This window comes from Schistocerca gregaria, chromosome 3 (assembly GCF_023897955.1).
Source record: "Schistocerca gregaria isolate iqSchGreg1 chromosome 3, iqSchGreg1.2, whole genome shotgun sequence".
In the NCBI taxonomy this organism is placed as follows: domain Eukaryota; kingdom Metazoa; phylum Arthropoda; class Insecta; order Orthoptera; family Acrididae; genus Schistocerca; species Schistocerca gregaria.
In genome coordinates, this window is record NC_064922.1 from 634,960,229 (window position 1) to 635,032,317 (window position 72,089).

Genomic DNA, 72,089 nt, shown 5'->3' on the forward strand with positions numbered 1-72,089 from the left:
ATCACGAGGTAGAGAAAATCCCTGACCCCGCCGGGAATCGAACCCGGGAACCCGGACGTGAGAAGCGAGAACGCTACCGCACGACCAAGAGATGCGGGCGAGTTCATGATAACTTATTATATTTGTTGAAAGATCACCACAATTATCTTAATTGATAAACATATACTAGAGCAGTTATATTCACACGTCGATCCACCTACATGCTATCCAGCAATCTGCAGACAGTCACGCCAGAGGTAGGTCCAGAAATGTATGTTTCACGTGTGGTTGTAACGTCCTTATTGTGCGCGGAGGTGATTTCGCTGTGATTTAGTTCTGTCTTATAACTTGAAATTAAAGGGTGAAGAATTTGAGCACCGGTTGTGAAGTCACTGTTGGTTTTTCCATCCTTCTTTAAAAACTGCACTTCTAAAGGAAGTACTGTTCCTTGTAACAGTCAACGCAACCTGGTGTTGAATCAGAAGCTCTATATAGTAATTGTTTTAAACGTCACGAAAGCAAAAGGTTTATGGGAAATATATACTTGACAGGTGATTCATTTATTATGTTGAAAAGGATCTATTACACTGAGCGATATCATTGCATAGATTGAAGCACATCGATGTAAGAAATTGTATTTCTTTTGAAGTTATCGCACAGCGCTATTGTTGTGAAGCGTTGTACTCACGTCTGAGTGTGTCAGCTTCATGCATTACGCCTATATTATTTCCAGGTCGAGATGTTTAACAACCTCCTCGCCACGAAATGAACTAAATTGCTGCAGTGCTGTAAAATATTAATTCTGAGATAGGCTAACGTCTGGATAGTCACTGGTAGACATATGGCGTTGTGTGGAAGCTGATATGATATCATGGAGCTACTGTAGGGTAGACTACATAGGTTGTGTGAATTAGACTGAGAATGAGATACGCATTTTTAGCAGTACTACACACGACATGGATCGTTCTTACCAGCAATATATGTAAAGATTCACATGACTTGAGAAATTTATTGGACTTCTCCCGCTGGCCATTGTAGCCGAACGGTTCTAGGACCTTCAGTCTGGAGCCGCGCGACCGCCACGGTCGCAGGTTCGAACCTTACCTCTGGAATGCATGTGTGTGATGTCCTTAGGTTAGTTAGGTCTAAGTAGTTCTAAGTTCTAAGGGTCTGATGCCCTGAGATGTTAAGTCCCATAGTGCTCAGAGCCATTTGTACCATTTATGGACTTCTTCCGTAAACCTGACTCCTTGAGAAATCAGTAGTGGTCCTGTTGAACCTATCTGAGTAAAGTCTATTTCGTGCTCTGTCATTTTCGAGGCGGTAATGTTTGTCAATAACCAAAGCCCTTTTACAAATCGCTTATATACGCATTTAGATCGCCAGTATCATATGAGCCAGGTCGAGTTCCCAAAATTTTACTATTTCCTAGATGTAGTTTATTGTTCGCTATAGTAATATTTGGATTGCTGTTGCATGTTTCGAATCAATGCAACATTTCATTTCACCTTGCTTATATTAGATGGTGGGAAATTATTTACGTCTAATTATGAGTGCTATTCATCCAAAGCTAAGGTGTACATACCATCTGTACTTCAGCTGATGCACTGATGTACAAACGGTTTGTTTTCAATTGGTTACTAAGAGAAATATTTGACAAAAATTCTGACAGTGATATGGACTGAAGCAGTGTTGAAAATAGTTGGCTTCCACCATTACTCACTGAAAAGTTCGCCGAAGTTGTTTTTGAATGCACAATATAATTTTCTTAGACTAATGTTGGGGGCAATAAAGCTAAAGTTGCTGATCGATGGATTTTTAAATCTAAATTGCGTAACATGACCTGGTAAATGCTCTATGCCGTATAATTAGTTAAAACTTTCAGGCTTCTTTTCCAAACGACTACCTGTTCACGTCGTACAATAAGCGAAAAGTGGAGATTTGTAGCTTATCAACAGTATTCGGTCAAAAAGTGTGCCGGAGTGGAAGCGAGTTGCAGCAGAGCAAGCCGCTAGCAGGCAAGAGTATTATGCAAAATGAAGCAAAACGCGACAGACAGGAATTTGAAGCAGAGCCAGTTGGGTGAGGTAAAGCAACAACTGAAGCTTCAGTAAGCTATAAGAAGGATGGAAGATTTTCCTCACTTACCACCACAGAAGTTTTATGAGTACATGATTTATGCATTAAACGACCACAGTCTGGAGTGTATAAGTACTCAGCCATTCGTGAAATAAATTATTGTTGTCTCAACATCACAGTCTGCACCACGAGTCTGTGCCACATGGTGTGACATCTTGGAATGCAGCTTGGAGTCCGACTGCATGACACGGTAGCCTGCCGTGAGTCAACAGAGAGCCTTCTGAATGCTGGAGGGAGATTACAGCTGCCTCCCTGGTATTGTGAGCTGCTCTGACATGCTGTCAACACGGTGGCAGCTGGAGACTTAGCTGACAGTGACACTCCAGTGATTCCATGCTGAGCCCTGCTCTTAGCACTGTCAACAATGCCAGACGTCTATCGTTTAACATGAGGGGCAACTGAACGCGTTCACCAAGCTGACCCTGGTGTACAATGGTCGAGGGACATAACAAATAATTTAATTAAAGAAAGCTAATATCATCCTGAAATCTCATTTCACACCACAGGTGAAAATCCATAGGTCATGTAACACTGGTTTGAGACTTACGCAGATTCTAACGAGCATCTTATTACGAGTCGAGAAACAGTGGATTTGTCTGGTTTTAGAGTTAATGGATGTTACAGTTTGTTCGTGCCTGTTAGATGAGCAGAGTGTAATCTTGAGGGCCACTCAATGCCAGGTACGAAATCAGTTCCAGTAGAACGCTGTATTTTTAATAGTGGACTGTATATGGCTTAGCAATGTAGCGAGTCGAGATGGCTAATGATTAGACGCAAGAATTAAGATAACGTGTTTTGTTTCATTGTGAGTGTTAGTTCCCGAAACGTGTGTTGTCAAAGACAAAGCGTTGACAGAACCACAGACGCAATTTGTATCAGAGCCAGAACCAGTACGAACAACATTAGAAAAGGTAGTACAATTAACAACAGATAAAGGACTGCGCAGATTCGTAGAATTGCAACCATCACAGTTAAGTGTAGATAAGTCCGCGCGTTTAAGTGCTCCTTTGTATGGTAAGGCAATAGAGGATCTGCAGGCCTTTGTGGGAGACCTTGGAGATCTGACTGAGAGGGATGGTTGGTCTGATTAGAAATCATTGAATGTTGCAAAACCGAGACTAACAGGGGAAGCTAAAATGTATGTACGGTATACAGAAGCTCTTAAGGGAACCACAACATTCGAAGACTTTAAAGAAGAGTTATGTCAGAGACGCACAAAACGAACTGGTGCCAGACACTACGGGGAAAAATTATGTGTAATAACTAAGAGAAATGCGGAAACTGTGGAAAAATTGGTGTAGGGGATGAGTAAAATTAATGAATATAGCTACGAAATAGGACAGGATGCTGTAGTCAGTGAAATTATTTTGCTAGAGACTGAGCAGAGAACGCTAAATGTCAATCGGATTTCATGCGAAATTGTCAGGACATACCCGTAGTCTAGGGGTAGCGTCTTTGATTCATAAACAAACCGTATCGGTCCCGGGTTCAATATCCGCCACTGCCTAAATTTTGATACATAGTCAGCATTGGCGGCCGAAGACTTCCGGCGTAAGAGGTAAGCCTCATTCTGCCAACGGGCTTGTCAAAGAGGGGGGAGGAGCGGATAGAGATACAGGGCACTCTCTTGTCCTGGGGGTGGGAAATTGCCCCTAAAGGCGGAAGAATCAGCAATGATCAACGACATGAGGATGCTGAAGGCAATGGAAACCACTGCATTAAAGACACGTAACGTGTATCCACGGGACATGTGGCCTGTAGTTGAAGAAGTGTCATGACGATCTCTCCATTGGCAAAAGATTACGGAATAGTCCCCCATTCGGATCTCCGGGAGGGGACTGCAAAGGGGGAGGTTACCATGAGAAAAAGATTGAATAATCATCGAAAAGGTAATGTTCTACGAGTCGGGGCGTGGAATGTCAGAAGCTTGAACGTGGTAGGGAAACTAGAAAATCTTAAAATGGAAATACAAAGGCTCAATCTAGATATAGTAGGGGTCAGTGAAGTGAAGTGGAAGGAAGACAAGGAGTTCTGGTCAGATGAGTGTCGGGTAATATCAACAGCAGCAGAAAATGGTATAACAGGTGTAGGATTCGTTATGAATAGGAAGGTAGGGCAGAGGGTGTGTTACTGTGAACAGTTCAGTGACCGGGTTGTTCTAATCAGAATTCACAGCAGACCAACACCGACAACAATAGTTCAGTTATACATGCCGATGTCGCAAGGTGAAGATGAACAGATAGAGAGCGTGTATGAGGATAATGAAAGGGTAATGCAGTATGTAAAGGGGGACGAAAATCTAATAGTCATGGGCGACTGAAATGCAGTTGTAGGGGAAGGAGTAGAAGAAAAGGTTACTGGAGAGTATGGGCTTGGGACAAGGAATGAAAGAGGAGAAAGGGTAATTGAGTTCTGTAACAAGTTTCAGCTAGTAATAGCGAATATCCTGTTCAAGAATCACAAGAGGAGGAGGTATACTTGGAAAAGGCCGGGAGATACGGGAAGATTTCAATTATATTACATCATGGTCAGATATAGATTCCGAAATCAGATACTGCATTGTAAAGCGTACCCAGGAGCAGATATAGACTCAGATCACAATATAGTAGTGATGAAGAGTAGGCTGAAGTTCAAGACATTAGTCAGGAATAATCTATACGCTAAGAAGTGGGATACGGAAGTTCTAAGGAATGACGAGATACGTTTGAAGTTCTCTAACGCTATAGATAGAGCAATAAGGAATAGCACAGTAGGCAATACAGTTGAAGAGGAATGGACGACTCTAAAAAGGGCCATCACAGAAGTTGGGAAGGAAACCATAGGTACAAAGAAGGCAGCTGCGAAGAAACCATGGGTATCAGTAGAAATACTTCAGTTAATTGATGAAAGGAAAAAGTACAAACATGTTCCGGGAAAATCAGGATTACAGAAATACAAGTCGCTGAGGAATGAAATAAATAGGAAGTGCAGGGAAGCTAAGACGAAATGGCTGCAGGAAAAATGTGAAGACATCGAAAAAGATATGATTGTCGGAAGGACAGACTCAGCATACAGGAAAGTGAAAACAACCTTCGGTGACATTAAAAGCAACAGTGGTAACATTAAGAGTGCAACGGGAATTCCTCTGTTACTGCTGTCACTGAAATGCTGCTTTGCCTGACCGTGAACGGCGCTAGCAGCCAGTATCGACATGTTCCCTCTCGTAATCTGTTTGCTCGACTGCTATTACTTCCCGGTCGTTGTCTGTCGTAAGTTCAGTCAGGATCGCGAACTCTGGTCGCCAGTCAGTTGGAACGCTTCTGGAGCGTGGTCCGGACCTGCCGGTCGGGGATTTGCAATGCGGCACTAGTTCAGTCAGGTTGTAGCTGTGAGGTCTGCATCGACATGGCTCGCCCGACCATTGCCGCCATGCATCACTTGAGCCAGGCCACGGTCTTCGTGGATCGTCTGTCGGTCGTCCTAACAGACGACGCGTTTTGTCTCTCCGATCGTTCTTGAGTCAGCTGTGTGTGTGTGTGTGTGTGTGTGTGTGTGTGTGTGTGTGCGCGCATCTACTCCCGATTTGTCTTCGTGTGTGTTTAGTTACTGTGGGGTATCGTTCAGGAGTTCGTGCTACTACTATCACTGAGTTGCTGCTTTGCCTGACTGTGACCGGCACTAGCAGCGACTATCGCTGTATCCCCTCTCGCAGTATCTTGTCTGGTTCTGTGCGTTGTTAGCGTTATTTCCACTGACGACTATTTTAGTTGTTTTCGGCATTCTGAGAGAGGCTGTCAGTTGCTGTGGACCAGGGAAGTTACCTCCGCGCGGTGTAGTCGGCTGGGTCAGCTGGCGGTCCGTGCGCATTGTCAGAGCGTGTTTTGAAATGTCTGATCACTACGAGCTTCTTGGTTTACCGACGCACGACATCAAAGTTTAGTAGTTGTTTCAAGTACCCATAATACAAGTGCAGCATTGGAATTTTCTACCTTGTATTCCGGCGGCCTGTTGGCCACTAACATAATTTCAGGCAGAGTCCTTTCCTCACCTTTTGTCGCTGTCCAACACGGTGTGTAGTTTTGCCAGCTTAGTACATATACATATTTGATTGTGGATGATCACGCCCATAACATTTTGTGTTTGAATTCTCATGTACCGATTGGTGGCAAGCAAGTTGTTTATCGGTCGGTCCTTGGCTGCCCTTTGGGTGCGTTCTGATGGACCAAGTGTAGTCGTGCTCACCACTTGTCTCACCTAAGTGAAGGAGGGCAGACCGACCCCCTGGGTGCTTCTGAGTGCCTTTCTCACAGGTGCTCAATTGTTCATTTATAATCTATCATAGCCAATGTTAAAAAATAATTCTTGGTTTTACTGTGTTTTATGCAAGTAAGTTTGAATTCCGGCAAATGAATATTTGCCTAAAGGTTATTGCCGTTTTGTTTTCTTTTATTTTAGTGCATTTCAGCCACCTAAAACTTAATACTTATTGTTACAGTCTTTTAAAATTTTGAAAAATTAATTAAGGGCCTTCAGCAGCTTGGGACCTTATTCTTAAAATTCCATTTGAAGCTTAAATATTGCGGCCTTCTGCCCTTGAAGGTTTACGGTATTTTTGAATTTTGCGGGCCTTCAGCCACTTGAAATCTTATTCTTAAAGTTACCCTTCCAGCAAAAACATTGCGACCTTCTGCCTTGGAAAGGTTGTGGTAATTTATTTTAAATTCTAGAAAATTATATTGTGGGCGTTCAGCCGTTTCTATTGCATCTTATATATATAAGCCGGGAACAAATTACAATAAATCACAGTTCTATGGTGAAACTGACCCCAACCTTATTTGGCCCTTTCAACAACCCTAATTACCGGTTCTGCCCAGCGGGTTTACCGGGCGTCTCAGTCTCACTATTAGAATCGGTTCAACGCGTACAGATTGTTCCACATGTCAGTTTCACTACGACATGATTCTAGGATTAGATTTCTTATATGAGCACTAAGCTATAATCGATATTTGCCAACGTATGGTCGAACTTCAAGGCAAAATGTTTCAGTCACATGAAGCCATTTATAGTGTAGCGAAGTCACGAGGGAAATCTGTCGTGAAAGACAAACTGACTAAACCGCTACAGACCATCCTAAGGGTAATAGTTTACCTAAGGGTAATGGGAAATCACTTTGGGTAGGTATGGAGTCTAGCTTGCCGGCAGAAATATTTGGGGGAGGGAGGGGGAGGGTGCGTTAGAATAGAGTGCTGAGTTGAAAGGCGTATTGTGTGCAGGAAAGAAATAAAAAGTGAAAAGGAGGTAACTGTTTCTATAGATAATTTTAGTATAGACGACATAGGATTCGAAAAGGGGATTGTTACTCGATAATATGCATCTCCTGGAGGAAGAACAGCGTATTTCAAATGTTATTTGAATAGTATAAATTTTAGAATAATAACATATTGTGAGGTATTAAAATAGTTGTCGTGGTTAAAGGATTCTTCTAATAGGCTGACGGGACGGGCAGTAAGACTATGTGCAATTGATTATGAGGTCACGCATAAACCAGTAATGGAGTGCGGAAATGCGGATGGCTTAAGCAGGAATAGATCAGTATTAAATATTGGTGATAATAAAGATAAGGACTGGCAAACTGCACAGAGAGAGGATGATGAATGTAAGCGGTATTTGAAGCAGTCACAGTTCTGTATACAGTATGAGTTGCTATCCAGAGAAACCAAATTGAAAACGTGAGTAGTGGCACTAGCGAAACTAAGCAACAGAGTGCTGCAAGAATCTCATGATCACGGAGGTCATGGACGTTTCAGATGTACCCTACAGAAGAGTAGCAGAAACGTATTGCTTCCAGAATAGGCAGACGAATGTAAACCAGTGTGTGCGGAGTTGCTTACAGTGTGCACAGAGACCGTATTTGTGTCGAACAAGAGTAACGTTGAGGAGCGTATGAAGGATTACCACCATCCAAATATCTGTTGCCCATTCAGTAAAACACCACCTGCAACTCTAAGTTGCATACGAATCCTTTATATTTTTTGTTATCAGTCTTGTGACTGGTTTGATGCGGCCCGCCACGAATTCCTCTCCTGTGCCATACTCTTCATCTAACAGTACAATCTGCAACGTACGTTCTCAATTCCTCGCTGGATGTATTCCAATCTCTATCTTCCCCTACAGTTTTTGCCCTTTACAGCTCGCTCTAATGTCACAGAAGTCACACCCTGACATCTTAACAGATGTCATATCATCCTAACTTACCTCCTTATCTGTGTTTTACAAATATTCCTTTCCATTGCTGTTCAGCGCACAACCTCCATAGTTCTTACCTTACCAGCCCACCTAATTTTCAACATTCCTCTGTTGCACCACATTTCAAGTACTTCGGCTTTTTTCTGTTCCGGTTTTCCCACAGTCCATGTTTTTACCACCATACAATGCTGTGCTCCGAAAGTAAATTCTCAGAAATTTCTTCCTCAAATTAAGGCCTATGTTTGACACTAGTAGATTTCTCTTGGCGAGGAACGCTCTTTTTGCCAGTGCTAGTCTGCTTTTGATGTCCTCCTAGTTCCGTCCGTTATTGGTTATTTTGCTGCTTATATGGTAGAATTCCTTAATTTCATCGTCACCATCAAAGTTTCTCGTTCTTCCCATCTCTCCTACTTCTCACTACTTTCATCTTTCTTCGGTTTACTTTCAATCCGCATTCAGTACTCATTCCACTGTTAACTCCATACATCACATCATGTCACTCTTCTCCATTTTCACTCAGGATATCAATATCAGCGAATATCGTTGAAATCCTTTCACCTTGACTTTTAATTCCACTATTGAATCTTTCTTTTATTCCCATCATTGCTACTTCGATGTACATATTGAACAGTGGGGACGAAAGACCACATTCCTGTCTTATACTATTTTAAATCTGAACACTTCTTTCTTGGTCGCCCGCCCTTATTATTCCCTCTTGGCTCTTATATTACCCATCTCTACCTATAGCTTAACCCTATTTTTCTCAGAATTTCGAACATCTTGCACCATTTTACATTGCCGAACGCTTTTACCAAACGGCAAATTCTATGAATGTGTCTTCCTTTTTCTTTAGTCTTGCTTCCATTATCAGCCGAAACGTCAGAATTGCCTCTCTGGCCTCTTTACCCTCCCTAAAGCCAAAGTGATCGTCATCCAACACGTCCTTAGTTTGCTTTCCCAGTCTTCTTGTCAGGAACTTGGATGCGTCAGCTATTAAGCTGATAATGGAATAATTATCACACTTGTCAGCTCTTGCCGTCTTCGGAATTCTGTGCTTGGTGCAACTTCCTAGCAGATTAAAACTGTTTGCTGGACCGAGACTCGAAGTCGGGACCTTTGCCTTTCGCAGGAAAAGTGCTCTACGAACTGAGCTACCAAAGCACGACTCACAGCTTTACTTCTGCCAGTACTTCGTCTCCTACTTTCCAAACTTTACAAAAGCTCTCCTGCGAACCTTAGAGAACTAGCACTCCTGAAAGAAAGCAGTTCTTCAAGGTTCGCAGGAGAACTTCTGTAAAGTTTGGAAAGTAGAGGACGACGTACTGGCAGAAGTAAAGCTGTGAGGACGGGACTTGAGTCGTGCTTGGGTACCTCAGTTGGTACAGCACTTGCCCGCGAGAGGCAGAGGTCCCGAGTTCGAGTCTCGGTCCTGCACATAGTTTTAATCTGCCAGGAGGTTTCATATCAGCGCACACTCCGCTGTAGAGTGAAAATCTCATTCTGTGGATGGTATTTTTCCGAAAGTCAGATTGTGTGTGTCCAGATTCAAACATTCTTCACACCAATGTTAAAAGTCGTTGTGGTGCAACGCTCCCCAATGACTTTAGAGATTCTGATGGTACATTATTTATCCATTCTGCTTGTTTGGTCTGAAGTCCTTCAAAGTTCTCTTAAATTCTAATACTCTGTCCCCCGTCTCCTTTAAATTGGCTCCCTTTTTCTTCTATCCCATCAGACAAATGTTCCATATCATGAGGCGTTCAACCTACGTATACTCTCTCTCCTCTCCATTTAACAGTAGAACTCCATTTGCACTCTTAATGCTACCACTCTTGCTTTTCATATAACCGAAGGTTGTTTTCACTTTCCCATATGCTGTGACCGTCCTTCCGACAGTCATTTCTTTTTCGATTTCTCACATTTTTCATATAGCGTCCCTGCTCTTTTTATTTATTTAATTCCTCAAGTCATTGAGTAATGAAATAAGTAGCAAGAAATACAGAAATACAGGTCGCTGAGGAACCATTTGACATTTTGAATACAAAGAAAGGGAAGATTGAAGAGTGTGTTACGGAATCTGACAGAGCGATTAAGTGTATCAGGACTAGACTATAGAGAGCAAATACACGAGCACTGGAGAAACCGGAAGAAGCAGTGGGCCATATGGCAAAAATGCCACAGTATATATTGGTCAATAAGTGATATTGTCAATCTCCTATGCGCCGAAGGAAGAAAAAGAGAAGTTTTTTTTCAAAGTATCAGAGGCCAGACCAAGTTGTAGTGTCTACGTTGCCAGTAAATGTCAAGATTCAATAGCCGACGAGAACGACAACGTTTGTTGAGGTCTAGCTTAATATACACTCCAGGAAATGGAAAAAAAAGAACACATTGACACCGGTGTGTCAGACCCACTATACTTGCTCCGGACACTGCGAGAGGGCTGTACAAGCAATGATCACACGCACGGCACAGCGGACACACCAGGAACCGCGGTGTTGGCCGTCGAATGGCGCTAGCTGCGCAGCATTTGTGCACCGCCGCCGTCAGTGTCAGCCAGTTTGCCGTGGCATACGGAGCTCTATCGCAGTCTTTAACACTGGTAGCATGCCGCGACAGCGTGGACGTGAACCGTATGTGCAGTTGACGGACTTTGAGCGAGGGCGTATAGTGGGCATGCGGGAGGCCGGGTGGACGTACCGCCGAATTGCTCAACACGTGGGGCGTGAGGTCTCCACAGTACATCGATGTTGTCGCCAGTGGTTGGCGGAAGGTGCACGTGCCCGTCGACCTGGGACCGGATCGCAGCGACGCACAGATGCACGCCAAGACCGTAGGATCCTACGCAGTGCCGTAGGGGACCGCACCGCCACTTCCCAGCAAATAAGGGACACTGTTGCTCCTGGGGTATCAGCGAGGACCATTCGCAACCGTCTCCATGAAGCTGGGCTACGGTCCCGCACACCGTTAGGCCGTCTTCCGCTCACGCCCCAACATCGTGCAGCCCGCCTCCAGTGGTGTCGCGACAGGCGTGAATGGAGGGACGAATGGAGACGTGTCATCTTCAGCGATGAGAGTGGCTTCTGCCTTGGTGCCAATGATGGTCGTATGCGTGTTTGGCGCCGTGCAGGTGAGCGCCACAATCAGGACTGCATACGACCGAGGCACATAGGGCTAACACCCAGCATCATGGTGTGGGGAGCGATCTCCTACACTGGCCGTACACCTCTGGTGATCGTCGAGGGGACACTGAATAATGCACGGTACATCCAAACCGTCATCGAACCCATCGTTCTACCATTCCTAGACCGGCAAGGGAACTTGTTGTTCCAACAGGACAATGCACGTCCGCATGTATCCCGTGCCACCCAACGTGCTCTAGACGGTGTAAGTCAACTACCCTGGACAGCAAGATCCCCGGATCTGTCCCCCATTGAACATGTTTGGGACTGGTCTGCATGTCCAGCACGAACGCTGGTCCAACTGAGGCGCCAGGTGGAAATGGCATGGCAAGCCGTTCCGCAGGACTACATCCAGCATCTCTACGATCGTCTCCATGGGAGAATAGCTGCTTGCATTGCTGCGAAAGGTGGATATACACTGTACTAGTGCCGACATTGTGCATGCTCTGTTGCCTGTGTCTATGTGCCTGTGGTTCTGTCAGTGTGATCATGTGATGTATGTGACCCCAGGAATGTGTCAATAAAGTTTCACCTTCCTGGGAAAATGAATTCACGGTGTTCTTATTTCAATTTCCAGGAGTGTATTACAAGTCATACAGAGCAGGAAGGCTACATAATGAATTTAAGATGGCATAAGACAAAAGCGAACATCCTAGTTAGTGTCTCTCAGCTACCCTCAAATAAATTGAAAGCCGCGCTTTTGCTTATTTGTATAGACAACGCAAATACTGATATATAGACTCTTTGGTCACATCTTTACACGAAATTTGGCGCAAAAAGTAGTATTTTAGAAAGGAGTATTACAAATTGTTCTGGCAGACGTAAATCACCATACAAGACAACGTACTAAATTTGACTTCTGTTTTTTTTTAACATATGCAACCCGTTGAGTTTCAGATGCTGCTTCAACAGCTAAATTCATAAATCCATATTTTTTGCATTTCTATATTGTTTATCTGAAGTTATTCTCCATACGTATTCCACAGAATCTTGGGTCTGCTGAATGTTTTGACAAATTCATGTAGACCTGCATTTGTAACAGGTATGTCTGCCAGTAGATTAGGATTCTTCTATTTCTCGTAACCAGTTCACGCCATTTTCTGTATGATTTTAAATCCTTTCCCGACAGTCACAATGTCCATAGGTCTATTATGTCGTCTCGACTCCTAACGCTTCTGTTACGCTCTCTGCGCATTGTCCACTGTCCATGCTATGACACTGGCGCCTCTCACCGAATAGCCGATGTTGACTATCCGGCCAATGCTGCAATTAAAAATATGATAATTCCACCCAGTGCCTTAGATGTTGATGGGTAGGATTACGTGTTTCAGTTCAGCTTATTTCTCTTACTCCATCATGCCTCAGAACACTTTAAGCTACCATCAGTAAGGACTGGATACAAATGTTGAATCATCCAACAGGTTTCAACATATGATTCCCAAGTGGGCAGCAAGTGACTTTCAAAACCTGTCTGAAATTTACCTTGACACCCAGTCTACGTCTGCCAAGCATTGCTTCGGCAGTAGTGAATGCCACCGTATACCTTTCAGCCTAAATCCTTTCTTTCTCTTCTTAATTTGTGTTTATTGGCTAAAATTTGCTGTTCTGCTACTCCTTTATTTGCAATGTTCGCGAAATTGTGCATCTAGCGGGCCTCATGTAGCAGGTTGATCCTCTTACCACCATGAACCAGTCGCTTTCACAAATTACTACCAGGTCCTAAATAATTATACATAGATATGTGTAATGAGACTGATAAATTACTGAGAGTACTTCTGTTACCACGAATGATGCATATCCTACAACATTCGACATCCTATTGCATGCTTGGAGAGTTTTTGTTCGTTATTATTTACGACGTCTTCAGAAGCCACTCAGTTCTTATATGGCGATGGAAATCCGAGTCGTTTAACTAAAGCCTTTTCCGCCAGTATCCTATGATGTCTTCTACGAGACTAACGTCACTATTAAAGCTTCTCTGCAATTCCTCTGTGTACAAACCATCGGCAATTTCTTCACCTTCACCGTAGCGCAAGGTTTAAGTTCCTGCCCTTTTTGGTCGTATTTTGGAATCAGTAAATGTATCCGTTGACTAGCTCAACAAGATACATTTCTCAAATCTTGTAATTTGAAACACATACCGAATTACGTACACTGAAATTTTGCTGGTATGGATCCTGCGTTATTTTGTACTGTATTAATAGCTACTTATCACGAACAGTAGGTCTCTCTTTATGGTATGGTGTCCAGAATGGCCTCATATGTTTTATTGTTTTATTCAAATGTTCCACAATACTCGCTTTCAGTTGGGAAATGGTTGAGAAATGTTGTGTTCTGTACCGATCCACTAATGTCCTGAAATACTAATAGTAGAACTCATCTCCATGAAAGTGGTCGGGCAGCGATTTACCTCCATGTAAATTCCAAATTTCGTTTCTACAGACGTTAAAATATATTAGAAACCCTTACCCATTCGTCATTATTGTTTCATACCTAAAAAATCTTCCTGCCGTAAATCGTGATAGCATGCCTTTGCAGGAAAGTTTCTCATGCTATTTATGGAGCTGTCGGACCATCCATAATGATAGTAGCGCTTCGTCCTTCAAGATCAGAAATTATTGATATGCTTTTGTTCATTTGATCATTGACGTCGGTTTGCAGTAGGGTTTTGGAGCATATACTGTATTCAAACATTATGAATCACCTCGAAGGGAACGATCTATTGACACGTAATCAGCATGGCTTCAGAAAACATCGCTCTTGTGCAACGCAGCTAGCTCTTTATTCGCACGAAATAATGGCCGCTATCGACAGGGAATCTCAAGTTGATTCCGTATTTCTAGATTTCCGGAAAGCTTTTGACACCGTTCCTCACAAGCGACTTCTAATCAAGCTGCGGAGCTATGGGGTATCGTCTCAGTTGGGCGACTGGATTCGTGATTTCCTGTCATGAAGGTCACAGTTCGTAGTAATAGACGGCAAATCATCGAGTAAAACTGAAGTGATATCAGGTGTTCCCCAGGGAAGCGTCCTGGGACCTCTACTGTTCCTGATCTATATAAATGACCTGGGTGACAATCTGAGCAGTTCTCTTAGACTGTTCGCAGATGATGCTGTAATTTACCGTCTAGTAAGGTCATCCGAAGACCAGTATCAGCTGCAAAGCGATTTAGAAAAGATTGCTGTGTGGTGTGTCAGATGGCAGTTGACGCTAAATAAGGAAAAGTGTGAGATGATCCACATGAGTTCCAAAAGAAATCCGTTGGAATTGGATTACTCGATAAATAGTACAATTCTCAAGGCTGTCAATTCAACTAAGTACCTGGGTGTTAAAATTACGAACAACTTCAGTTGGAAGGACCACATAGATAATATTGTCGGGAAGGCGAGCCAAAGGTTGCGTTTCATTGGCAGGACACTTAGAAGATGCAACAAGTCCACTAAAGAGACAGCTTACACTACACTCGTTCGTACTCTGTTAGAATATTGCTGCGCGGTGTGGGATCCTTACCAGGTGGGATTGACGGAGGACATCGAAAGGGTGCAAAAAAGGGCAGCTCGGTTTGTATTATCGCGTTATAGGGGAGAGAGTGTGGCAGATATGATACACGAGTTGGGATGGAAGTCATTACAGCATAGACGTTTTTCGTCGCGGCGAGACCTTTTTACGAAATTTCAGTCACCAACTTTCTCTTCCGAATGCGAAAATATTTTGTTGAACCCAACCTACATAGGTAGGAATGATCATCAAAATAAAATAAGAGAAATCAGAGCTCGAACAGAAAGGTTTAGGTGTTCGTTTTTCCCGCTCGCTGTTCGGGAGTGGAATAGTAGAGAGATAGTATGATTGTGGTTCGATGAACCCTCTGCCAAGCACTTAAATGTGAATTGCAGAGTAGTCATGTAGATGTAGATGTAATCTCTGCCAGGGCTGCTGCTGCATTGAACATAAACTGATCTGTGATTTCGTTCATAGACTGTGTGCACCAGATGTCGAACATTCGTCCTGTTATGCTGGATGACGAAGCCTTCACCTATGCTGTGTACAGCTTCTAATGCGGTCCTCATAATACTCTCGTATGTCTTGCTGCTCCTGCACTTTGCTTGCTATCTAGGATGCTGTTTCGTCTGTGTGTGTCCGTTTTATGTAATACTTCTGGACACATTCATATCTGTTTGTGAAATATGTGTAAATTTTGAAGAATACAAGATCCATTAAGTCAGGGTTTCGTTCAAATTTCTCCTCTCCTCTTATTGAACGTCTCGTTAAGCATGTAGGATGCATTCCCAACACATACGAAATTTCCCTGTGACTCCGTATGTCCCATCTGTTTAATTATCACGGTGATTGTTAATGAAATCAATAACAATGTTGCTATCTTCTTCTTCTTCTTCTTCTTCTTCCTCCTTCCATTCTTCTTCTACTCTTCCGTCTCTCATGTGTGAGACCTGGCGCATATGTGTGTGTGCCTGTGTGGTGGAGGCGGGGGGGAGGGGGGGTGGGGGGCGGGCGTGCGAGTGTTTGAGATTGTGTGGTGTGTGTTAATGCAGTAGGTTTTCTTTCTATATGTTTAAAACTCATTCAGTACTGTGAGCATATGACTTTAGTATATGATTAACATAATGAAGGTTGTAGTGCTTTATTCCCTTACATTTATTTCCGTGTTGCTTGCAGAAGGAGCTCTTCTTTTTACGTCTTGCAATGTTTTTTTTTTTCAATTTAATGAACAATTGCAGTTACTGTTCGAAAGGCATATCAATTTCTTTCATTTCTACACTAAGACGTTTAAGAATTACTTTCAGATTTCCAATAGAGCTTTCAACAACTCCATTTACAGATTCAATTTTTGAATCAACATATAAATGGATGATTTGCTTACTCATCCCATCCTCTAAATAAGTGAATAAAATACTTATGGACTTATCCCTTAGCAAAAATAATTCTGGTACAATTAAGTACTAGTTCACAGAAACTCCTGATGATTTCTAGTATTCGTATATCTCCAACGCCATTCGATTGTCTTCTTCTGTGAATTAGCAGAAACCTATTCGGTGACTGATTCCAGTAGTTCCCTCATGTAGCTATAAATTCATTGAATGTCATATCAGTTCCTACAAGTGCTTGAGAAACGACTTTTAAATTCGTATTGTCCTACTTGAAAGCAATAATAAAATTAATATTATCCCATACCAACTGTCTCAGAAACCTAGAGGAGGTCGGGGTTTAAGAGAGTACATCAACCCTCATATAGTGACCATTACATAAATATTTCCATTCTCATCCTGGTTTTCCACTGTCGTCAAATACGAATATGCCGTTTGGTTTTACTTTATTGCGTGTTGGAATCTTGTTGCTTTCGTTGAACGTCCGTTATGTTACTCCGTCAATTCCGTGCAGAATCCCCTGCCACAGCTATACTCGGATTGAAATAATGTTTCTGAAAATATGTATACATGATCGAACCGGACTCCCTCAGGACGGATTAGGATTTGTAGGTCATCATCAGTCTTCCCACAGGCACAAGGGCTAACAATTAAAGCATGTACTCGTATGTTATTTGGAAGGAGTGGTCCATTTCTTTTCTTCTTATAGATATCGGCGTCATTGCAGGAGTAGACGGTTATAATGCTGCCGTTGTGACCGTCCAGTCAGTAACGGTGATCGCTAAACGATTACATTAACATGTAATGGTTCTATAGAGGATGGAAGTACCTACTTTCCTTACGCTTTTTTTTCTTGATAAATTTTCACTTATGCGGGGATAAATTTGCTTTCTTAAGCACACTCACAGTTAGGGTGACCTCGTGGTTCTATAGAGGATGGAAGTACCTACTTTCCTTACGCTTTTTTTTCTTGATAAATTTTCACTTATGCGGGGATAAATTTGCTTTCTTAAGCACACTCACAGTTAGGGTGACCTCGTTAGACTGCCTCATAGATACACACAATGTGTCATACAGTTTTCTCGTGTAATCTGTACCACACATGGCTGAAAGCTAAGTTCTCTGACTACAACATACCGGATAGCATTACTGGCCTTTAATAAGTTTGTAAGTGTCTGCTCCTGTAGATAAATGCACTTCTTTTTGTTATAAATTTTAATCACGCCATGAAAGCGCTCTGAGGGAACTTTACGGTCACTTACTACAACTACTAACGCTTGACCAACTGTGGTGGAAATGGCGAAAATCTGTATCGAAGTTTACCATAGGGGAATCCCCTCATCTATGGGTATTATGACTTTGGTATCACTATATATCGAGGATTTTCGAAAGCCACCGTCAGACAGAACTTGTGATTCGAAATCACACCACACTAAATCATGTGCTGCCTTTATTGTTTAAACTATAGATGGTGTCCTGTAATATAATTCCTATACCTGACGGCTTTTCCGAAGACTCCATTTTAACAACAAGAGGAAGTTGAAATGCACTAGTTGTACATGTATTGTCACATTATTCTTCTTTTACTGACACCACCACCAGGAATTTTTACTTACACCCTGCATCTTGTACGACACCTACGGTGCACATTTCGACATCTTCACCCTTTATCATTTTTACTCGACTGATACAGCGCCATTGTAAACTGTCATCAATATACATCATTCGAAGAATTGTTGATAACCTTCGAAAAGGAGGAAATTATATGGTTCAAATTGCTCTGAGCACTATGGGACTTAACATCTGTGGTCATCAGTCCCCTAGAACTTAGAACTACTGAAACCTAACTAACCTAAGGATATCACACACATCCATGCCCGAGGCAGGATTCGAACCTGCAACCGTAGCAGTCGCGCGGCACCAGGCTGAGGGCCTAGAACCGCGGGACCACCGCGGCCGGCTGAAATTACATGCATATTATCTTTAGTTACAGGTACACAAGGGGCATGTGTGGAAAGTAAATACTGATTCGATAAAAAAAACTGAGAAAAATAATTTTCAAACCAAAATTCATTTTTCAATGAAAGAGCATTTCTTTAATTGTTTTTCTACATAGTTGTCACCATTGTTCAAACATTTGTCATAGCGAGGAATCAACTTTCCTCCCTCATCTTCATAGAGAGAGGCCGCCAACGAAGACATCAACTGCTAAACGACCTGAGAGAATTTGAAAATTTTATTATTCATATGTTACTGTTACTAGAACAAATAACCGTGAGTTGGTATTGTGTTCGAATTAGCGACTCTTTTTCCTGATTAAGTCTGGTCCGTCAGTGATGGTGCAGTGTGTCTATTTCGTAGGGTTGTTAAGTATTCGCCGCCGCCGGAATTTCCTTAAAACTAATGCTTATTTTCTCTTGGCAGAAGCTGTAAATAGAGGAATGACAGAGCCCGTGGTATAATTATTAACTTTACTATTTGCAGCGTGATCATACTGTGAACATTTTAATTATCAACATACAAAAGTGAATAGCGATGTGTTATCGAAAAATTTTCTGTAAGTAATTTTTTACATCACAGCTTCATGTTAGTACGAAGTGCCGAATATGAATGGCTTGTGGGACCCTTGTGGCCGTATGCCTGTTTGACACATTTGTAATGTTTTAAGGATTCCGTTACTCTGGATACTGCCCAGTTTCTGCGTGATTTTAGGTTGTTGTTTCAGTGGTATAATCAGCGGTGTGCGTCGTCCGTTGGAGCTGGTCGTTTAAATGGGAGACGACGCCTTCATGGTGTGTCAGTTTGAACTGTAACTGATAGCGCGGTTGCTGTGTTTATCAGTAGATTCCAACTCTTCGCCGAATTTGAGGATTTTTTGTTCTTCTCCGTTCCTTTCGGCTTTCATTCAGGCTCGATCTGATTTGTAGTTTCCGCGCACCTCTGATGTGGCATTACATGTCACTGAAATTTTGTAACACCTGAAAGACGCCATTCATTGTACTGGTTTTAATATCTTATTCTGAGAGAGAGATTGTGAGTTTTTTTGTGTTGTTATGTATTAAAACGTGCCCTGCTTCTGTGGAAGTTTTTCTCGGTAAACCATTTATTGTCTGTAGGGTTCTTACGATTTATGTAACGAGGGTTCTAAAATTATTTATTGTTTTTATGGTGGACTTTGACGCCCGTAGACATTTTGTATCTTTAATAATGTTTCAAATTCTAGGTAAATTTAGTGTTTTATTCTGGGGTAACAATAGTTTGCTGTTGTCATGCAACTGTAAAATAAAATCTGTGGGAAATTACAGTCAGAGTTTGTGTTTGATTGGTAATTATTGTCATGTCTTTATTGAGTTGAAGTATCCTTGAGCGTGAGTTCCACGTCATATTGTCTCTAGAAGTTATTCACCCTCTTCCTTCTGGAGTTTTGGCGGTGGAGTAAGGGTACAGATAGTTAGTGGGAGAATACAAATATTGCATCCACTGCAGTAACCACATTTATGACGAATCAAACATTTATGGAGCATGTATGTATATGAACTTCTCTTGGGATGACCTGCTGAAGAAAGATGCTGTGGAAACGATCTGTTAACGAGAGTATCATACTGTAAACTCTCACCAAACTCAGTGGTTACCATTCTATTTGAGTTGGCAAGAGGAGTGCACTCAACCCGTATGAAGGAAACAGAGGAGCTACTTGATTGAGAAGTAGCGGTTACGGTCTCGTAAACTGACATTCGGCTGGGAGAGCAGTGTGCTGTCTACATGCCCCTCCATATCTTCACCCAGTGACCCCTGTGGTCTGAGGATTACACGGCGGCCGGTTGGTACCGTTGAGCCTTCCAAGGCCTGTTCGGACGGAGTTTAGTTTTCAGTGAATTATATGAAAATTTTCGTATGTATTTGAATTGCATCTCATGAAAACTGGGTGGTCTGGGGACTCGAAGCGGGATAGAAGGTGGACTTCAAGTAGGATAGAAAGATTACCAAGTGGGAATATTTTATAAGGGGTTCCCATTTATGGAATTCGTCCAATGACCATGGGAAGCTTTACAGAAGCCATAGTCGCCACTGGGTGAAGGGAAATTTTTCATATATTTTTGTTTCAGTCACGGTAGAAAATTAAATTTTGTGTATGTGTATGTAAACATGCTTGTATGTATGTGTGGTGTGCGTCTATTGTGTGAACGTGTTCGACAGTGAGTTTGGAGACCAGGCTGTTTGGGAATTGATTTATGTAGAGCTAGGGAGGGGTTTTCAAGCCAAATGCTGTGAGCTAATAGTGGAATAGTTGGTTGGTAATATTTGCGATGGGATTTGCAGTTGCAGTACTTGGCCATAAAACCAAGTTAAAGCATATAGTTGATTTTTTATCGTCAGAACCAGCGAGAGCGAATTAATACAATTTTCGAGTAGTATGTCCGTCACCATAAATTCGTATTGTATGTCAAAGCGTATCTATTTACGAGTAAATCCAAATGACTTATTAGACATGCTGCAGTGTACATAAATCCCAATCGAGCACTGTCAACGCAAACCACTCTTTTATGCAGTCTACCGAAATACTGATTTATTATTATTATTATTATTTTTTACTGAAGGCAAAGTAGAATATACTGAGGTACTGGCAACCATATTAGAGGGACACGGTTTTTCCAACTATCCAGATTCCGTACTTTTCAGTCTCCATAAATTACGTAGAAACAATACTCTGATTGCTCTTGTAATAACACTATGACGAACTCTTTTCTATCCATCTGCTAGAGCTCCGTATGTTATACAAATTTACGCATTCTCCCGTGTATTAGAAAATAGTGCGTCAGATAAATTACCATTCTAAGAAATATGGACAATGTATGATAAAACAATTACAGCAATATATTTATACGCGGACAGATTTGTAATTAAAACCTACTTTCGACACAACAACATCAAAACATGTTGCACAGGGAAAAGTTCAGCTTTTTACAAAATTAAAGGCACAATTACCGAAGTGCTCTTGTATTAAGCTACATACTCTTCTCATTTCTTGACACACCTATAGTTAGCTGTGTCACGTTTATGGAAAAGGAAGACTGATAACAATAAATAAAAACTGTAAAAAATCACTGCTTAATATATTTCAGACGCTGGGTCACTACTTTACAGTAGTATTAATCGTATTACCGTATTAGGATAAAAGTGAAGGGAAGTGCGTTAACAAATAGCTTTTGCACTCATTTCGTTATTTACAATAGCCACACGTAGCCTTCATTTTTACAACAAGTTTCTGTTGGTCTCCAATTCACAATATAAAGCACATTAGCGTAAGTCTTTCTGTCTCAACAGATCGTGAAGATGGATTCTGTGTAATTAGTTCTGGTAGGGTTTTGTATTTTCTTTGCATCTTCTTTTGGGTGTTTACGGAAAGCTTGACCATGTGGTAACTTGTCAATCGCTTTGAAACTAGAACAATAATCAGAAACACCCTGCCAACATAGTGACCTCGTGTACATTCCTATTAATTAGTTTACTAGTTTTGTTTTTAAAGTTTTAATTCAGTTCCACTTTTTCAAAACATTCTTTCAAATTGTGCATTTGATATTCTTGTTCGATGAAATCTAGGATATTTTAAGCTGCATCTAGTTCGTCGAGAGCATATAAAGTCATAAGAGGAACGATGCACAGAGCGAGCTGGCTGTTTTTTAAAGCGAAAAAACCCAAAACGCTATCACTAAGTTGTGTGTAGTATTTATCCGTCCAGTATCGAGCAAATGCTGTACCTCCCAGGGTCATTAAATAGATCCGTGACCAGCAGTAGAGCCACGGTGTGCTGACCCCAGGTTCAGTCTGGCGCCAGCAGATATTTCACCGTCAGGAAGTAGCGTAATTGGCGGCGCGACAAAAATTAATGAGTGCGGCTGGCGCCAGCGTGGGGCCAATCAGCTAAATGCGGCGTTAACAGCCGGAAACCGCGCCATCACCACCTCCTGTCTCCCCACCCCTGCCAGCCACTACGTCCCAACCCGCTGCCTTCTCTTCCATCACCGCCATATAGACCAGACGCCTTGTCAAAGGCTCTCGCACCACCATTCGGGAACACTGCCCTTTGTCAAGTGTATCATGTCCAGCATTTTACGTAAACTGAGGAAGAAGGGAGAAGAAAGGAAAGGGAAAGAACTAATGACATCAACTGAATCGGGACTTCAAACGGATTTAGCAGCAACGAGTGAAAATGTGTGCCGGACAGGGACCCGTACTCCACCGTTCTAGGCAGTTGCTTTAACCACTGCACCACCCAGACACAATGTAAATGCACAGACCCTCTTGGCACGTTCTCCGGCTGACCAACGTTCCGACTCAGCGCCAAAAATCAGGAGCCTCTGTCCATGACCCCTCCTTCATGCTCGGTAATTTTAGATTCGCGGCGGAGGTCAAATGTAAACGTGCGTCCTCATCGAAAGTTCTACCTTCATTGCCTATCGAGGCAAATCAGTTATATTAATTCGGCGTGTCTGTTTCTTCGGACGTGCTCGAAAAAAGAGTCATTATGTAATCATAAACACTGAGGTGGCAAAAGTCATGGTATGTCTCCTTTTTCTCGGTGTAGTGCAGCAATTCGACGTGGCGTATACTCACAAAGTCTTTGGATGTTCCTGAAGAAAAAATGAGCCATGCCGCCTATATAACCATCCAAAACTGTGGAAATGTTACCGGTGTTACTAGTGCTGAATGTTGTACACGAACTGACCTCTCAACTATGTCCCGTAAGGGTCTGATGGCATTCACGTAGGGGAATCTTGGTGGCCAAAAAAATTCCCTCGAATTATCAGGAATGTACCTCAAACCAATAGTGATCACTTTTCTCTGTTGACACGACATCATTGTTTGGGAAAGTGAAGTCCATGAGTGGCAGCAAAAGATTCCCAAATAACGGAACAAACTACTTCCAGCCAATGATGGTTGAGGTGGCCCTGAGGATCCACTCAATTTTGTGTAAACACACCGACCTCATTATGGAGCCAGTACCAGCTTGCGTAGTGCCTTATTGCCAACCTGAAAACATGACTTTGTGTGCTGTGTGAAACACTAGAACCTTAACGACGCTCTTACCAATTCTAATTGGGATTCATCTGACCGGGTCAGTGTTTTCCAGTCGTCTACGTTCCAACCGATAAGGTTACTAGCCAAGGAGAGGCACTGTAGATGACGTCACGGTTTTTGCATAGGTGCTCGTGTCGCTCGTCTGATGCATAGCCCATTAATGTCAAACAACACCGCAATGTCCTAAGAATGCGTTCTTCGTACATACTACACCCGACAAATGTGAGAATTTTCGCACAGTCAGTTTAACAGCCCATGTATCAAAATTACTGCCAAGAATAATGTATAGAAGAACGGAAAAGAAAATTAATGCTATGTAAGATGAACAGTTTGTTCCTAGGGAAGGCAATGGCACCAGGGAGGCAGGTCTTACGTTGTAGTTGATAATGGAAGCAAGACTGAAGAAAAATCAAGAAACGTTCTTAGGGTCTGTCAATCTGGAAAAAGCGTCAGACAGTGTAAAATGGCGCCAGATATTCCAAATTCAGAGAAAAATGTCAATACGCTATAGGGAAAGTTTGGTAATATACAACTACTGCAAGATCCAAGAGAGAACAATAAGGCTGGAAGACCACGAATGAAGTCCTCTGATTAAAACAATGGTAGACAAGGATGTATCCTTTCACCCCTACTGTTTCATATATACATCTAAATAGCAGTGAGGGAAATAAAAGAGTGGTTCAAGTGTGAGAGTAAAATTCAGGACGAAAGTATATCAATGATAAGATAAGCTGATGACATTGCTATCCTGATTGAAAGTCAAGAAGGATTGAAGGATGTGTTCGATGTAATGAACACACTATTGAATACGGGTTATGGTTTGAGAGGAAATGGAAGAAAGACGAACGTAATGAGACGTAGCAGGAAAGAGAGCAGCAAGAAACTTAACATTACGACTGGGGACAGACAAAGCTAAGGAATTCTTCTACTCGGGCAGTAAAATAACATCTGAGGGACGTAGCAAGCGGTGCGTAAAAAGCAGACAAGCACTGTCGAAAAAGGCATTCATGTCCCATACAAGTCTGCTAGTACAAAATAGAGGTCTTAACTTGAGGAAGAAATTTCTGAGAATGTACGTTTGGAGTACAGCATTGTATAGAAGTGAGACATGGGCTATGTTACAATCAGAACAGAACAGAATCGAAACCTCTGAGATGTCGTGCGACAGATAAATGTTGAAAATTAGGTGGACTGGTAAGGTAAGAAATGAGGTTCTCTGCAGAATCGACGAGCAAAGGTACAGGTGGAATACATTTACAAGAAGAAGCGACAGAATGGTAGAACATCTGCTAATGCATTAGGGATAACGTCCAGGGTACTAGAGGGAGCTGCGGAGGGTAGCAAATGTAGATAGAATGGAATACGTCCAGTAGATAACTGAGGAGGTAGGGGTGCAAATGCTTCTCTGAGATGGAAATGTTGGCACAGAAGAGGATTTCGTCGTGGGCAGCATGAAACTAAAATGACTGACGAATCAAGAAAAAATAAATAATAAATAAATAAAACCCACTACATTATTTTATGCTGTTATTTCACGAAGTTTCGCTTGTCTGTTACCACTGAAAAATCTGCGCGAACGCTATAGCTCTCGGGCGCTACGTGTGGTCCTTCGGCCACTGCGTTGTCCGTGGTATGAGGTAATACGTGAAAGTTAGTTTTGTAGACACTCTCCTGACACTGTGGATCTCGGAATACTGAATTGCCTAACGATGTACGAAATGTAATGTACCATGGATCTAACTACAATTAGAATTCTGCGTTCAAACTCTGTTAATTTCGTGTTATGTAAACGTAGGCTTCCGCTGCCGTTGTCACAGCCAAAGAAATTCTTCTGGATTTGTGATTGCATTGTCAACTACAAAATTCCGTCGTTTTGGCGACTCCTGCAAGACGCCTTCCTCAGGGTGTAGTGCTAACTGCTAAATGGGAACTAGTTTAATTACTGAGTAATTGAGTTAGTAGTACACACTGAAGAAGGCGTCTTGCGATAGTCGCCGAAACGTCGGAATTTTGTAGTTGAAAATGTGGTCACAAACCCATAATAATTTTATTTCTGTTAATTTCCATTGCACGGCCTTAATCACTTTGGGAAACTTTTCAAATGAATCACCTGAGTACAAAAGACAACTCTGTCAGGGCACTGCCCTTTTACACCTTGTGTACGCAACACTAATGCGATCTGTACATGTTATGCAAGTTTTGTGATCTCATTATAACCACACACATTGTGAGAAAAGTCTTTACTCCAAAAACTGCTTTGTTGACGGGATGAATTAGCTATCCAATGCCATTCGACTACCTGGCGTTGCATCGCGTTTCACATGATGCTAGTAAAATGCTTAGGCAAGCTCTACTACAGGAAAAGTCGAATTTATGTTTTAGTTATTATATTAACAGTTCGACTTAATATCTTTGGAAGTCGATAGCATCATGGTGTAGCGATGAAGGCACAGGACGGGGTTGGATATGGATATGCGAGCACTTGCCGATACCCGCAAGCTAATAACTTACGCCATGCCAGTAGCTCCACCCACAGCTGTGAAAATAACCAGCGTTTGGAGACATTTAGATGGCGCTTTTTGGTCACGTACGTAACCTCATCCATAACAAGACCATCCTTGCATTATATTAAACATTACTACCTGTGTAGGCTGGGATGACGACACAGCCGTAGCATTCATTACATCTCTCCACTTTACATAAAATACTCCGAAACTGCTGAGTTGATCAGCTGATGTTGCAGGTACGAACGTATATCAGACGAAAATAACCAATAGCTTCACTTTAAATACGAGTTCTGTTTCGGAAAGTAAGGTGTCACCTGTCGCGAAATGGAAAGCACCGTGAAAACCAAAACTGTTCAGTTGCGATGGATAGCTGCACCTTCTAGATACTTCTCTACATAGCCGCCGCTCCGATTTAGATAATTCTCACAGAGGGCAGCCTTCTGTGCTTTCCGACAATTTTCCACCCTGGGATACAGCTCGTTGTCTGTGTCAAAATATTGTCTTCATAGTCGGCAGTTGTTATGAACAGAGACAAAAGTCGGAGGGAGCCAAGCCTGCGCTGTACTTCCCACTGAAAACAGCGCTGCAGGTGCGTCCTTATTGCACCTGCAGAGTGCGGCTGAGAACAGTCACGAAGAAGTAAATGCATGGTGTGAGGCTGCATGAAATCGGGCGAAATCTCACCCATACTTGGTGGGAGACACTATTTTTCTGGGCACCTTTACACGTTCACTGTGCGATCGGATCAGAGAAGAGTGACGTCAAGTGATCTACGGGTATACTAGAGACACTACGTAACACATCTGTGCAAATCCTCATAGTTTTTCACTGTGGTAAAGCCATTACTACATATGTGAATTCACATTCATCACTGCAGACATGGTGTCAAATTGACTTCGCATGTTCCGTTTGCTTTTACGCTTTATTATCATTATTTTTGTTTATTTTATTCATAATTAGTAGGTTCAGAAGAGATAACGATATAAATCAGTACATTTAGTAAATAAAAATCGTATTTAATGCTAAAGCATTTATACAACAAAATAATTGTTGCCTAAGTTATAAAATCATACCCATTTCGGAATGGAATTAAAAAGTACTGACTTATTCATTCCTTAGAAAGCAATAAAGTTTATCCTTTATTATATCACATATATATTATGTACAATAGTACTCTCTTTTAGAAAAATACGTTAAATACAATTGTAACACACAGCTGACGAGCACTGCCCACAAATTACATGTCTACAATATCTGTATACTGTGTAAATTTTCCTTTTTAGTTTTCTGGGACATATGGATGATACATTGCTACTTGCCACTAGGTTTATAGGTTTAAAGATATTATATTGTGGTTAAATAATTTAAATCTTTTCCCAAGTACGTAAATTAAGACAAGAAGCTTAACATTTTTTCTGACGTAATTACAGATAAGGACTCAAACTGACAACGTAAAGGCCACACTAAGTGCAAGAACTTGTGTGGAATTTACCTTACTACAATACAATGTTGTTAAACATGAAAGACTATGTAAGTAGGCTGTTCAGGTTTTTTTTTTTATTGGTAACGCCGTCGCCACATTACGCTCTGTATGAAAATCACTGGCTGTGCCGTGTGCAGTCTGTGGCTGGTTTGCATTGTTTGTCATTGTAGTGTTGGGCAGCAGCAGCTGGATGCTAACTGCGCGTAGCGTTGCGCAGTTGGAGGTGAGCCGCCAGCAGTGGTGGACGTGGGGAGAGAGATGGCGGAGTTTTTTGAAATTTGTAAGACTGGATGTCATGAACTGCTATATATATTATGACTATTAAGTTGGCAGTAGTGGCGCTCGCTGTATTGCAGTATCTTGAGTAACGAAGATTTTTGTGAGGTAAGTGATTTGTGAAACCTATAGATTAATGTTAGTCAGGGCCATTCTTTCGTAGGGATTTTTGGAAGTCAGATTGCGTTGCGCCAAAAAAATTGTGTTTCAGTTTAAGCACAGTCGTGTATAATTTTTCTAAGGGGACGTTTCAACTATGCTTGGCGGTTTAGAAGGAAAGCCGATGAATAAGCCCATGATTGGCGGTTTAGAAGGAAAGCCGATGAATAATCTACCTAAAAATAATAGAAATATAAATCAGGTTGATGATATTGAAATAATTCGGTTCCTAGCACGAGGAGAGCAATAAAGCATAGAAGAAAATTATGACGATGATTAATGAAGTATAATAGCTTATGAAGACACTCTGCACAAAATGTATTGATATAGTCATGATAATGTTAATTAATTCCCAGTAAGAGTATGGAAAAATATTATAAATATATTGAAGTTTGAAGGCATAGGGTTTCAGGTACAGGTTCCATGCAACTAGGCCCTGAGAGGATCCGTGAAAGTTGCCTACACACAGGGTCAATTACGTCACAAGGACACGGCCCCAATATGATGTCATTCACAATCCAAGACGCCACACCATATTTCTTGGGACAATATTCTGTTCCTTTTATCAACAATGGTGACTCTGGTAAAACAAGGTTGCTACTCAATGATGTCATCATGCTTATAAAATGGCGAAAATAGTCCACGAGAGGAAATTTTAAAAGAGGACCTCATCTTCTCCTTTATCTCTATCCAAAAACACAGTGCAATACTCCCTATCTCTATCCAATCACAGCGCAGTATTAAAATCGCCCAAGAACGCGAAAATAGAACAGTAGTGTTAGTGCACAATTAAAAATAATAGTAGTCACCTTTATCTCTCCAACCAGTAATAGCGCAATATTAAAAATTGTAAGATGATGGAAACAGACCAATTGTGTGCATTATACCATGTCCCTCGATCCCCTCTTTCCAACGACTCAGAGAGTGCTATTACAAAGTTTCCCAATTATGTTACCAGGAAATTAAAACAATTTCCTCCTTCTGTCTCCAGCCCAATCATAGTGCAGTATTACAAATGAAAGATTGGTGAAGCAGCAGAACTTTGCTAGTGGGAAATTTTATTTAAAAGTCGAACCAATCAGAGTGTAGTACTAAAAACATGAATAAAAATTCTCTTGAACTACATTTATTTACCAGAATGAGTTTTTCACCCTGCAGTGGAGAGTACGCTGATATGAAATTTCCTGGAAGATTAAAACTGTGTGCCGGACCGAGACTCGAACGCGGGACCCTTGCTTTTCGCGGGCAACTGCTCTACCAACTGAGCTACCCAAGCACGACTCCCGCCCCGTCCTCACAGCCTTACTTCTGGCAGTACCTCGTCTCCTACCTTCCAAACTTTACTTTTATTTTTCATTTTATGACAGAGAATTATAGCACGTTTCCAACAAACATATACATTTCTATATAAATACACACGATATGATACTCGTTAAAGACTCATAGCTCTAAGGAAACATTTAGATATTATGTAATATGCTGTTTGCTATTCTTCACTGCAGTCACATTCAGGGAAGGATATCCTTCCACGTTGTAGCAATGTAGCAATCCCTGATCAGTTCCGGTCCGATTCAGTATGCACCTGTGTCGTCGGGATTGATGAAAACCTACTGGTCGCTCCCAAGGAGCTTTCGCTAACTGGTGATGCTTCATTGAAATCTGATTCTGCCGTTGGGCACTATTTGTTCCTTGTTGACGTTCGGATCCTGCAGGCTGACTGATGTACGCCACGGCGATTTTATGGACGTCAGGTGCTGGGTTTCTGACGACTAAATTTCTGCTTACTCGTATTTCCAACAGACACATGAAGCAACTCCCTTCAGCTCTCCCTTCTTCATCTCCAGTCAATTATAGCACATTATTAATAATGCTGGCTGATGGAACATATCAGTTCTGTGCCTTATATCCCTTCCTTCTCTTTCTCCAACCAGTCAATCTATAGTTTAAGTGACGTGGAAAAACGGCGTCAGAGACGTTGTCAGGAGGATGAGCTGAAAACTAATGCCTCCGAATTTTTCAAGTAAGAACTCTTTAAGGTTTTTAAATAAAACTGTTATTAGCATTGTACTGCTTCATTCATCATGTCTATGCATTTATTTCTCAATATAGTAACCCTGGTGACGAATATATTTCTCTCAATAGGAGATTAGTTTGTTGATAATGTCTCTGTAGAATGTTTTACTTTGTTGGCAGAGCCACAACCTCGCCTCTGCAGGCACCGCTTCGTCACTAAGTGAAGTCCTCTGAAGTGTTGTATATATTTGGGACAGATTAAAATTAGGTAGGAACAAGTCGAGACTGTATGAAGGACGTTCGATGACTGCACCCCAGGCATCGGATTGTTCCAGATGTTGGTGCGGTCGTGTGTAGTCTGGCATTGTAATGCTGGAGGGACGGTGTTCCGTGTGTCGACGAACTCTTCCTTTCAAAACTCGTTTACAACACACTGTTTCCCACGCAACGACGTAGTTACGTTACGCAGCGTCAAGAAAAATACGTCACATACCTATCTCGTTTCTCCTCGCCTTCAGTCAGAACCTAGTGTTCCTATTACAGTTGAGCCGAGTGTCTCCGGAATCCGAGGATTTTAAAATCGAGCCACTTAACGTGAGCGATACTCTCCATTATTCTGGGAACAGAGTGGAACTAGCCGACAGTAAGCGTCTCCTACAACGATTGTGTGATAGGTTTTCCTCCTCGAATCGCTGGGGCATGAAGTCACGTATGTACGTGTTGTTATGACACTTTCTCATTGCGTCGGCTTGTGCGGCAGAGTACAGTTCCACATTATCCAGCATTTACCCTTACGTAGCGCATATACCTGGAGTATTTGGCTCAGCCGTCCGATTGTATGGTTAGTCAATTTTTGGACTGCGAACGCATCGGATAATCTTTTTTCTTCTACCAGTTGTTGATAGTTTCCTGTTGTATGGACTGACAAGCTGACTTCTGCCTGGGTTTGCTGGGGGCCTAAGGTTTTTGTTCCTACTCGTGTATCATGTATTCGGAAATTGATTTTCGCTTGCTTTGTGTGTTTCCGCAATAATGTGTGTCTGGTCGTTACGGAGATGTGCTTTTGCATCGTATGCGAACCGCTTTAATCATTAGTTCTCAATAACGTTCGGTCAGATGTTATTGAACTAGTGAGAGTGTGTTTTCCTTGTCGGTCTAGATACCGTCTCTTGCGAATTGGTTCTGTGTCGCTTGCAAGGATTCCACAGTGACAAGTTGTTGTTAATGTAGAGATTACTTTGTGGGTGCGAAACAGGTGAAGGGTCAGGAATCTATAGTTTAGTTTGCCTGAAGCTTTGTGCTACCACGTGTCAATGAAATTTTTTACCTGGTACAATTGATTTAATACTTGTACGGATTTCATACAACATTAACTGTACTATTCGCTTAGTGAGTTTAGTTACATATATAGAAATCTGTACTATGCAGTTTTCTCACAGAAGTGGAAGTGCTTTTGAATTGTTTCTCCCTGCAGTGACACGGCATCGTAATTCACGTATGCATTGTGACAGTACAGGCTGCCTTTGGTCATGTTCTGTCAGTGGCAGGTTCGTTTATTTTTTATTTTTTTTGGGGGGGGGGGGGGGCAACGACAACTGAACTCGGTTCTGCAGCGAGTTTTGTGAGCGTACGTTTTCGCTGTCAGTCACGTATCACGCTTTGGGAGATTGGTTTTAAATCGATTGCGAGTGTTTCCGAAAAGACGTTTGGTTGCTGGTACGGAACAGTTATATTGTATTTTATCGCTTGCAAACGAAGTAGAGGATTCGTTATTGCTAACAGTTTGTCGTCTGATGTTTGATATTTTGTGATACACTATGTGATCAAAAGTATACGGACACTCTCAAAAACATACATTTTTTATATTAGGTGCAATGTGCTGCCACATACTGCCACGTACTCCATACCAGTGACCTCAATATTCTTTACACATCGTGAGAGAGCAGAATGGTGCGCTTCGAGGAACTCACGGACTTACAACGTGGTCAGGTGATTGGGTGTCATTTGTGTCCTACGTCTGTACGCGAAATTTCCACACTTCTAAACATCTCTAGGCCGACAGTTTCCTATGTAATAGTGAAGTGGAAACGTGGAGGGACACGTACAGTATAAAAGAGTACAGGCCGACCTCGTCTGTTGACTGACAGAGACCGCCGGCAGTTGAACAGGCTCGTAATGTGTAAAAGGCAGACATCTACCCAGACCATGACAAAGGAATTCCAAACTGCATCACGATCCGCTTCAAGTACTATGACAGTTAGGTGGGAGGTGAGAAAACTTGCATTTTATGGTCGAGCGACTGCTCATAAACGACACATCACTCAGGTAAATGCCAAACGACGACCCACTTGGTGTAAGGCGTGTAAACATTGGACCATTGACCTTTGGGAACACGTTGTGTGGAGTGGAGAATCACGATACAGAATGTGGCGATCCAGTGGCAGAATGTGGGTATGTCGAATGCCGGAAGAACGTCATCTGACAGCGATTGTTGGGCCAACAGTAAAATTCGGTGGCGGTGGTGTTATGGTGTGGTCGTATTTTTCATGGAGGGAGCTTGCACCCCTTGTTGTTTTGCATGGCACTATCACAGCACAAGCCTGCATTGATGTTTTAAGCACCTTCTGGCTTCCTATTGTTGAAGAGCAATTCGGTGGTGGCTATGGCATCTTTCAACACGATGGAGCACCTGTTCATAATGCACGGCCTGTGACAGAGTGGTTAAAGACAACAATATCCCTATAATGGACTGGCCTGCACAGAGCCCTGACCTGAATCAAATGGAACACCTTTGGGATGGTTTGGAACACAGATATCTTACCAGGCCTTACCGAGCGACATCGATACCTCTCCTCAGTGCAGTACTCCGTGAAGAATGGGCTGCCATTCCTTCCAGCACTTGACTGAACGAATGCCTGTGAGAGTGGAGGCTGTCATCAAAGGTAAGGGCGGGCAAAACCATACTGAATTCCAGCATTACCGATGGAGGGCGCCACGAACTCGTAAGTCATTTTCAGCAAGGTGCCCGAGTACTTTTGATAACATAGTGTATTTGTGGAATCCAACTGAAATCTCGAATTACTTTCGTAAACCAGTGGTTGTATGACAGAAGCAGTCAATTAATTGAAGTTGAATTAAATTTTACACACAATTCGGGAGGAAATGACAAGCAAATCTTGTTTGTGTACTGCGTGAAATTTTGCGATTTACTGTTGAAGGAGGATAGGTGGATTAAATTGTCACTCGGTATGGTTTTCTCAGGACGTGTAGACTGCGAGGGCCGTGTCACAGAGAGCATCACATTACGCTGGCTGTCAGTAACGAATTTTTAAAAATTTCTTAGACGGTCGAATACCGCTTGTGGCATCGTAAGCACAGCACTCACCAAGAGCAGCACCGCAAGCGTTTACAGGTCGACGAAACCACACCAGAGACGGCGTATAGCCCAGTGATTGCCGCACCAATCACCGGTGGGGCCGCCAGAGAAGTAACACGCGTCGGCGTCACAGCAGAGCGGACAGTTCCACGCCAGCTAGACTACCGATAAGACCGCCTTCTAATTGTGTGCTTCGCATGGCATCGTTTACTTCCAACGAGTCCACTCCAGCACGTCTTCATTGGGGCAAGAACTACTTGCTATCAGGCCTTGGCTTCTGGAATGGCAGTTGAACTTCAGCATCTGCTGCCTGAGCCGATTTTTACAAAGTTAAGTGTTCGTCAACAGATGTGTGTGTTCTCCTCACTAGTTACTATCGGTGTTCCGGTTTTCTCCTCGCTCTCCTCTCATAGTGTTTCCTTCAGCCCATTATAAATAACTGAGGGTGGGGACGGATGATATCTCTCATTTTCATGGTGACCGTTTCACCCTATGTAGGACGGTGTCGACACAATATTTTCGCACCCGGAGTTGGTGATTGGAATTTTGTGCGAAGATTCCGCGACAACGGAAAACACCTTTGTTTTAATTATGTCCAGCCACAATCGTGTATCAATTCAGTGACACACTCTCCCCTATTTCGCGGTAATAGAAATTGTGCTCCCTTCTTCAAACTTTTTCGATCTACTATGTTAATCCTGTCTGGTAAGGATACCAAACCGAGGAGCGTTATTCTAAAGGAGGACAGACAAGTGTAGTGTAGGCAGTGTCATTGGTAGACATGTTACATTTTCTAAGCGATCTGCCAATAGAACGGCGTCTTTGGTTGGCCTTCCCCACAACATTTTCTGTGTTCTTTCCAATTTAAGTTGTTCAAAATTGTAATTCCTAGGTATTTAGTTGAATTTGCGGCCTTTAGACTTGACTGAGGTACTGTGTAACCAACGTTTAACGGATTCCTTTTAGGACTCATGTGAATAACCTGACAGTTTTCGTTATTTTGGGTCCATTGCCAATTTCCGCATAATACAGATGTCTTTACTAAATAGTTTTGCAATTGATTTTGATCTTCTGATGACTTTATTATTCATCTCTAAACAACCTAAGATGGCTGCTCAGATTGTTTCCTAAATCGTTTACATAGGAAAGGAATAGCGAAGGGCTTACAACACTTCCTTAGGGAACGCCAGAAATCACTTCTGTTTTACTCCACGAACGTCCGTCATTTACTACGAACTGTTACCTCTCTGACACGAAATCACGAATACAGTAACATAACCGAGACGATATTCCTTAAGCACGCAATTTCACAACAAGCCGCTTGTATGGTACAATGTCAAAAGCCTTCCGGAAATCCAGAAGCACGCAATCAATCTGAAATTCCTTGTCAATAGCACTCAACACCTCATGCGAGTAAAGAGCTAGTTGTGTTTCACAAGAAAGATTTTTTCTAAATCCAGCGTGTAAACCGCACTTTTATCATTCCGAGTGAAACAAGACACACTTCCTTGGGTAGTCGATGTAAGCTATAACACGTTCCTACAATGATATCCGTGATAAATGTTAGTGGGTTAATGTTTCCGCAGCTTTACACGTGTCTTCACGAACCACAAATTGCAAAAAAAAATTAATTGATGTATCTTTCCCATTCTTCCGATTTTGATACATCCATTAAAAGATTTTTTTTTGCGATTTGTGATTCGTGAAGACAGACGTAAAGCTGCGGAAGCATTAACCCACTGATACTTATCACCAGTTAATTCATTTCTTTTGTTGGACTCTTGACCTGGACTTATGATTTCTCTGTACTTAGCAGCATGACGAAAAGACCGTTATATAATTCGGTTTTCACTCAGAACTAATAGTGTAAGTCAGCCTCTCGATAAAGAAAAGTTCTCATAGTGCGTCACAGTGCATTTTATAGAAAATTCTCGCGCAGTATAATTTCATGTAGTATTGTTAAGAGTCAGGCAACTGTTCATTGACAGTTTACATCACCACGTTTTACGAACTGGTTCAATGGGCGCAGCACTATATGCAGAACTACGGCCATGGTCATTTCTTGCTCCATCCCTGTTCTGCCTAAGTAAAACTAATACTTATTATGAAGTGTCTGAGTGCATTAATTTTTCTTTTATCAGGTGTGTCTCGTATAAGAAAAATGTCTGCTATCGTTATTCGTTAGACACTTATCATTTCTGTGACGACTGCAGGAAACCACCAAGGAAACTTTTCATAGTTAGTGAAATATATATTGTAAAAAAAAAATGATTGTCATATTTGTGCTACCATATCAGCTAATTAAACTCCTATTTGATAAAGTCACCTGTCACGTAATATCATACACAGCCCTTGGTTTTCTTTCCTATGCTAGTCACTTGTGTAACAATTACATTTACAACAGCTCAGCTGCCGATATCAACTACATATTATTCAAAATATTATTGAGTTGGGAGATTATTTGATACGGTATAAGTGCTTATAGTTCACGCGTATGTACTTAGGACCTTCTATTACGCGGCCCTACGTTCTTAAGTCACAGCAGTGTCTGCCTATTCTCCGATTCACGCACGTGTCAGGAAGGGCTGTACAAAGCGCAGATATGAGTAACTTCAACATTATTTTTAAAAAGAGTTGCATTGCTCTTGGTAGCTAAAACTTTGGCAGTACATTTCTTTCAGTATACTGTTTCTGTGAAAAAAAATTCATGCTAGGTCTCTATATGTAGGCCTGCACCATTCAATTATGAGCTGTGCATGTAGTGTGTGTGTGTGTGTGTGTGTGTGTGTGTGTGTGCATGAATGCAATCACGTACAGAGAAGTTGATCTTGATATATATTACACGTCTGCCTATCGTTAGGACTAGTACCTTACTTGTTAGACCTTGATATACACTCAACAAGCCGTTTTAAAGAGTACGGCGGAGTGTATTCCATAATAATGTTAGCCAATTTCAGTTCTACCTCATTCCCTTACTGAGTTAGGAAATTTGGAAATTTGTGGTAAGGTCTTATGGGACCAAACTACTGAGGTCATCGGTCTCTAAGCTTACGCACTACTTAACCTAACTTAAACTAACTTACGCTAAGGACAAAACACACAACAATGCCCGAGATAGGATTCAAACCTCCGACGGTAGGAAAGGGGGGGGGGGGCGAAAGAGCCGCCATTAAGTTAGGGACAAACCAGTAAAACACCCAATTGCGATTGTTCAAATAGCAAAGGAACTGTCTCGCGAATTATGTGGTGTACGATGATACCATTTAGCAGGTCATTTTAGTGGTACTTGTGGAATACTCTCTGCAAGATTTGTTGAAAATGATGGTAGTAATTAAGTCATGGCGGATGATGCCGGTGTACTGCATGAACAGCGAAAACAAGTAAGCGATAAAGTGTTTCTCAAATTGTGAGGAGTGGCAAAAGTTAGAAACTGTAAAGTCTGTTGGAAGTCCCTAGGTCCTCTCATTCTCAAGGGCTGGATGATGAATAAATACAACCTAGGTAATTTCCACGCCATGAGTTACGCTGCCTCAACACATAAACGTTCTATCAAAGGTAACCAGACACCCCCAGGTAATGCAGAACTCGCTCCTATGGGTCACAAGAGGCCAACTTGCTTGTATAAGAAGATGCGGGAGTATTGTCGACCTATTTAGCTGAGTGATAACGTGCTTGCTCCTTATGCAGTGGGCCCGGGCTCGATTTCAGGCCCGGTTAGAGATTTTCTCCGCTCGTGGACTGGGTGTTGTGTTGTCCTCATCCTTATTTCGTCCTCACCAACGGCACGGGAGCCCCCCAATGTGGCGTCGACTGAAATAAGACTAGCAGACGGACGGCTGAACTTCCCGGATGCGGTCTCCCGGCCGGCAATGCCAGACGGTCATTTCATTTTTTGGCGGGAGCATTTTGTTGTTAGTAGCGATACAGTAACAGCTGAACTGTTCGGTCTGGAGAGCTCACTGTCAGTGACTTCGATCGTGTACTAGTCATTGGATGTCACTCGAGTAATATATCGATCATGGATAGTTTAACCTCTCTAAAGCTGCCCGTTTCGACTGTCTGTTATATTATTGTGAACTGAAAACGCAATGGAACAACTATAGCTAAAACATGATGACGCAGACCTCACGTACCCAGGAAAAGGGTTTATCGAGCATTGTGGAAGCTGGTCACAGCAAATCGCTTGATGTCACCGACAGGAATCACTCGTGTGGGCTCCGCATTGTTACGATCAGCGCAGCCATCACCATGGCAACGTATCGGCAGTTGAAAGATCGGGGTAAAATGGTCGAGCTTCCCTTCATCGGCCTCAGATTTTTGTAGTGGGTGTTAAGTGACGCTGGAGGTGGCGCAGAGAGCGACGCCGCTGGACAGTGGATGGCTGGAAATGAGAGATTTGGTGTGATGAATCTCACTTCACCCTTTGTCAATCATGCAGAAAAATTGGCTTCGCGAATTCCTGGAGTAAATTGGCTACTGTCATGCGTAGTTTCTACAGTGAAATACGGAGTATGTGATGTTCCGGGTTGGGTGTGTTTTTCGTGGTTTGTTTAGGGCCTTCTATCGCACTTACGAAACTGATAAATGCGAAACAGTATGAATACATTTTACAGCGTTCAGTACTGCGTACAGTACAAGGATGTTCAGAGACGATTATGTTAGGGAGAGTAGGATGCGGCCATTTGTTTGTGTACAATAACATTGGCGAAATAGACTCTCCTCACCGAAGTTTCGACCTGATACCAGTGGAACACCAGCGAGATGAACTAGGACATCAACTTCGCTCCTGACTCCAATATAAAACATTTATAATTTCAGTTGCTGAAGAAGAATGGCCTGCCATATCTCCACAGCCAGTGCCTCATTGGAAGTGCCACATGTTAATGTGAATCATCATGTGTCCTAGGGTATTTTTCATTACACGAATTCATATAGTTTCTATCTGTGATACTTCTCATTGTGTTAAAACTTTAACAAAAGATCGTAATTCATAATGAGGAGATGATAGAAATTTAATATTTTACTCGTATTCAGCAACTATATTTCTATTTATTTAAATAATCTTCAACCAGCAGCACGTACAATTTTATCTCCTTTGCCGTTTTCACGCACCTAGTGCATTTCTTCAGAAGGTTATGATTACCGCATTATGTGTATGCATCTTATTTTTGACATTCGCAAATAATGCTGTAATTGTAATATTCTGAAGAGCACTAGTTGGCTGAAACCGGTAAAGGAAATAGAATTCCCTTCATGCAGCTGTTTGTTAAATATTTCAACAAAAAGCTTACCAAAGCAATTAAAATTTTCTATTCTGCCAATAGCTTAACAAAATACTTAAAATATAATTTTAGTGCCCCTGGGGGCCACGAGACAAGCAACGTGGTATTGGGCCAGTGTCCCGTGTTAACCGTTTACTGAATAACCTATACAGTATAACTTTTCCTCATCGCCCATATGCAGTAGGCTATACGTTACTGTGACGGTAGAGTAGTCGAGCCATCTCCCTCGAATAGAAGATCTCCAAATATTCTCAACAGGTTTTTTTTCACAAGAAATATAATAGAAATGGAAGTGATGTTGCTGTAAACAGGGAAGTCAGTCATGATATATGAATCTCAGAGTGACACATGTGAGGAAGTTTAATTGTGTTATAACAAAATAATTGATTGTAGTTATGTGTTTGTTGTGGCTGTATTCCTCAATAGACAAGAAAGGAAAACGAGAGGGAATGAAAAGCATAGACTGACTTTCCTATTATTACTCTGTCATTGCACTCTCAAATAGCAGATGGGAAAAATGAGCAACAAAATTTTTCTCCTCGAACTCTGACTTCACTGATTTCATCGCGATCGAGTTTATACCCGCAGAGAACTGAAAGCACGAATTCGAAGTGTTCATACTCACAAAAGCCATCGTCTCATTCAGCAGGACAATTCTAGACCACACATGAGCGCTGTGATATCTGCAACTATCTGACGCCCTGAGGTCAACGATCATTCTCCATACGATCACGACTTAGCCCAATCTGATATTCACCTGTTTCCAAAACTTATGTACACCACTAACGACTTCACTTTGATAATGATGAGTGGGTGCAAGCAGGCGTGAGTTGATGGCTCCGTCAACAAAGGCAGACATTCTACAGTGACGGTATCAACAAACCAGTCTCTCGTTGGGAGAAATGTGTTCGTTGCCAGGGTGGCTAATTGAGTAATAAATATGTAGAGATGCAGAATGTTAATAACATTTGTCTTACTTCTAAAGCTTCAACAGTTTTCAAATTATATCTTTGGACGCATTACCTTGCAGCACCTTCTCGTAGATCTGCAGTACCTTCTCAGAGCTCTGACAACGAAACTCGGCCTTTGGTTTCTTTTCTCTACATCGAAAGTTCCAGTTGAAATTATGACCTATCTAGTTGATTCTATGACTTTTAAATATGGTAATTTTTCGTTTCATCGCAATTAAACGGAATTTTCTCTGCACTCTGTGGAAGTCCTCACTCTTTTGTTAGAAATGAATTGCCTCTTTTCGCACTGTTCAGATATCTCGCCTAACTCGTATTGTAATTAGTAATTATATTCTGATAACCATACTAGTCTGATGGACGTTATTCATATAGATAGTATGGGCTCATTTATAAGGCGGCATGAACGCCTCACGATGAAGTTTATCTAACAAATGAGTTGCCACTATCATCGAACGGATCTGACGAACGAAGCTGATATAAGGTCTATCAGTCGAGTAACAAATTGGACGAATTACGCTTTTTCTGTTTTGACAAATAAAGTACAGTGATCATGGTAATACACCGTCAAGTATTGCGCCTTTTAGGCTATTAGGAAGATGAAGAGTTAAATCTATACAGAAACTGATATTCTTGGTGCAAGTCAGACACTCAAATTTTGAAAACTACTACTTGCTTCAGACTACGAAAAAAAAATCGTGTTACTAGAGCCTCCCGTCTGGTAGACCATTCGCGTGATAGTCTTTCGATTTGACGCCACTGCGGTGACTTGCGCGTCGATGGGGAGCAAATGACGATGATTAGGACAACACAACAGCCAGTCCCTGAGATGAGAAAATCTCCCAGCCGTGAATTGAACCCGGGCCCTTATGATTGATATTATGTTGCACTGACCACTCAGTTACCATGGGCGGACTGCAGACTACTGCTAACCTCAAAAAACTGTGTAATGTTGCTGATGAGATATCCAATGCGCAACTTCAGTTGGATTATGGCATCGTAGAAGAGACGTTAAATTATAATCGTGGTTTCTTTCCTTGACTGCAGTATTGTCTCTAACGCAGTAACATCGTGACAAGCTCGAAGAAGTCAGGAAGGTAGGATTGAGAGTTCGCCGTGAATGTGCAAACTAGAGACCTATCAGGCGGTATGAAGAGCAAGTATTATGCAGTTCAGCTGGATTGCAGCCCCTGTTTGCAGCGTAAACCAATCAGAGCCGCAGCAGATACACCGCAAACCAATTAGTTGCGGCCGATTGATCTACAGGGGGCGTATGCCGCTTCCACAGAGCCACACGGGACTGTTATTGGAAGGCCATCGACCCACACGTCACCACAAATGGGGAAAGTGAAACTTTAAAAATCTTCTAGCTTTGCTGTTGGTAGAAGCCAGGAGATTTGGTCCCATTCTGTGGTAAAAGCCTATTGATTTCTCTTGTCGAGAAAGTTTCACTAACTAGACTTTGAGTGACATTACATGATTTACTACATTGAAGTCTCTGTCCCAAACTTAGTATGTCGGATGTAAGAAATTAACGTGAAAAACTAATGCAGATATTAGAACACGGATTTCTAAGCTTTGAGGCATTTGTTAAAAATACTAGCCTTCGTACTCACTGAAATAACGGAAACTGACAAGGGATGACATTTTCAAACCGAGGGGAAGGGGGTATTTGGGAGATGTGGATTCATATTTCGGTCCGGCCCTTTAGATCATTTTTCTGTAATGGTAGCAAATACTGACGATGTTTAAAATGAATGAAATAGGACGCATATGGGAAAATTTATAAAAGTCATTTATTACTGACAAAGACGGCTCTGAATTCAAATTAGCAATTTCTCAACAAAAATCTAAATTACTGATGGTTACAATGTCTGTGTTTATGGCGAACCTGTAACTCTACATACAAAATACACTTCAGGAAATTGAAATAAGAACACCGTGAATTCATTGTCCCACGAAGGGGAAACTTTATTGACACATTCCTGGGGTCAGATACATCACATGATCACACTGACAGAACCACATGCTCATAGACACAGGCAACAGAGCATGCAAAATGTCGGCACTAGTACAGTGTATATACACCTTTCGCAGCAATGCAGGCTGCTATTCTCCCATGGAGACGATCGTAGAAATGCTGGATGTAGTGCTGTGGGACGGCTTGCCATGCCATTTCCACCTGGCGCCTCAGTTGAACCAGCGTTCGTGCTGGACGTGCAGACCGCGTGAGACGACGCTTCATCCAGTCCCAAACATGCTCAATGGAGGACAGATCCGGAGATCTTGCTGGCCAGGGTAGTTGACTTACACCTTCTAGAGCACGTTGGGTGGCACGGGATACATGCGGACGTGCATTGTCCTATTGGAACAGCAAGTTCCCTTGCAGGTCTAGGAATGGTAGAACGATGGGTTCGATGACGGTTTGGATGTACCGTGCACTATTCACTGTCCCCTCGACGATCACCAGAGGTGTACGGCCAGTGTAGGAGATCGCTCCCCACACCATGATGCTGGGTGTTGGCCCTGTGTGCCTCGGTCGCATGCAGTCCTGATTGTGGCGCTCACCTGCACGGCGCCAAACACGCATACGACCATCATTGGCACCAAGGCAGAAGCGACTCTCATCGCTGAAGACGACACGTCTCCATTCGTCCTCCATTCACGCCTGTCGCGACACCACTGGAGGCAGGGTGCACGATGTTGGGGGTGAGCGGAAGACGGCCTAATGGTGTGCGGGACCGTAGCCCAGATTCATGGAGACGGTTGCGAATGGTCCTCGCCAATACCCCAGGAGCAACAGTGTCCCTAATTTGCTGGGAAGTGGCGGTGCGGTCCCCTACGGCACTGCGTAGGATCCTACGGTCTTGGCGTGCCTCCGTGCGTCGCTGCGGTCCGGTCCCAGGTCGACGGGCACGTGCACCTTCCGCCAACCACTGGCGTCAACATCGATGTACTGTGGAGACCTCACGCCCCACGTGTTGAGCAATTCGGCGGTACGTCCACCCGGCCTCCCGCATGCCCACTATACGCCCTCGCTCAAAGTCCGTCAACTGCACATACGATTCACGTCCACGCTGTCGCGGCATGCTACCAGTGTTAAAGACTGCGATGGAGCTCCGTATGCCACGGCAAACTGGCTGACACTGACGGCGGCGGTGCACAAATGCTGCGCAGCTAGCGCCATTCGACGGCCAACACCGCGGTTCGTGGAGTGTCCGCTGTGCCGTGCGTGTGATCATTGCTTGTACAGCCCTCTCGCAGTGTGCGGAGCAAGTATGGTGGGTCTGACACACCGGTGTCAATGTGTTCTTTTTTCCATTTCCAGGAGTGTACTTCAGACCTGCATATGTGCTTGCACACATGTCTGAAGTACATTGTAATGTGAAGACACGGACAGTGTACAAACACAGACATTACAAGCATTAATGATGTATCCATACCTTGACTCACTAAAATCATGATAACGTATATGTCTGTCCAGTGCCTGAATCACAAAATGTGCCAGCTTAAGGGTTGTGGACTGGGTGACATCTGAATATTTGGATTGCTCCTGAGGTGTGCTTGGTTATTCGAAGTGATTGACGTGACCGCTGCCGAAAAGTGGGGAACGAGGGTTCCACTTTCGGTTTGGCACAAATTTTCAAGTGTCGCGAACAGCTAACATCAGGGGTAGTTCGTTGAATGCTAATATGTGTGGTAATGTTTTTCATGATCCTGCTGAGTCTTGCCGACTTAGCAGGACCAGCCATACCTCTGACGATGTCCAACGTAGTATTGGACGAAATGTTAGGAATAGAAGAATTCGATGGACCACGGCCATATAACCCGGAAGAATTATCAACAACGTTCTTTTATGGCATCACATCTCAAATGCTTCGATTCCTTCTCTGTCGGTTTTCCCACAAACCACTTTTCACTGACATACAGTGGTGTGCTCAAAACGTACATCCTGAGAAATTAATTCCTCAAATTAAGGCATGCGTTTGATATTAGTAGATTTCTATTATTCAAGAATGCCATGTTTGTAACTCTTCTTCACTGGGTATAGCACTGTCATCAGCGAATCCTACCACCTATCCTGTCATCCTGAATTTTAATTCCAATCTTGAACCTTTCTTTTATTTCAGTTTTTGTTTCTTAGATGTATAGATTGAACAGCACGGATGAATGATTACATCCACGTCTTACACCCTTTTTAATCCCAGCACCTGTTTCTTAATCTTCCACTCTTATTATTCCCTCTTGACTGTTGTACCTGTGTCAGTCAATAGCTTACAATTTGGCATTGTCGAACGCTTTTTGCGAGCTGGGAAAATAAATTTTGTCTAATAATAAGAGCCCATTTTTCCTTAAAAATGTTACGTAAAAGTTCATACAAATATTTTACGCAGTTTATATACACATTCTTCACACTTTGTCTCAGTTTGACGTGAACAGTGGGCCTAAGAAGTGTGATACACTACCCGCAGAATGTACCATTATTACTGCTGTATTGGACGGGACGTAATACCTGATAAAACATTGGAACCGTATGCTAACTATAAGATGAAACAAACAAACTACTCTCTACAACTGCACCTCTGTCGTTTATCGATGACATAGCGGATAATTTATATGAAATGAAATCCATCAAGATGACTCAAACAAAGTTTCATAATTGAGCATTTCAATGTGAATAATAAGTAAATCACGTTAACAGACCAGCATGTCTGGCTTAAGCACTTTTAAGAACAAATATTACATTTTTGAGATAAATATGCGTTGAAGTATTCTTTCAGATAGATTTGTTACTTGAAAATCCCTAGAAACGAGAAATTCACATCGCTCGATATAACCAATGTATATAGGAATGTACCGTTTCGAGAAACAGTTTGTTGTTGTTGTTTTTGTTGTCGTCTTCAGTCCTGAGACTGGTTTGATGCAGCTCTCCATGCTACTCTATCCTGTGCAAGCTGCTTCAACTCCCAGTACCTACTGCAACCTACATCCTTCTGAATCTGCTTAGTGTACTCATCTCTCGGTCTCCCTCTACGATTTTTACCCTCCACGCTGCCCTCCAATGCTAAATTTGTGATCCCTTGATGCCTCAAAACATGTCCTACCAACCGATCCCTTCTTCTAGTCAAGTTGTGCCACAAACTTCTCTTCTCCCCAATCCTATTCAATACCTCCTCATTAGTTACGTGATCTATCCACCTTATCTTCAGTATTCTTCTGTAGCACCACATTTCGAAAGCTTCTATTCTCTTCTTGTCCAAACTAGTTATCGTCCATGTTTCACTTCCATACATGGCTACACTCCAAACAAATACTTTCAGAAACGACTTCCTGATACATAAATCTATATTCGATGTTAACAAATTTCTCTTCTTCAGAAACGCTTTCCTTGCCATTGCCAGTCTACATTTTATATCCTCTCTACTTCGACCATCATCAGTTATTTTACTTCCTAAATAGCAAAACTCCTTTACTACTTGAAGTGTCTCATTTCCTAATCTAATTCCCTCAGCATCACCCGATTTAATTTGACTACATTCCATTATCCTCGTTTTGCTTTTGTTAATGTTCATCTTATATCCTCCTTTCAAGACACTGTCCATTCCGTTCAACTGCTCTTCCAAGTCCTTTGCCGTCTCTGACAGAATTACAATGTCATCGGCGAACCTCAAAGTTTTTACTTCGTCTCCATGAATTTTAATACCTACTCCAAATTTTTCTTTTGTTTCCTTTACTGCTTGCTCAATATACAGATTGAATAACATCGGGGAGAGGCTACAACCCTGTCTCACTCCTTTCCCAACCACTGCTTCCCTTTGATGCCCCTCGACTCTTATTACTGCCATCTGGTTTCTGTACAAATTATAAGTAGCCTTTCGCTCCCTGTATTTTACCCCTGCCATCTTTAGAATTTGAAAAAGAGTATTCCAGTCAACATTGTCGAAATGTTTCTCTAAGTCTACAAATGCTAGAAACGTAGGTTTGCCTTTTCTTAATCTTTCTTCTAAGACAAGTCGTAAGGTCAGTATTGCCTCACGTGTTCCAACATTTCGACGGAATCCAAACTGATCCTCCCCGAGGTCTGCATCTACCTGTTTTTCCATTCGTCTGTAAAGAATTCTCGTTAGTATTTTGCAGCCGTGGCTTATTAAACTGATAGTTCGGTAATTTTCACATCTGTCAGCACCTGCTTTCTTTGGGATTGGAATTATTATATTCTTCTTGAAGTCTGAGGGTATTTCGCCTGTCTCATACATCTTGCTCACCAGCTGGTAGAGTTTTGTCATGACTGGCTCTCCCAAGGCCGTCAGTAGTTCTAATGGAATGTTGTCTACTCCGGGGGCCTTGTTTCGACTCAGGTCTTTCAGTGCTCTGTCAAACTCTTCACGCAGTATCGTATCTCCCATTTCGTCTTCATCTACATCCTCTTCTATTTCCATAATATTGTCCTCAAGTACATCGCCCTTGTATAAGCCTTCTATATACTCCTTCCACCTTTCTGCCTTCCCTTCTTTGCTTAGAACTGGGCTGCCATCTGAGCTCTTGATATTCATACACGTGGTTCTCTTCTCTCCAAAGGTCTCTCTAATTTTCCTGTAGGCAGTATCTATCTTACCCCTAGTGAGATAAGCTTCTACACCCTTACATTTGTCCTCTAGCCATCCCTGTTTAGCCATTTTGCACTTCCTGTCAATCTCATTTTTGAGACGTTTGTATTCCTTTTTGCCTGCTTCATTTACTGCATTTTTATATTTTCTCCTTTCATCAATTAAATTCAATATTTCTTCTGTTACCGAAGGATTTCTAGCAGACCTCGTCTTTTTACCTACTTTATCCTCTGCTGCCTTCACTACTACATCCCTCAGAGCTACCCATTCTTCTTCTACTGTATTTCTTTCCCCTATTCCTGTCAATTGTTCCCTTATGCTCTCTCTGAAACTCTGTACAACCTCTGGTTCTTTCAGTTTATCCAGGTCCCATCTCCTTAATTTCTCACATTTTTGCAGTTTCTTCAGTTTTAATCTACAGGTCATAACCAATAGATTGTGGTCAGAGTCCACATCTGCCCCTGGAAATGTCTTACAACTTAAAACCTGGTTCCTAAATCTCTGTCTTACCATTTTATAATCTATCTGATACCTTTTAGTACCTCCAGGGTTCTTCCACGTATACAACCTTCTTTCATGATTCTTAAACCAAGTGTTAGCTATGATCAAGTTGTGCTCTGTGCAAAATTCTACTAGGCGGCTTCCTCTTTCATTTCTTAGCCCCAATCCATATTCACCTACTATGTTTCCTTCTCTCCGTTTTCCTACACTCGAATTCCAGTCAACCATTACTATTAAATTTTCGTCTCCCTTCACTATCTGAATAATTTCTTTTATTTCATCGTACATTTCTTCAATTTCTTCATCATCTGCAGAGCTAGTTGGCATATAAACTTGTACTACTGTAGTAGGTGTGGACTTCGTATCTATCTTGGCCACAATAATGCGTTCACTATGCTGTTTGTAGTAGCTAACACGCATTCCTATTTTCCTATTCTTTATTAAACCTACTCCTGCATTACCCCTATTTGATTTTGTGTTTATAACCCTGTAGTCACCTGACCAGAAGTCTTGTTCCTCCTGCCACCGAACCTCACTAATTCCCACTATATCTAACTTTAACCTATCCATTTCCCTTTTTAAATTTTCTAACCTACCTGCCCGATTAAGGGATCTGACATTCCACGCTCCGATCCGTAGAATGCCAGTTTTATTTCTCCTGATAACGACATTCTCCTGAGTAGTCCCCGCCCGGAGATCCGAATGGGGGACTATTTTACCTCCGGAATATTTTACCCAAGAGGATGCCATCATCATTTAATCATACAGTAAAGCTGCATGTCCTCGGGAAAAATTACGGCTGTAGTTTCCCCTTGCTTTCAGCCGTTCGCAGTACCAGCACAGCAAGGCCGTTTTGGTTAATGTTGCAAGGCCAGATCAGTCAATCATCCAGACTGTTGCCCCTGCAACTACTGAAAAGGCTGCTGCCCCTCTTCAGGAACCACACGTTTGTCTGGCCTCTCAACAGATACCCCTCCGTTGTGGTTGCACCTACGGTACGGCCATCTGTATCGCTGAGGCACGCAAGCCTCCCCACCAACGGCAAGGTCCATGGTTCATGGGGGGGAGAAACAGTTTATGTTTTGCAAAATAACATATCATCATCAAATAATAGCTTTAATCTGATGATACAAAGAAGATGTAAAATTACCAAACGACAAAGGCAAAAAGTGGTCTTACGTTCACAGAAAACCAAAACACCAAAACGCAGTCTTTTATGCGTTACTCTGAGAAAAATTTAGCACTATAGACAAGCAGCTGGTCATCCCCAACAGACGTTATTCTAATGCCATAGGGACAAGGGCTCCACGCACTGTGGAAATATACATATGTTGTGGTACTTGCGACTGACATGAGAATTGCTACCGTTTTCTTAACACTACCGAATATCACACCAAATTGACAAGTTGCTGTAAGAGAGCATGTAAAATACCTTTAACTGGACACAGTTGAGTGATACAGCAGAAAAACCATGAGCTCCTGAAGAATTCTGGTCAACCAGAGGTTGTCATGAAACATCAGAGTTCGAGCTCCTAGACCTCCCAGGCTGTACAGGGTATTTAAGATCCACAAGGGAGGTACACTGAGATCACTTGTTAGCGTTATTGGTTCTCCTACCTACAGTCTGGCCAAATGGTTAACTAAGCTGATGACTCCGATAGTCGGCCTTAGTGAACATCACATCGAAAACTCTGACGGTCATTGACAAAATTAATCAGATTAGAGTAGGCCCTAATGATATTTTTGTCAGCCTCAGTGGAGCCTCAGTATTTTTAAAAGTTCCTGTGGAGGACATACTGAAACTGTTAGGAGAGCATAATCCTCTTGAAACAATTGCTTTGCTCCGACATGTTATAACGATCACCTACTTCAATCGTGGCTCTAAAATTTTGTGAAATGACGGACGGAAGTGCTATGAGTTCTCCGTTGTCTCCCGCAGTTGCCAACATATTTGTGGAACATTTTGAGGAACAACATTAAATCTGGCCCCCCTTCGTCTATCTTGGTTGGTTCAAATGGCTCTGAGCACTATGCGACTTAACTTCTGAGGTCATCAGTCGCCTACACTTAGAACTAATTAAACCTAACTAACCCAAGGACATTACACACATCTATGCCCGAGGCAGGATTCGAACCTGCGACCGTAGCGGTCGCTTGGCTCCAGACTGTAGCGCCTAGAACCGCACGGCCACTCCGGCCGACCGTCCATCTTCAATCAATCGTTAGGTGACGAAATGTTTATGGTCTGGCCACACTCTGTTGAAGCTCTTTAGCACTTCATTGAACATATGAACAGTATGCACTCGAACTTCCAGTTCACTCTCGAGATAAAGAAGGAAGGCTGCCATTTTTAGATGTGTTGGTACAACCAAAGTCGGATTTACGTCTCGGTCACTCAGTGTATCGCAAGCCGATACACACTGATGTATATCTTAGCACTCAAAGAGTTCTCATCGTCCAGTCCAGAAGACGGGAATTTTAAATACAATGTTACACAGAGCAAAACCTTTTCCTGACGAGGTTCTCATGGATTCTGAAAGAACACCTGTGATCAAAATGATATGAAGTCAGCGTTCTCCAAGATAAGGAAAGGTGAAAATGTTGAGCACTCAGGTGATGAGCTACCGAATGTATTTCTTCCTTTCTGTAGCGCTGCATCCAGCAAAATAGGCAGCGCTCAAAGGATGAGGTATTAGAACTATTTTTCGTACCTGCTAACAATATGAAGGAGATGCTACGCCCTGTTAAGGGCAGAGTCGGCCGTAGGATCCCCTGGCTTAATAACATTCGTTGTGAGTGCTGTAGCAATTACATCGATCCGTCGATGCGCACTGCTGTGCACAACATCAGCGATATATTAAAAACCGAGAATTGGGGAAATTGCAGTTGCTGAGCACAGCTCCACAAACACAGAATATTGTTAGACGAAACAAAAGTTTGTGCCACACTCATAAACGTTGGGATTCTTTAATTAAAAGGGCTGTAGAAACAATAATATGCGACAGAAACTTCAAACATGGCAGAGCATATAATCTTAGCGGTTCATGGAAGCTAGCTATCGATGCAGAGAAGAGAACGAGATAGTCGTCGGAATGTTGATGCCTCTACGAGAGTGATGGCGCCACCAGCGCAAACGTTGACACCATCTGCGGCAACATTACTTTATTACCGACCAATAAGAAGCCGTGTATGGATTACATAAGTCGTTAACAATAGTGATCAGTTGATCCTGACGATGACGATGAAGCTAATTGTCGAAAGCTGGAATCTTCCCCTGAATTGACACGGAATGAAATCCGAGAATGATTTATAAATCAGTGCCGTCGCGAAAGCCTTCACTCCCAGATCCCCCGAACATCACAGAGTCATCTCAGGCCTGAAGTACAGCTTCCAGAGACAGTGGATTAAACACTGTATCATTGCACGCTTCCCGTGCACTAGACGCCTTGCGTCGTTTCAAGAGCTGTAAGGTAATGACTTTGCTTTCAGCCAGCTAGTGGTTAGTTTCTGTGTTTCCACTCGGCTACTGCCCAGTTTCTGTGTCGATTGGCACGGTGTAAGATATAGAGCATTATGTGTCGCTGTGAACAATGGTTTCTCGTAATGCCCACTGAAATGTTTGTTCCGAAACTGTTTGAGACGGACCTGCGTTTCAGGGCGTCACCAGGTATTATTTTCATGTTTCTTTCTCTTGCAGAACGCTGAATTTACATCCCGTGAACCATAGCCGTTCCTTCGAAACACGTATTTAAGGTGGTTAATTTCAGAATTTAAATGGCCTTTGTCAGACACAGTTCTTGCTCTATATATCAATATAGTTAGAACGGCTTTCTTCTGAGCTGGATGATGGGAACTCTTTGCGTTGAGATATAGAACGGTGTGCGTTGGTTTGCGGTACACAGAGTGGCCAAGCCGCCCATCTGCTTTTCTCAATAAACATTTGAGAGTTTTTGGTGTTCACAATGAAAATCAAACATATTACAGTTGGTCCTAATGATATTTTAGTTAGCCTAGATGTGGTCTCGCTTTTTACCAAGGTTCCTCTTGAGGACACATTGCAATTTCTGACAGAACACTTTCCTCCGGACACTGTACAGTTGTTTCGACATGTCATGACGACCACCTACTTTCTGTATGGCGGGAAATTTTATGAAATGAGGGATGGAATGGCCATGGGTTCTCCGTTATCCCCTGTGTTGGCTAACTATTTCATGGAACAATTTGAGGAACGTGCACTAAATTCGGCTCCACTCCGTCCATCTATTTTTTATCGTTATGTGGATGATACGTTTTTTGGTTTGGCCGCATGCCGCAGGAGCCCTCGAGAATTTTATGGAACATATGAATAGTGTGCACCCGAATATTTGGTTCACTGCCGAGATAGAGAGAGACGGAAAACGGCCGTTTCTAGATGTACTGGTGCAAAGAAAAGCAGATGGGCGGCTTGGCCACTCTGTGCACCGCAAACCAACGCACAACGATCTATATCTCGACGCAAAGAGTTTCCATCATCCAGCTCAGAAGAAAGCCGTTCTAACTACATTGACATATAGAACAAGAACTGTGTCTGACAAAGACCATTTAAATTCTGAAATTAATCACCTTAAATACGTGTTTCGTAGGAACGGCTATGGTTCACGGGATGTAAAGTCAGCGTTCTGCAAGAGAAAGAAACGTGAAAATAATGATTATTCGCATGATGAACAACCTAGCGTGTATCTTCCTTTCTTTGGTTCTATTTCCAGTAAAATAGGCCGGATCCTTCGTAGACGAGGATTAAGACCGATCTTTCGACCTCCAAGGAAAATCAAGGGGATGTTGCGTCCTGTGAAGGACTGACTCGGTCTCAGGATTCCTGGTATTTAAAAAATTCCTTGTGAATGTGGAAGTAGTTACATCGGTCAGTCAGTCCGGACCATTTCCGATCGCTGTACAGAACATCAACGTCACATTAAAAATAGGGAGCTGGAAAAATCGGCGATTGCGGAGCATAGCCTCATTAGGAAACATAAAATTTTGTTCGATGAAACAAAAGTTCTGTCTCAGGCTTCCACATACTGGGACTCGGTAATTAAAGAGGCGATAGAAATTAGAATGTGCGATAACATTTTAATCGTGACATTGGTTACAATCTTAGTGATGCATGGAAGAGAGCGCTCGATATGGAGAAGCGTCAGAGAGATTCGCCGCCGGTCTTCGATACTCCGGGAGCGATGGCGCCACCAGTGCAGGCGTCGACAACATATGCGCACCGTGACATATTCGCCGTCCAATCAGGAGCCGTCCAATCACAAGCCGTCCTGAGGCTACATAAGGTCCACCACAGCTGCTGTTTAGCCAGTCAGTTTCCTGACGATGACGATGGTGGTGAATATCGTCGAAAGCTCGATGTTTTACCAAGATTTGACGCGGCAAGAAGTCCGAGAATATTTTATTCAACAGTGCCGTTTCGAAAGACTTCGTTCTCATTATTCCAGGAAAATGACTAACAATTTTTCCAGTGAGGTAAGAACTGTTAGAAGCAAGAACGCCTATTACTCTTCAAAAATTACCGGAAATTGATATGTCACGCATTACACGAGAAATTAGCTTAGGGAGTATTATGCGAAAGTGAAGTGTCAATGTAACACGTCGCAAGTAGTTCAAATGGCTCTGAGCACTATGGGACTTAACATCTGAGGTCATCAGTCCCCTACAACTTAGAACTACTTAAACCCAACTAACCTAAGGACATCACACACATCCATGGCAGAGGCAGGATTCGAACCTGCTACCGTTGCGGTCGCGCGGTTCCAGACTGAAGCGCCTAGAACCAATCGGCCACTCCGGCCGGCACACGTCGGCTAGATAGCCAAAGCTATCGCAAGGATCTTTTTCCGGAAAACTATAAGACATCTAGGATTTCATACTTTTTAAACTGTCCTAAAAGTAACTCGAATATCAAACGAAAATAATCAAGCTGGTTTATGACAATATTAAATGTTGCTGTTGCGAATACGGGAGAGTGTTGCCGAACACTTTACATTCTTTCACCTTTAACCAGCCCTCTGATTGAAGTTCAAAATACCGCAAGAGAGAGAGAGAGCAAAAAAATGTAACATAATATAGAGAATGCTTAACGGAACAAATTGAGGTAGGGAACCTGGAACCAGAAAAGTCAGATTAAGGGGAGAGAGAAGTAAACTTGTGTACCGCTTTTGTGTAGCGTTACTGTTCTCCAGACTTTTTACACCTAATATGCGTTCAAGTTCACACGCACTGTGCTGTTTATTTACAAGTAAATTCCTTATTTCCTGCAAGGAAACAAGGAGTACGAGCCTGATTACTACGAAACCATGATGCAGGTTTTATTTACTTTACTTGTGGTGTAAGGTGGCTCTGTTGTGTCGTGTTTACGTTGGCCCTTGATAGAAAGTGCCTCAAATCAATGGCATTACTCAGTGTTACTAAGAGACGTATAGTACAAATGGTACATTCACTGTGTCAATTATGGTTTTTGCAATTAACTGTAAGTAATGTCAATAAAAAAGTACACAGTTTTGTGATTTTATTCCTATTACCTCCTTAAGCTAGTTTCTGCGACCCCAGGTTCCCTACCTCAAATTGTTCAGTGGAGCATCTTATACGTCCTGCTCTCACGAAAAAACCCTGTGTTCTCTTATTTCATTTTGTAATGACTGCTTTTGCTTTGTATGTGCTGACACCTTTCTCTGACATTACAAAAATTATTCTGTTAAAGCAAGGCTTTTCCGTGAGTAAAAAACTGTTCCAAGTTGGAGCACTGTCGTTCACCAAGAAACAAATATTGCACTCAGATGTCAGACATTAAAAACAGTAGAAAATGCCGGAAAATACGTTTGACAGTATTTAGTACGCGTTCTTGTCACTCTAAATCAGTCAGTACCATGAAGTACCGACCAGGCCTCATAATATGTAATTAGGTACACTCTCTTCCAGGAAAAACAGTACAGCATCGTCCATGTGGGACTGATATTCAGAATGAAATGTGTAAATTCATCTAGCAGTACCGTACGTTCAAAATGCTTGCACTGTCTCATATTTGGTGTATGACAGATACATTTTCCTAGCAAACTCTTATGAACATTCTCAGTCGCAGTCTACACTTTCACTACATATGTTTTCCTTATTGCGGAATATTTCACACATTTTTAGAAAATGAGTGACTGGACAGTTAACATTAGTTCCAAAGAGAAAAAAGACCTTTAACGTTGTTGTATCTGTGAGAATATGCGTAAAACAGTCACTGGAACGATACTTGGCGTAATTCATCCGCTTGTAAAAATTTTTGATTTTTTATAATTTAATCTACGTCTCGGCCTTCAGTATTTCGAGCTACAGAGCTACAAATTACCTTAATACTGTTCATCAGTGCGTAATTTTCTGTAATAAACCCTTTAAGCAAACTATCCAAGGCACAAATCCTTGTGCGGCACTATCAGAATTGCGTCGTAATCTGTGGGACAACTTCAGCGTGTACGCTGTAAGTGCAGCACTATAAGTTATTTTGTTACATCCTTTCTTACCGTTACAAGAATCTGATCGATTTATTTGTATTTCTGGACGCAGCTCATCTGTAGTCGCAAAATTATTCACAGGTTTTAGATTACAGAGAGAATTTGCATCAAACACCAGACAGTTTGCGTCTAAAACCTGCAGCAGTTATAACGGCCTCTGCATTATACGAGGAAAATGATAGCAAAAATATTTCATCTGCACATTTATCGAATCACGGCACTCAAAAATTCCGTTTAGAATTCTGATATGAATTCCAGCACACCGTACGAAAACAAATCTACAAACTCGAAATTTCCAGTTAGTTCACGATGTCCTTCCTGAATAATAACGGTATTCACACTTCACATTGCAGAAATAAATATTTCTCAAGAGCAAGTGCCAACCTACATGCTCATTCGCTGTAGTTTCGGCACTGGTTCGCTGTGTGGCGCTTTCTGTCGTTGGCAGTACGCGGTGCGACCTGCAGGTGGCAGGGCACGCCACTTGGTGAAAACGAAATGCACGCGTAGCCTTTTACAGAATTTCCAATTAAGAGGAGTTTACTTTACGAGAACACTTCCACTGCAGGGAATTAATAATGGTAACGCAGTTGTTTAATCGTAGCAGTTCCTGTAATGTGATGTGTGAATGTTTTATCAAAGAGGCCCAGGGTAAAATGCAATTCTTAGAATTACCACGTCACTCGTAATTGTACGTGTCAACTACACTTCTCTCAGGAAAAAAAAGGTACTAGGCTCAAACAAAAGCCATGATGAAATCTGTAAAAAAAATGAGTAACAAGCATAGGAAGTAGGACATTCGTAACACTGTGCGCCATTTTGTAGCCTAAATTAACACCTCAGTATTGCGTAAGGTCACATTTTCTCATTTCAGAGGACAATTCGTAACATATAAGAGAGTTTATTGTGTGGTATATAATATGACCGAAAAGAAAATACGAGATACTGCAGAGTACATTCTGCAAACTTTCAGTTTAAACTACTACGGAATGTCAGATACTGAACGCTACAGATTGTGACGTTAAGCTAATTTTAGTTTGACATTATTTTGATACGATAACGAGTCTTAATTGCTGCGAAACTGTTTTCTTCAGAATTTTTTATTTTTTTTATTTTTCATGGTAGCTTTCGCTTGCGTACGTCAAAGATTGAGTCTGTCTCATGGAATACGAATTTAGTTTACCAGACAATGTAAAGATGAAATCATCATGATGTCATCACACTATGGGAGAGAGCCACACATTGACTTTTATGTAGGCTACAGGTTTAACATTCCTATCTGAAAAGTAACTATTCACTCCCTCGAAATGGTCCATCAGCAGCAGATTATTGATTGCTATCACCTGCAGTTTCAATTTCTTGTCTTGATGAGAGATATGGTGTTACTGGCGTCGATATCATTAATGGTTACAAAAGTTAAAATAGATATTAAATCAAAAAATATTGCCAATACTTTGTTTAGTACTGCTTAGTGATATGATTTAAATGAAAATTCTGTGACGTGTACGGTAACTTCAATGAACAGTAAAAATTTAACTGCAGCACATTTGAAGATTATGGTCGATGAAGGATAATGTTGGGCATCAGCTAAAGGAGTAAGGATACTCTTCTGTAAAAAAAAGCGTTGTATCGAAGAATGGCTTAAAGAGAGCTTACATACATAGGTTTTACGTCTCCAGTTTACCGTGCGTTGTTACTGACCCGTAGCTCAACTACAATATGCCCATTACATCTGACAAGAGTTTTATGCCATTACTGGCTAGGATACGACAGTCACCTGAGGAAAGACCAACAATGAAATTGCAGCACTATCAATATACCTGATAAATGTGTCACAGAATAAAAAGCCTCTATTCCTAAAGCCGTGACACAATACAAGGCCTCTGTTCCTAGAGGTATCAAGCGAAATATCATGTAACTTCACAATTATTAGTCAAATTCTTACAAACCGTACACTATGGTTTTCTGCTACTATTTCGTATCACATTAATTCTTACCAATTTTTACTTACATCTACATGTGTTTTATTATATCTGCTTTTTAAGATAACATGACATGTTATTGTATAAAAAGACCAAAATCAGCTGTGGGATCAGAGGTTCACAGCTACCAGTGTAATGGAAAAGCGAGCGAGGATGTTTCCGTCAGTGCATGCAAAGATACGTAAAGTTAGTAAGTGGGTCAAAATCATCTGTTCATTCTCTCAGCTACCACACCGGCACCGAAACGTAAAATAACAGCGGGAATGCCGAAATAGTGAATTCGCTCTTCCGAAGCTGTTTCACCGCTGAAGATCGTAGCACTGTCCATCCTTTCAGTTGTATTACGAACATCGAAATGTCAGATATTGAGATAACCGACCGCGGAACTGAAAAGCAGGTACAATCGCTCAGTAACGGAAAGGCTTCAGGACCACATGGGCTAACTATAAGATTCTGTAAAGATAATGCGAAAGAACTTGCTCTCCTACTAGCTGTAATTTATCGTTGATCTTGAGCAACGAAAGGCATCTAACGAGTGGAAAAAGGCCCAAGTCATTACCGTTTTTAAGGAAGGCCGTAAGACAGATCCACATAATTGTAGATCTATATCGTTGACGTCACTCTGTCATAGAATTATCGAACATGTTTTACGCTCAAGAATTATGACGCTTTTAGAAAATGAACATCTTCTTTACAGAAATCAACATTGATTGCGTAATTAAGCTCGCTCTCTTCCTCCATGAGATCACAGCGCAGTGGACAACAACGCTCAAGTTGATGCCGTGTATCTTTATTTCAGTAAGGCATTTAGCACCGTCCCTCATTACTGAGTTTCGGAGCAGACCTGCGACTGGATTCAAGACTTTCTTGCAGACAGAACTCAACACGTCGGTCCTAACGGAACTAAATAAACATTTGTAAGGGTAATATCCCAAGTACCACAGGGAAGTGTGATAGGAACGTTGCTGTTTACAATATACGAGTATATAAATGATCTAGTAGAAAGCGTCGGAGGCTCTTTAAGACTATTCGCAGTTGATGCCGTTGTCTATACCAAAGCAGCAACGCCAGAAGATAGTAAGAATTTACAGAACGACCTGCAGAGAATCATGATTGGTGCAGGCTCTGGCAGTTGACACTGAACGTAAACGAATCTAACGTTTTGTGCGTACACAGGAAAAGAAATCCACTACTTTACAGCTACACTTTTCATGAAAAACAGCTGGAGACAGCGTCTGACGTAAAATATCTAGGCGTAACTATCTGCCGGCCGGGGGTGCCCGAGCGGGTCTAGGCGCTTCAGTCGAGAACCGCGCGACTGCTACGGTCGCAGGTTCGAATCCTTCCTTGAGCATGGATGTGTGTGATGTTGTTAGGTTAGTTAGGTTTAACGTGTTCTAGGTTCTAGGGGACTGATGACCTCAGATGTTAAGTCCCAGCTCAGAGTCATTTGAATCATTTCGTAACTATCTAGAGCGACGTTAAGTCGATTGACCACATAAAGCAGATAATGAAAAAGCAAATACCAGATTCATTGGAAAAATCTTAAGGAAATGTACCTCATCCACGAAAGAAGTGGCCTATAAGGCGCATGTTCGCCCGGTTGTTGATAATTGTTCATCTATCTCGGATCTCTTTAAGGTAGGACTGATAGAGGAGATAGAGAAGATCCAACGAAGAGCGGAGCGTTTCGTCACGGGATAGTTTAGCTGGTGAGAGAACGTTACGGAGATGCTAAACTCCCCTGGCAGACGTTACAAGAGAGGCGTTGTGCATCACGGACAGATTTACTATTGAAATTTCGAGACAACATTTCCCCACATACATCTCGCGTATTGACTATGAGGAGAAAATTCGGCCGGCTGTTGTGGCCGAGCGGTTCTAGGCGCTACGGTCTGGAACCGCGTCTCCGCTACGGTCGCAGGTTCGAATCCTGCCTGGGGCATGGATGTGTGTGATGTCCTTATGTTAGTTAGGTTTAAGTAGCTCTAAGTTGTAGGAGACTGATGACCTCAGACGTTAAGTCCCATAGTGCTCAGAGCCATTTGAACCATTTTTGAGAAAATTCGAGACATTTGAGCCAATACAGAGGCTTACCGACAATCATTCTTCCCACGCACTATTCGCGAGTGGAACAGGGGTGCAGGGAGCAGACAGTAGTACCTAAAGTACCCTCCGCCACCCACCATTAGGTGGCTTGCGGATTGCGGAGTATGATGTAGATGTAAATGTTGATATGAGACCACAATTTATTGCCTTAAACATACCTTGGTTTTTATCGACCAAAATCAACGTTGTATTTTGATCGAAAAATACAATAAAATAGACAACTTCATATGATGATCTCAGATCCATCAGTATAGCATCTATATAGCCTACTTTGTATACATTGGGCATTGTGGACTAAACTGCTTCCAAAGGAAGTTGAGTACAAAATTAGTTTCACGCCTCATGCAAACCGTAACCTCGCTCAGGTAGTGCAATAAACCTCAGTCTTTAAAAGACTTCAAACTGGCCAGCATTGGTTAACTTAAATAATTCACAATTGGATGTAATGAGTACGGCGAGCTTACTAAGATCTAACCTCATTAGCCAGTAGACACGGAGGGAAACCATGTATAAAGAATTTGGTAACTGTTTAACCACTTGAAATGCGAGTAATGAGGAAACCATGCACCTTGTAAGACAACTTCTTACTGGTCGACGCTAACAGAATTTGCCATTTACGTAACGTCGAAAAAAGCAGAGAACAGATTTCCTCGTCAGAAGCCAGCTACTGAAAGTTGCTTCTCTGTAAGCGTCCTTGGGCGGACTTCACTGCTACACCACTTATCCAGGCTCTCTACGACGTGAGGCTCTCATCTGGCTGATATAAACTTAGTCGCAAGGTGTTGGTGCAGAGTCTATGACTGATTTTGCAGCCAGTTCAGCCGACTTCTATAGATTATGGGTATGGTGTGATCGAGTCGCAACAGCGAGGCGAAATGTAGAGAAGGATGAATGATTTTTTTATGATGCTCAGTAATTTCTACGTACATTCTAAAGATTTGTTTGCAGCGAGGGGCTCTATAGGTTTTCAACTCCAACAGTAAGGCACACGTACACTGATCACCCAGAACATTATGATCATTTAAGTAATAGCCGATACTTCTACCCTTGGCATGAATAACAGCGGCGACCCAACGTAGCATGGAAGAAATGAGGCCTTGGTAGGTTGGCATAACGTCTGCACAAATAAGTCACCTAATTCCCTAGGAGGGGGACGATGAGCTCGGACATCTCGTTCGATCACATCCCAGATTTGATCGATCTGGTGCGTTGGGGAGGGGGGATGGGGTAGGGGGCAGCACATCAACTGGAAATCACCACTGTGTTCGTAGAACTACTTCACCACACTCCTCTCCTTGAAACAAGGCGCTTTGTGCTGCTGAAAAATGCCACTGCCACCGCGAAACGTGATGGACATGAAGGGATGTATGTGATCTGACCGATGTACGATACTCCTCGGCAGTCGTGATACCTTGCACGAGCTCCACTGAAACCATGGACGGTCACGTGAATGTTCCTCGGCCTGTCACCATCCCGAAATACAGGTGTCAAGGAGCTGTTTCCCCGGAAGACGACGGGTTCGTGCCCTCCTATGGGCATCATATCACTTTATGAATGTGTGGTGTCTTTTCTTCCGGACATGTTCAAAAAACATACTCCACACATTCTTGCATTTGACAGGCCTAGCAGGGATAAAAACCACCTCCTGCAGTCTAGATGCACAAACACGTTCGACGTCCTGTAGGAATCCCGGAACAGCGAATATGGAGGAAATAGACAGGAGTTACGGATAGGTGGCGTTCGGTGAGAGTGTGGATCGGCTGCGAGGAGCGCCGAGGTAGTCCGAGCAGTTGCGATAACACTGTGTCCCGGTTGGCGCAGTGGATACCGCACCTGCCAATGAAGCAGGACATACCGGGCTTGAATCACGGTACACTATTTCACTCGTCGTCGCCAATTCCGCGTAATATCCCAGTGCAGCTGACAGCAGTGGTCCCTCCTGTTCCCTTTTCTTTCTTCCCCTCCCCACCATTAATTAGATTAGATTACATTAGTACTTGTTCCATAGATCATGAATACGACACTTCGCAATGATGTGGAACGTATCAGATTAATAAAAGGTGTCTTGACAAGATATTACATTCTACATCTACATCTACATCCATACTCCGCAAGCCACCTGACGGTGTGTGGCGAGGGTACCTTGAGCACAACGGTTCTCCCTTCTATTCTAGTTTCGTATTGTTCGTGGAAAGAAGGATTGTCGGTATGCCTTTGTATGGGCTCTAATCTCTCTGATTTCATCCTCATTGTGGCTTCGCGAGATATACGTAGGAGGGAGCAATATACTGCTTGACTCCTCGGTGAAAGTATGTTCTCGAAACTTCAAGAAAAGCCTGTACCGAGCTACTGAGTGTCTCTCCTGCAGAGTCTTCCACTGGAGTTTATCTATCATCTCCGTAACGCTTTCGCGATTACTAAATGATCCTGTAACGAAGCGCGATGCTCTCCTTTGGATCTTCTCTATCTCTTCTTTCAGCCCTATCTGGTACGGATCCCACACTGCTGAGCAGTATTCAAGCAGTGGGCGAACAAACGTACTGTAACCTACTTCCTTTGTTTTCGGATCGCATTCCCTTAGGATTCTTCCAGTGAATCTCAGTCTGGCGTCTGCTTTACGGACGTTTAACTTTATATGATCATTCCATTTTAAATCACTCCTAATGCGTACTCACAAATAATTTATGCAATTAACTGCTTCCAGTTACTGACGTGCTATATTGTAGCTAAATGATAAGGGATCTTTCTTTCTATGTATTCGCAGCACATTACACTTGTCTACATTGAGATTCAATTGCCATTTACTTTACCATGCGTCAATTCGCTGCAGATCCTCCTGCATTTCAGTACAAATTTCCATTGTTACAACCTCTCGATACACCACAGCATCATCCGCAGAAAGCCTCAGTGAACTTGCGATGTCATCCACAAGGACATTTATGTATATTGTGGATAGCAACGGTCCTACGAAACTCCCCTGCGGCAGGCCTGAAATCACTCTTACTTTGGAAGACTTCTCTCCATTGAGAATGACATGCTGCGTTCTGTTATCTAGGAAATCTTCAATCCAATCACACAATTGGTCTCATAGTACATATTCCCTTATTTTGTTCACTAAACGATAGTGGGGAACTGTATCGAACGCCTTGCGGAAGTCAACAAACACGGCATCTACCTGGGAAACCTTGTCTATGGCCCTTTGAGTCTCGTGGACGAATAGCGCGAGCTGGGTTTCACACGATCGTCTTTTTCGAAACCCATGCTGATTGCTACAGAGTACATTTCTGGTCTCCAGAAAAGTCATTATACTCGAACATAATACGTGTACGAAAATTCTACAACTGATCCACGATAGAGATATGGGTCTATAGTTCTGTACATCTGTTCGTCATCCCTTCTTGAAAACGGGGATGACGTGTGCCCTTTTCCAATCCATTGGAACGCTACGCTTTTCTAGAGAACTACGGTACACTGCTGCAAGATGGGGGGCAAGTTCTTTCGCATAATCTGTGTAAAATAGAACTGGTATCCCATCAGGTCCAGCGGCCTTTCCTCTTTTGAGCGATTTTACTTATTTCTCTGTCCCTCTTTCGTCTATTTCGATATCTACCATTTTGTCATCTGTGCGACAATCTAGAGAAGAAACTGCAGTGCAGTCTTCCTCTGTGAAACAGATTTGGAAAAAGGCATTACCACATTACACAAAATAGTACATGAAGCTTGATATTTTCAATTCTTTTTATGGAGGTTGGGGAAATTACCCACCTACTGTATCCAAAAATTCGTCTAATGAGTAGAAAGAGTTGCCATAAAGAAATTCTTTTAATTTCCTTTTAAATGCTATATGGCTATCTGTCATTCTTTTGATGCTATTAGGTAAGTGACCAAAGACTTTCGTAGCGGCATAATTTAACCTCTCCTGAGACAAAGTTGGATTTTCTCCTAGTGTTGTAGCCATGTACACGGCTATTACTTTTGAATTCGTTCGGATTTTTAATAACAAATTTCATAAGTGAATATACATATTGTGAGGCTACAGTGAAGATCTCTAGCTCTTTAAATAAGTGTCTGCAGGATGATCTTGGATTATCACCAGCAATTATTCTTGTTACACGCTTTTGCGCAATGAACACTCTTTTACCCAGTGATGAGTTACCCCAGAATATGATGCCATTCGAAAGCAGAGAATAAAAATAGGCGTGATAAGCTAATTTACTGAGATGTATATCGTCCAAATTTGCAATGACCCTAATAGCTCAAGTAGCTGAACTCAAACGTTTCAGCAGATCTTCAGTGTGTTTTTTCCAGTACAACCCCTCGTCAATGCATACACCTATAAATTTTGAATATTCTACCTTAGCTACTGATTTCTAATTGGAGTCTGAATTTATTAATGGTGTCACTCCATTTACTGTGAGGACCTGTATGTACTGTGTTTTGTCAAAGTTTAATGAGATCCCATTAGCAGAGAACCACTTAATGATTTTCTGAAAAACATCGTTTACATTTTACATATAATTCTTCAGACCATGCAACGCTCCACCACTGCGCCAACATCCAGTGCCGATGGTCACGTGCCCATTCAGTCGCAGCTTGTCGATGTCGTGGGATGAAAATGGGCACTGTGGATGCCCATCGCTAGGAGTGTTCGGTGTACTACGTGTTCAGGCGGACTTTTACTGTGCCCAGCATTAAAGTCTAGCTTTATCTCCGCCACAGCTTGCCGCCTGTCCCGTTTCACCAATCCGCCCACCCTCCGACGTCCGACATCTGTAACGAGGAATGGCCACCATACCCCATGTGACGTCTGAACGTGTTATCAGTTTAATTTCGACAGATGCTGAAGACACTTACCACAGCACACCTCAAACGCCCGGGAAGTCGTGAAGTTTCCGAAATGCTCGTGCCAAACCTCCGAGCAATGATAATCTGCCCTCGATCAGACTCCAACAGATCGCGCTCTTTCCCCATTCTAAATACGGACAGCACATTCACTGATATAACATGCACCGTGTGTGTGTGTGTGTGTGTGTGTGTGTGTGTGTGTGTGTGTGTGTGTGTGTGTGCGTGTGTGTCATTCCTTACCAGGTGACGCTGTTCCTCCTGGACGAGCTTATACTGATAGTAGGCCGGGGGGCATAACGTTTTAGCTAATAGTGTACATCCTTCAGCGGTTCTCTTAGTCTCTATACAGGGTGTTACATAACATTACGGCCAAACTTTCAGGAAACATTCCTCACACGCAAATAAAGAAAAGATGTTATGTGTCCGTAAACGCTTAATTCCCATGTTAGAGCTCTTTTTAGTTTCGTCAGTATGTACTGTACTTCCTCGATTCACCGCCAGTTGGCCCAATTGAAGGAAGGTAATGTTGACTTCGATGCTTATGTTGACATACGACTCATTGCTCTACAGTACTAGCATCAAGCACATCAGTACGTAGCATCAACAGGTGAGTGTCCATCACGAACGTGGTTTTGCAGCGGGTGCAATGTTTACAAATGCGGAGTTGGCAGATGCCCACTTGATGTATGGATTAGCACGGGGCAATAGCCGTGGCGCGGTACGTTTGTATCCAGACAGATTTCCAGAGCTAAGGTGTCCCAACAGGAAGACGTTCGAGGCAATTGATCGGCGTCTTAGGGAGCACGGAACAATCCAGCCTATGACTCGCGACTGGGGAAGACCTAGAACGACGAGGACACCGGCAATGGACAAGGCAATTCTTCGTGCAGTTGACGATAACCCTAATTTCAGCGTCAGAGAAGTTGCTGCTGCACAAGGTAACGTTGACCACGTCACTGTATGGAGAGTTCTACGGGAGAAACAGTTGTTTCTGTACCATGTACAGCGTGTGCAGGCACTATCAGCATCTGATTGGCCTCCACGGGTACACTTCTGCGAATGGTTCATCCAACAATGTGTCAATCCTCATTTCAGTACAAACGTTCTCTTTACGGGTGAGGCTTCATTCCAACGTGATCAAATTGTAATTTTCCACAATCAGCATGCGTGGGCTGACGAGAATCCGCACGCAATTGTGCAATCACGTCATCAACACAGATTTTCTGTGAACGTTTGGGCACACATTGTTGGTGATGTCTTGATTGGGCCCCATGTTCTTCCACCTACTCTCAGTGGAGAATGTTATCATGATTTCATACGGGACACCCTACCTGTGCTGCTAGAACATGTGCCTTTACAAGTACGACACAATATGTGGTTCATGCACGATGGAGCTCCTGCACATTTCAGTCGAAGTGCTCGTACGCTTCTCAACAACAGATTCGGTGACCGATGGATTGGTAGAGGCGGATCAATTCCATGGCCTCCACGCTCTCCTAACCTCAACCTTCTTAGTTTCATTTATGGGAGTAATTGAAAGCTCTTGTCTACGCAACCCCGGTACCAAATGTAGAGACTCTTCGTGCTCGTATTGTGGACGGCTGTGATACAATACGCCATTCTCCAGGGTTACATCAGCGCATCAGGGATCCCAAACGCCGGAGGGTGGATGCATGTATCCTCGCTAACGGAGGACATTTTGAACATTTCCTGTAACAAAGTGTTTGAAGTCACGCTGGTACGTTCAGTTGCTGTGTGTTTCCATTCCATGATTAATGTGATTTGAAGAGAAGTAATAAAATGAGCTCTAACATGGAAAGTAAGCTTTTGCGGACACATGTGTACATAACATATTTTCTTTCTTTGTGTGTGAGGAATGTTTCCTGAAAGTTTGGCCGTATCTTTTTGTAACACCCTGTATGCTAACCTTCGAAAATGATGCCACACACAGTGTGTGGAAAATATTTATCCTGATACGTTCTCATTTGATTTACATTCCAGATTCCTCATCAACATTCTCCCAGGCGTTTACTTATTATTTTTAATGTTAAATGAACCATTTCTATGTTATTTTATTCGTGACATACTGAGTTAATTGAGATCCTAATATAATTTCGTCGTCAGATGAACACCTTTATCATTGTTTTAGTGGGTAATGATTAGTTTATGTGAGAGATTCAGTGTCATATTAAAATATTCAACTCAACACAGTCTCTTACACACACCGACAACAGATACCTGCTTCTATAAAAGATGTTAGGACGAGATCCAGACTGCAGTAGTTTTAACTAGAGCGAAATCTTACATGGTGTCGAGGTCATGGTGTCAATCATTGGAGAAATTCAGCTACACAGATTAATTTCCACCGTATTCTAACGAACACTTAAAAGTACGATACGATGATGCCAAGGGATTTGTCCGCTTGCAAGCATTTCATTGTAATACTTCAGTAGCTACTGTTGTGCTTTTCTTTCCAGTTGTTCAAAGAACTAGGCACATGTCCGTGGTCTTGATACATCGTGATATCCCCATGCCACAGTCTAGTGCTGATCCAGTTTTCAGTTTTGTTGGAGGTCACGTTTTGTTTCTTTTTCCCCCCTAGCCAAACATAACTTGCCACCACCGTCACTTATTGCATGTCACACATGTCAACGATTTTTGTAATAATAACATTAATATGTATAACAATATTTTAAAATTATAATAATAAAACGTTATTTGAAATAAATTATACCAAATAATTACAGCTATGCTTTGTACTGCATTTCAGATTGAATTCTAAAATAATCCCATTCAGAGATAGACTGTTTTGGAAATCATTTGCTTGAAATTCTGAGAATTATATATGTCATGCAGTTAATTTAAGAACAATAACAACAACAGACATACTCAAGCCAGGAAACTCCAAGGAAGACCCAGCGAACTATCATCGTATCGACTTCTAAGCATCCGTTAGAAGACGGTGGAAATAATTGTGTATATTGTCATAATTTATACAAAATAAAAGTAATGTGAGCATTGGTCGTGTTCAGTATTTCACTTCGCACTGCGACTGTGATTACAAATCTGGCATCTAAATATTAGTCAATTCTTATTTCTTTCAGTCGTTCCCATTAACATTCTGAATGTCCGTGTTCCTGTCGTTTTTTCCTTGGTGAAGATTCTGTCCCTTTCTTACCTACTTCCTGAGGTATGCCGGTTCCAATAGTGCACTTGTGAACCATGTGTGGCTTGTTATTATCAGCCGCTGCTGTCAGCCTGTGCCGTTCACCTAGCTGGAAAGATTTCTAATGGCTATCAGGCCATGAACCATTCCGCGTGGACAGTCCTTTCAAGAAAGTGCTGCGTTAAGCGTAGTTTCTTGAAAAGGTAGAGAGCTGATAAGATATTGGGATTGCAAGAAAATGTACACATGAATATCAGTTTGTTATGAAAATCATTGAAACTCTTTACAATTGGGAAAAAAACAAAAGAATGGTAAGTAGTGAATAAGACAATTAAGGGCAATGCTCACCACATTATAAAATATAATTCTTGAAATGCACGAATTCAAGTCGATAATTTAAATAAATATAAGAAAAGCAAGATCATGTTAGTTATTGCAAACAAAATAATGTAAAGTACTAAGTATTATCAGCAAGACGTATCTGTAGTCAGATGGCGTTATTTGCCAACAGACATTCACAGGTGAAGAACATGAGTTAATCAAAACAATATCTTACTTAGAAACTGCACAAACGGATTAAGGCAAATGATAAATGATGAATTCAGACAAAAATTTAAAATACTTAAATTTTCATGCAACTTTCATTAAGTAACACGACTACTCTGCGTCAGAGACCAGTTTACGGCAACACTCATCAAATGCAAGGGAATAGAATTCCACTACCTAGAACTTTAATAGCATTTAAGATATATACTGGGAAACAAGCATCACAAATGGCGCAGGTGCATTAGGATTTATATGTGATTTGTTTCAAAATGAAAGAAATCCATTGGTAACTACAGAAACGAAAAAATTTTCCATCACACCGGTTCCCAGAACTCCTGAAGACAGGCGTTGGCTGTGAATATTTTATCACAGTCCCTTTGACTGTTCAGAGATGTCACAAAACGCGCCCATAGAAGTAAACAATCATGCATAATAAGCGCCTATTACACGGAGGGGGTCCGACAGCTGATGAGTTCCAGTCATTCCACCAGGAACGAGGTACACCGTTCGTGTTGTCTGTAGTTCAGCCTTGCATATACGATCAGTACCGTGGTTCGGTAGTGTCCGCGTTGTTACTTTGTGCCAGGAAGAACTCTCAGCAAGGGAAGTGTCCAGTGGTCTTGGAGTGAACCAGAGCGATGACACGGAAGAGATACACAGCGACAAGAACTGTTGATGACATGCCTCTCTCAGGCCGCCCAAGGGCTACTACTGCAGTGGATGACCGCTGCCTACTGTTTATGGCTTGGAGAAACCGTGACAGCAATTCCACCATGATGAATAATGCTATTCGTGCATCCACAGAGCGTCGTGTTATGACTCAAAATGTGCGCAATAGGCTGCATGAGGTGCTACTTCACTCCTGTCGTCCATGGCGAGGCCCATATTTGCAACCAAGACAGCATGCAGCTCGATACAGGTGGGCTACACAACATGCCGAATGGACCGCTCAGGATTGGCATCACGTTATCTTCACCGTTGGCGATCGCATATGCCTACAACCAGACAATCGACAGAGACATGTTTGGAGGCAACCAGGCCAGGGTCTCCAGCGAGTGCTGCAAGGTGGAGGTTCCTTGCTGTTTTGGGGTAGAATTATGTGGGGCCGACGCACGTCGCTGGTGGTCATGGAAGGCGCCGTGACCTTTACGATATGTGAATGCTATCCTCCGACCGATAGAGCAACCGTATCAGCAGCATGTTGGCGAGGCGTTCGTCTTCATGGACGACAATTCGCGCCGCCATCGGGAACATCTTCTGAATGACTTCCTTCAGATTAACGACATCGCTCGACTAGAGTGGCCAGCGTTTTCTCCAGACATGAACCCTGTCGAACATGCCTGGGATGTTGAAAAGGGCAGTTTACGGACGACGTGACACTTCAACCACTCTGGGGGATCTACGCCGAATCGCCGTTGAGGAGTGAGACAGTCTGAACCAACAGTGCCTTGATGAATTTGTGGATAGTATGCCACGACGAATACAGGCACGCTTCAATGCAAGAGGACTTGATACTGGGTGTTAGATGTACTAATGTGTACAGCAATCTGAACCAACACCTCTGAAGGTCTGTCTGTGTGAAGGTACAACAGGCAATTTGTGGTTTTTATGAGCAATAGAAAGTGTGGAAATGTTTTTTAGGTCGATCACTATTCCAATTTTCTGTACAGGTTCCGGAACTGTCGGAACCGAGGTAAGGCTATTTTTTTTTTCTAAGAGTTCTTAAAAGCTTACGCCTGAATTCACATACGTGGGCAGGTACAGTGTTAGACTTATTAACACAGTGAGTCTTATGGCGAAATGCCCGATCAAAGCACTTGGTACAAAGTTTTGCATTCGTGAGAGCATCATGCCGAAACGCTTAGAACGTACAGAGTGCCGCGAATGGTAGAGCCGAACATGTACTAAAGTCAACCTTCTAGATGGTGTTGCTTAGGTTTACTTAAGCGAAATATCAATAGAAAATTAATGATAAATGTGAAGGTCTCCTTAACTGTGCCATATAGGAACGATATAATACACCAATGTAAGGCAAACGCTTAATCTCAGAAGTTATAGGTAAACACACAGCGCCACCAAATACACAGAAGAAATCAGCTGGTCCCGACGGGCTAAAGAGTCAATCAAACAGATCACCAGATAATTATTACGGGTGCGAACTATTTCGAAAAAGCGTTAATAATAAATAATAAGGATTTACTAGAATCATCCAGCTAGCTGTCTTACCAAAATAGGTACGCTTTCGATAGATGTACGACGAATTTACTTTACAAAATGACTTCATGAATGCCACAAGACCAACCAAAGCGTACAGTGACGTCCCTTTCCACGATCTGTCCTCTATCCTACAAATAAGGCATTAACTAATGGCTCATCTGTCCTACAAGTCACGCACACAAACACACACGCACACGAAGAATTCAACACTGTTGTAATAAAATGCAGAACACCAGTAAACAAACAAGCGCATCACAAGCAATGAACCCGTTAAACGCTATTCCTAGTACAATACAAAACACCAATGAATGAAAAAACATGGTAAGAACCGAATGAGTTACACACTGTTCTAATAAAATATGAAACACAAATGAAAAAAATGAAGCTGACAAGCACCGATGAATGAAACAGTGCTTATAAGAACTGAATAGGTGATGGAACAAACAAGCAATTTACAATTAACTTTAACTATATGTTTGTTGAACACAATTTTAATAAAATTTAGGACAGCAGTGCATTAAAGAAGGCTGGTGAGCATTTAACAGGTAATAAATCAGTCACATAGATTACGGTTAATTTCGCAAGTACATCTAATACTATTCACGGGCTTGCCTACACAGCCATACCGCGCTACCCGATAGTTTCGGGTGTAGGCAACAAAAAACAAAATTATATTCCACGTTCGCTACAAATCGTGTATATGTGTGCAGAAAATCGGCTACACGCAGCCTGGTAGAAAAACACAAACGAGCACCTTAGCTCAGAACAGAAAATCGTTGGGCCACAACAATAGATGACAATAAAACTCCAGTCGGCTTGTTGTCGCCAATGACAGTTCACCCGACCTGGCCGTCACCTTCCAGCTACGTCCGCTCCAAGAGAGCACTCAACATACTAGGTAAGACCAGACCTTTAAGTTTCTACACTGCCGCCAGCAGGTGACTGCTCTCTTGCTTGCCGAGTACGCCTCTGTGTCGACAGTGTATCACCGTCCACCGCTGCTCAAGTGCCTTCTCGCCAGCGGATGTCCTCGTCTACCCCAGAGATTGGGCAGAGACATCAGTAGGGCGCATACAATCAATTACTGAGCGGTGAGGGTATTGCACGCACACGGCACACGTCTTGCAACGAATTTCTTACTATTCCTGAAACTATTTGTTTTCATGTCAGTTTATTCAGAAGAAGTTTATAGAGATATTTGGAAAATGATGTAATTTGCAATTGATTTAAGTTGCAATTGACTTAAGTTCACTCAAGTTCCTTCGGTGGGGGTTATGACTCTCGTGATCAGACCCACTACATTTTGATCATTGTCTGCTAATGGTACCGTAACACAACGCTAGAGGAGCTAAATATGTGCGTAGAGCCACACACGAAATCATTGAACAGTTCTGTATCATCATTCTTAATTACTGCCATCAGTTGGTGGGATTTGTAGCCATCTAAATATTTATTTGGGCTACCGTGAACTATTGTAGGGTGATAATGCAATTTTGAAAAGCAATATAGCAAAGTCATACTTCAGAAAACGAAAAATATTCAACTAGTGTTAGTAGCAAGAATGAGTATAGTCGCTATGAGGAAGTCCGTTAGTAAGAAACTCAAGAGACGAAGTAAAGGATAAGAACTTGTGTTTCTTAAAGCAACCTTTTCCCTTGAAGCTGAAGATTACACGACTTCAGTATTTGTGAAGAAATGGCCCTAGTTTTCACTCTACGCAACGCTGGCAGGTCTGACATGAAGCGCGTTTTCTTTGTTACCCGTTCTTTCTCTTGTTTGACGGTAACGAACTACACAGTCCATATATTGGGCGCTCCTTCTTTATCTCTGAAGATGTCTCCCGCAGTCGGAGAGGAAACGCTGGGAGAAAGATTTATACATCGTCCACGGCGTATTATCCTGAAACTCTTAAGTTACGTCAGCAACGGCAGTGATAGCTAATGATCGTCCAAAACTACTTCAATTAAGCCTCAGCATGATGTAGTGGGAAGTACAAATTTTATTATTTCGAAGTGGTAATTGAAACTACCTCCTAGTACACGAATCACTTATGCAGAATAATTATTACTGAAAGGTTGACTCCGTTGGTGACATTCTCAGTAATGGTACCATGACGGGATGTTACTGCATTATGGCTTGGACGTTTGCTGCCGAGTTGTGACGCAGCAGTAGCAGCAGCATCAGCAGCTGTAGCTGGATGCGCCGGCCGCGGAGTTAGCCGGCAGCGGCTAATGCGAGCTAGGGCACGGCCTGGGCCCTCTGGAATTACCGCCGCAAACCGCCGTTAATGGCGCTGCCGTGCGTCTTCATTTGCGGCCCACCTCGACACCGCGAGCCACCGGCTGCGCCCGACTTCCCAGGGGCCAGCTAGCGCACAGAGGGCGCAGAGAACCGCCGGCCGCCGTTAACTGCCTGCGTCGACCGCCTCTGCTGCCCTCGCCGTTCCCGGTCGCACAACGAATACGGTCGTCTTCTTTGTTAGACGTAACGGATATTCACGAGGAAGGCGCTGGGTTAACCAGTTTAACGTTTGGGTAGCTAGCCACTTATTGGCGGAATGTGGTTGCACCATTTTTTACTTAATAGTAAAGTAACCGAATTGATAATGAGTGCCTCTCATGAGAAACAGTTTCAAATGAGACTACCCGAGATTTAAGCTGTGCTAAACAATGGTGGCTAATGAGTATGCGTTCTGTGTGTTCAAAAATAATTGTATTCAGATAAATTTGAAAGCGTGAGATTAGTATCATTTGCTGGATAATACATCTGCTTATCAACAAGTTTAGACAACTACAGTAACTGCCAATAATAATAATAATAATAATAATAATATGCATAGCCTGTGTAACAAAAGAAAGAATTGCTTTTACTCAAGTTTTGATGTTTTGTGCATAATTAAGTACAGCTTAGGGCAGGAACGAACTTATGTGCAAGCTTTCGCTACTCTCTCTTTCGAATTTTTGTGTAGTGGGAGTTTTCGTGCTTTTTAAATTTTTCGAACAAACGTTTAAGATTCCAGCACATATACTA